Genomic DNA, 66,319 nt, shown 5'->3' on the forward strand with positions numbered 1-66,319 from the left:
TGACACATTCAAGAATTCAATAAGTCACAGTCATGGTTCTTATATTTAGGGAGGCAACGTGGGGTTTAACCTTTCTTTCAAAACTACCTCATTGCAACTTGCATACAGATCGCTGTGCGTTATTGGGGGCGGTGCGCCCGGAGAGCGGAAGGTCGCGGGTTCGATCCCCGACCGCGTCATACCAAAAGACGTTAAAATATGGTACTTGTTGGTCCCTGCCTGGCGCTCGGCATTAATGGGTACAACAAGGACTGGTCGGCTCGGAGTCAGTATAATGTGTCGGAGTGGGCTATTCATGCTTCACTGCGGCATGGTATCTCAGTGGGCTAGCACTATAAAACCAGCTTCAGTCTGGGCTAGTACAAGCAGCCGCACATACACATACACACGCATGCACGTCGTCATATGAGCGAAATATTCTCAAGTACGACGTTAAACCCAATTTCACCTCACCTCACCTATTGGGGGCGGTGGGCTAGTCTAGTGGTTAAAGTGTTCGTCACGCCGAGGACCCGGGTTCGATTCCCCACATGGGTTCAATGTGTGAAGCCCGTTTCTGGTGTCCCCTGTTGTGGATTTGTTGAAATATTGCTAAAAGCGGCTCAACACCACACTCACTCACTCACTGTTCGTTATTGTTCTAAAGCAGACGAAATCTGGTTTTACAGTGAGAGCTCCTACATTCCATGGTACAGTTTTAACCTGGCTACCCCACTTAGACACAGCATACCGACTCCGTGCTGACCAACCATTGTTTTATTCCCTTAACACAGAGTGCCAGCCAGGGTGACAACAAGTACCATATTTTAAAATCTTTTGTATGACACTGTCTGGAATGATGGAATCAAAGACCGACATTTCGCTTTGAAGGTAGATACTCTCTCTGCACCAACGAGACAATCCTACAGAACTATATTGCCAACATAAATGAAACTTCAGATGGTTTTACTCAACTGATGTTTCACAAAGAGGTCACAATATCCCTGCCACATTAAGGATTGTCCAACACGCCCAGGTCAGGTCACAAAAACAGGTGAGACACAGAGTCGAACGACCGATCAAAACGTGAGCGAGTTGTTTAGTTTTATGCCGCTTTTAGCAATATTCCAGCAATATCACGGCAGGGGGGCACCAAAAATGGGGTTCATACATTGTACCCATGTGGGGAATCGAACCTGGGTCTTCGGCGTAACCAGCAAACGCCTTAACCACCAGGCCATCCCACCGCCCCTGGTGGACAAGGCTTCAGTTTCCCCAGCAAAGGTTTTCAAGGGAGAGAACTGACAACAAACTGTTTCTGAAATGCCAATTATTTATTCAATCATTCAACAACAAAAACCCAAAGATGTACAGATTGGAAACCATTTTCAATTTAACTGCATACAATCTCAAAGGTGTAATGGAATAAACTTAGTTGTATAACCAACTAAACCTTCAGCAAAGTTCAAATCATTAACATATAATTCATCAAACTTGACAAATGTGAAAGACTATACATACAAGCAAAGAGCCTCACTATATACATCCCAGAAGAATGGCAATCAGGTCAAGTGAATTTCTGAAGCGAACATCATCGATAATTGCATAGAAGTTTATTTGGCTGTTACTTTTACTTAAGTTCATACCAGAGTTACAGATTGTTACTGTTCAAACAGTTCATACCAGTGTTACATACTGTCACTGGTATTACAGTTCATACTTGAGTTGCAAATTGTTGCTGTTGATACCAAGGTTACAGATATTTACTGGTCAGTTATTACCAGTGTTACAAGTTGTTGCTGTTCATACCAGTGTTACAAGTTGTTGCTGTTGATACCAAGGTTACAGATATTTACTGGTCAGTTATTACCAGTGTTACAAGTTGTTGCTGTTCATACCAGTGTTACATATTGTTACTGTTGATACCAAGGTTACAGATATTTACTGGTAGTCTAATATTACCAGTGTTACAAGTTGTTGCTGTTCATACCAGTGTTACATATTGTTACTGTTGATACCAAGGTTACAGATATTTACTGGTCAGTTAATACCAGTGTTTTAAGTTGTTGCTGTTCATACCAGTGTTACAAGTTGTTGCTGTTCATACCAAGGATACAGTGAGTGAGTGAGTTGTTTTACGCCGCACTCAGCAATATTCCAGCTATATGGCGGTGGTCTGTAAATAATCAAGTCTGGACCAGACAATCCAGTGATCAACAGCATGAGCATCGATCTGCGCAACTGGGAACCAATGACACCCAAGGTTACAGATATTTACTGGTAGTTCAGTTCATACCAGTGTTACCATTTGTCACTGTTCATACAATTCATACCAGTTTTAGAGGTAATTATTGTTCATACCAAGGTTACAGACATTTACTGGTTATACAGTTCATACCAGCATTACAGGTAGTAATTATTCATACCACTGAGACAGGTTGTTACTGGAATTGCAGTTCATACAAGTGCTACAGATATTTACTGGTAATAGTTTCAAATTGTGTAACAGGCTGGAAATAGAGTCCATATCAGTCTCACAGGCTGTTTCTGGTTTGAACATCTACCAGGTTGTTACTTTGAACACACTTTCCAACAATGTTACATTTGGGTCTATACTGTTGTTACAGACACATTCTAGTTATAATCCATAACAGTGTTACAGGTTGTGACTGGTATGTTTACAACCATGTTACCGGTTTTACTGTTACCAGAAATCATACCAGTGACACAGACAGCTACTGGTAAAAGTTTATACCAGTGTTACAGGTTGTGACTGGTATGTTTACAACCATGTTACCGGTTTTTACTGTTACCAGAAATCATACCAGTGACACAGACAGCTACTGGTAAAAGTTTATACCAGTGTTAAAGGTTGTGACTGGTATGTTTACAACCATGTTACCGGTTTTTACTGTTACCAGAAATCATACCAGTGACACAGACAGCTACTGGTAAAAGTTTATACCAGTGTTAAAGGTTGTGACTGGTATGTTTACAACCATGTTACCGGTTTTTACTGTTACCAGAAATCATACCAGTGACACAGACAGCTACTGGTAAAAGTTTATACCAGTGTTTCAGGTTGTGACTGGTATGTTTACAACCATGTTACCGGTTTTTACTGTTACCAGAAATCATACCAGTGACACAGACAGCTACTGGTAAAAGTTTATACCAGTGTTACAGGTTGTGACTGGTATGTTTACAACCATGTTACCGGTTTTTACTGTTACCAGAAATCATACCAGTGACACAGACAGCTACTGGTAAGAGTTTATACCAGTGTTACAGGTTGTGACTGGTATGTTTACAATCATGTTACCGGTTTTACTGTTACCAGAAATCATACCAGTGACACAGACAGCTACTGGTAAAAGTTTATACCAGTGTTAAAGGTTGTGACTGGTATGTTTACAACCATGTTACCGGTTTTTACTGTTACCAGAAATCATACCAGTGACACAGCTACTGGTAACAGTTTATACCAGTGTTACAGGTTGTGACTGGTATGTTTACAACCATGTTACCGGTTTTTACTGTTACCAGAAATCATACCAGTGACACAGCTACTGGTAACAGTTTATACCAGTGTTACAGGTTGGTAATAAAGTTCATACCAGCGTTACAGTTAGTGATAACACTTCATAGCAGCATTACAGTTTGTTACTGATAATAACATTAATATCAATGCTAAAGGTAGTTACAGGTTGTTACTGATAATAACATTAATACCAGGGAGTTAATACCAATGCTAAAGGTAGTAACAGGTTGTTACTGTTTATACAGTTCAGCTCTTAATAACATTTGGGTTATATAGTTTGTAGCAGTGTTCAAGGCTGCTAGGAGAGGCTAACAAAAAAATGAGGGGATACAGTCTCCTTTGAAAATGAGTATTAAAAAACATATCTGCCCCAGAATGGAATGTTGAATTGAACTGACTGAGTCATGATATTCATTTGTCAACAGTCATGTGTACTGCCATCATCTTATATATGGAATACAAGTAGATATTATCATTACCATGGCAACTGTAACCGTAACTGGAATACCTCAGTTATGGATGCTGCCAAAAATTGTTGCTTAGGGTGCGGATACAGTTGAGAGTGAGTGAGTGAGTAAGTTTACACCCCACTCAGCAATATCCCAGCTATATGGCCACGGTCTGTAAATAACCGAGTCTGCACCAGACAATCCAGTGATCATCAGCATGAGCATCAATCCACACAACTGGGATACGATGACATGTGTCAACCCAGTCAGCGAGTCTGACCAACCGATCCCGTCAGTCGCCTCTTACGACAACATGTGTTGCTGAAGACCAATTCTAACCCGGGTCATACAGCTAAGAGTGAGTGAGTGAGTTTAGTTTTACACCGCTTTTAGCAATATTCCAGCAATATCATGGCGGGGGACACCAGAAATGGGCTTCACATATTGTACCCATGTAGGGAATCGAACCCGGGTCTTCGGCGTTACGAGCGAACGCTTTTAACCACTAGGCTACCCCACCACCCCTTCATACAGCTAAGAATCGTAGAGCAATGACCATCGTATGTCTAAGTAAAAACGAAGTAGTGACAATTACCTCAAAACTACGATGGCTTTGTGGAATGGGCTGAACTTAAACATGTAAATCCATGATCAGAACAATAAGTTAAGGTACTTGATTATCTCATTATTTGCCCCACTGATCAATCATTGAATGATAAGTTAACAAATATCAAAATGACAAAACTCAAACAAAATACAGTAATAGTTAGATTTACCCCCCAAAATTAAGCAAATGTATAGTAATAATCTCTGGTCATCACAAACATCTTACAAAGCACATACTGTTTCACAAAAAACAAACAGGATAGAGATAAAATATTAACACAAGCAATTCTAACATAAGGAGTCCTTAATGACCCCACTCACTTTAACAATGTTATGGCAAATAAAGAACAATTACTCAGCCAGCCTGAATTTCTACCCATTTTCCTTTTTCTACTACTCTTCATACTGATATACCGTGAATCATACATCTCCTGATCAACTCATCAGGGAAACAAAAAAACAACAACTGATTTTTGGAATTTTATATATACCAACCCTTTCATTCAGTTCATGTTCACAACAAAGGGCTAAGAATTAAGACATGTGAATTAGTAAATGTAAATTATGGATGTAAATTAGTTCTTCCAGAAGACATATTGAAAAACAATAACATGAAATGTCATTAATGCTTGACCTTGACCCTTTTAAAAATTAGCATCCATAATTCGAAAGGTTTACACCTTGACATATTGTATTACTAGATATTGGTCATATTTACTGCCATGGTGATGTGGCTGTTTAAATGTTGTTTAGTGAGTGAGTGAGTTTGGTTTTACAAACAAGTCTAGACCAGACAATCCAGTGATTTAGCAATATTCCATGCAATATATGCTACAGACCCATGAGGACACCAGAAATGGGCTTCACATACTGTACCCATGTGGGGAATCGAACCCAGGTCTTCAGCATGACGAATAGACGCTTTAACCACTAGGCTACCCCACCTTCCCACCTTGCATATAAAATAATTTATTTAATGATATTTATGAGCTATGCTGTACTTTGTTACTTTGAAATTGTATTTTAATCCAGATAATTCTTGCATAATGCAAGCTCTATGTTTAATGATAACATGCAGTATTCTGAACAAATACAATCTGGTTATCAAATAAAGCAACAAAAAGAACTTTAAGGTCTTTTTCATCAGTTAAGTTGTGGTTTTTCCTCTGCTATTATGAATATAAGGACAAAATTATATGCATGTGTATCCAATTCAAATATTTTCCATTTTGAACAATTTTAACTACATCTTGATTAAGCTTAAGATCAGTGTTCATGTCTTTTCTAACAGTATTCCAGCTAGTCATAAATATGATCAACAGAACATCTGGAGTTATTTTATCAGTTTCAATTATGTGTTACCAGGGTTACTGCACAAGCTGTGACAATGTGTCACACCTAGAGATCATTCGCAAAGTGATTTTCTTTACCAATAATATCATACATTTGGAATGAAAATGTCTTTTTTTAGTATAATCATGATAATACATATTTTCTATTGCTAATATATAACAGCTGTGAAACAAGTGTAACAGACACTGAAACTAATAATCACTCATAATGTCGATCATAAAATATTGAAAGTTAAAGCCATATTTTCATTCCCTACATACCTTTTGATGCTGTGAAAGAAAACAATGCCTTGATATAATGCCATAATACACAAGGATTTAACGAAACGTTTCTGTGGACAATATTCAGGCCAATGTCTGCAGCAAATGACACTAAAAGTTTGAATATTAAATTTTTGTGAAAAAGAAAACTGAAACAAGAATATTTTTTAGGGAGTGAGTGAGTTTTACAATGTTTTTTTTGCAATATTTCAGCAATATCACAGCAGGGTCACCAGACTGGGTTGATAAATGCCTATCTAAAACCAGGAAATTTTCTTGCATTCCAAAGTGCCCAATAAACAAGCTGGTCAAAGGGTGAAAAAGAATTTAACAATTTTAAAGTCCTATTTTCTTCAAGTTCTGTGACATGACATTCAAGAAATGAAGTAAAAACCTTATCCTTTTTTCACCATAGTTGCTACATAGATAATCACAATTATCTGATAAAAATACTTCAGCTATTCAAAAACATAACATTCAGTAACAACTCAGGGATGGCAGCAGGAAAATCTGTTTTCAGCTGAGAACTTATATTGTATCAGGGGGCGTAATTTGAAATAAAATCACCAGAAATCTGTGGATCAGCAGAAAATTGATATAACTGTCAACCATATGAACAAACCATTCATGACGAGTTTGGAAACTCCTAATTTCCATTTTGGAATTTTTACAGACTTGATGCTGAATACTGGCCTCAGTTAACCTTTCTTCAGTTTCGTATCTACAGGACAGAATGCACTAGCATGCACATATGCATGAATACTCGGAATATATAAACCTGCTGACCAACGTACATCCAACAGTTGTAAACAAAATACCCTTGCAGCAAAATATGAGGAAAATCTTGATTTTATTCAAACTTGGATTCTTGTCATATCATATATTTTTTAGATTCTGTGGAATTGTGAAATTGACGAATTCAAATTGGGAATTTTTACTGTCTGCTGTAGATACTGATGCAATACTCAATCTATCAACTTCCCAAACAAAAACCATTCTCACAATCAACATCCATGGAACATCCTCCATGATGTGTGCAGAACATCAACATCTACTCGACTAGCTCAGCTAAACCACTGTCATTATTGCTCAATATTATGATTCAATACTGCTAGAAGGGACCTAGCATAGGTTACCTTGACTACCAGTTAGGGCTGGCTAGCGATATAGATCATAGTTATTGATAATCGTTAACTAAATATTGATCAATAATCAATAAATATAAAAGTAAGTTTGAGCAAAAAGGTAAAAAATGTCCAAAAGAAATAAACATATCTCACATCACTGGTAAGTGGTACTGTTTCCCCTAGGCATTTTTAGCATGGCGCCAGACCTTGCCCTTTTTACTTGGCTCCCTGCCCTTCTCTTAATACAATAATTGTTATCAACACTTGGTGGTTTTAAGTTTCTATTTCATGTTGAAGTTAAGTGAAATAACAGTGCTCTTTGAGTCTTTAAGAATCACTATGCATGAATAACTTGACGTAATACTTGGAAATCTGTCACTGCATGACCTGTTTGGAATAAGGGTGCCCATTTTGAAATTGTGTCAATCTGCCCTTTTTTGATCCTAGGGGAAACACTAAGTGGTGACATATTTATACATGTGTTACTAACTTGCAAACAATAACAGCATACTGAACACGTCTTAGAAGTCTCCATTAGGCCAGACCAATTTTATTTCTTGTCTTATGCATCCGCCGGTCGTATTTTTTCAAGAATAAGAAAAAAAATAAAAATTAATTTTTCCCGCTCAAAAAATATAATCATGTTTTTATTGGCAAAAAACGTAAACTTACAACAAAAAAAACTTTTGGATTGTTTTTTGCCCCATATAAACTTCATTAATTGCCAAAAATAAAATACTTTTAGTATTTAAAAGGAAAATTATTGTGACTAGTGATTTTTATTTTTTATTTTTTTCCCTCCTGCCTTCAGGTTTTCTGAAGACAAAAATCCGTAAAACAAAAAATAAAATTGGTCTGGCCTTAAAGATAGATGTAACTTTGCATGGTGGTTGTAAAGTATAACTTCACTTCATCACAACAGTTTATGCAAATTATCAATAATTACAATATCAATAATTGTGACTAGTTCTTGCCATCAACAGTATCTCCCGATTATAGATCGTGTTAGCCAGCCCTATAACTATCCTACATATTTACAAAGGCACCAAGGCTACAGTTGCCTCTTGTTCCTCCACTGGGGTGCTGATTGTGGGGATACCAGCTAGCGACATGAGGGTCTCGATGGCCTCGGGGTAGGCGGAATCAGCAGCAAAGTCCAGTGTCTGTTGCACCGAGCCTGTCGAGGTCGAGGTTGAGGTCTGAGTGGAGGTGGTATACGAGGTGGACTCTGGAATGACCGTGTAGGTGGTTTGAGGAGTGACCACAGTATACTTATGTGCATATTGCTGGGTGGGGTGGCTGTCCTGGTACTGTATCCTAGGCTGAGCTGCAGGTAGGTTGGTGTACGTCACCGTCTCCCCATCGTGTTCCGTCTCAACAATCTCGGCTTCTATCTTCGGGGCATGCTCCAGCATCGGCAAAGCTTCAACAACTTCAATATTCTCCAAGAAGGCTGTGCTGGATAAAGGCTCGGTTTTAATAATACAAGGACCATCAGGAGTGTCCACAACTGTTTGCAGAGCCTCGTCCAAATGCACTGCTGTAAGACTTGCGTCCACATCTTCCGTCATATGAACTTTCATATGCTTCTGCAGATAATCCTTGCGTCCAAATGACCGGTCACACTTATCACACGAGAATGGCTTCACACCGAATGTGTCCTCACATGACGAGTCAGGGCCCCAGAATCACGGAACCGCTTGCCGCACATTTCGCACCCAAAAGGTCTACTGTTAGTATGAGTGGCCATATGTTTAAGACGGTCATTTGAGCGTATGAATTCCTTGGCACAAAAGTCACATCGGAAAGGTTTTTCACCTGTGTGTGTCCGCATATGCACCTGGAGACTCCCAGCAGCTGTGAACCGCTTGTCACAGAGATCACAAGCAAACTTCTTCTCCTTCTCCGGAATCTCTCTCCTCTCTGTCACTTGCTTCAGGTCACCAATACCCTTCAGTTTGGGCGCCTTTCCCGATCCATCCATGTGCAACTTCTTATGACGACGGAACAAGCGGATATCCTTGAAGCACTTGCTGCATCTACGACATTTAAAGAAAGGCTTTTCTTTCATATGCGTTACCTTGTGGAACCGAAGTTGACCGGAATCAGCAAAACATTTTTCACATGAGTCACATTTGTAAGGCTTTTCCCCCGTGTGAGTACGTATATGTCGTTGTCGGTGTCCAGCCTCTGTGAAGAGCTTGTCACAATGTGGGCACTTATATGGACGCTCTCCAGTGTGCGTGCGCATGTGGCGTTTTAGATAAAAGGAAAGTAAGAAAGTTTTCTTGCATATTTTACACTGATATGGCTTCTCGCCAGTATGAATCTTCATATGCCGTAGAAGAGACCCAGGATCGTTGAAACTCTTGGAGCAGACGTCGCATGCGTATGTCGGCTTGGTGCAGTGACTTCTAGCATGACGCTGGACACTGTCCAGTGAGGCATAGTCTTTATCACACACTTCACATTTGAAAGGCTTTAGTTCACTATGAGAAATCATGTGACGTTTCAGGTTTGCTAGTTTGGAAAACTCCTTTTCGCACACATCGCACTTGAATCCTTTTCCAATGTGTATTTTCATGTGCAGCACAACTTCTTCAGGACTTTCAAAAGCTTTGTTACAGAGGTCACACTTGTGGTGTTTCTTGTCCGTGTGGAGCTTGGTGTGACGGTACAGACGTCCGACATCCAAGAACCGCTTCCCGCAATGCTCACATTGTAAGGGCTTCTCCCCTTCGTGAGTGGCAAGATGTTTTCGGAGGTCTCCAAGTCGGTAGAAAGGCTTTCCACAAACACTGCACTTGAGCGACTTCTCCCTGGCTTGGTTCTTGTGGGTCTTCAAATGCACCAAGAGACTGCCCACCCCAGCAAACATCTGATTACAGATCTCGCGACCTTTCAGTCTTCTCAGCTGGGGTAGCCCGAAAGTGTTCAACAGGTCGCGCACAGTTCCTCCAAACACTCCACATGTTTAAACACCTCTGTCTTGATATTCTTCGGATCAACCTCATCATAAATATCTCCTAAATCGAACTCCTCAGTTGCTTGTGAAGCGCTTTCAGCAATCCTGTCCCATTCGTCTTGGTTGTGAGTCGACTTGTGCCCCTTGAGCTTGCTCATCTCCGTGAACCTCATATCACAAACTTCGCACTTATAGGGCTTCTCTCCAGTGTGAACTTTGATGTGCTTACGAACCTGTCCGGACTCGGAAAACCTCTTTCCACAGACGTGACACTGGAATGGCTTCTCCCCAGTATGGGTACGCATGTGTCGTTGGAGATAAAACGGCAACAGAAATGTCCGTTTGCAAATACGACACTTGTATGGCTTTTCTCCGGTATGGATGCGCATGTGACGCTCCAGATTTCCTGCGACAGTGAATCCTTTATCACATTTGTCACACTTGAACAGGTCCTCCCTGTTATGGAGCCGCATGTGGTTTTGAAGGGTGTCCTTAGCAGAAAAGCCCTTTCCGCATACTTCACACTCAAAAGGTCTCTCACCAGTATGGATCTTGATATGGCGTTTCAAGTTTGCAAGTTTCACAAAACTCTTTCCGCAACTATCGCAACGGTACTCCTTGTCGTCAGAATGCAGTTTAAGATGTATGGTAAGAGCTTCTTCGCTTTCAAATGTCTTCCCACACTGTCCACATTTGTAGTTCTTGCTCTCTGTGTGAAGTCTTTGATGCCACTGAAGGCGTCCGCTATCTATAAAAGACTTTCCACAAATTGTACACTGGTAAGGATTGCTTCCGACATGGAGACGAGCGTGCTTCTGAAGGTCCATCAGTCTGTAATATTTCTTCCTGCAGACAACACAGGTAAAGCTCTTCTGCTGCGAGTGAGTTCGGCAATGAGACTCCAGCTCCGTTTGAAGGGCAAACTTGTGGAAACAGACTTCACACCGGAACTGTTTTCCGTCCTCGTCTGGAGTGTCCATATGGGAAACTTTATGCAGGTTCAAGACTTCCATATTTGGAAAGAGAATCCCACATGTTTCACATGCATAATGCACTTCGCCTGCATGCTCTGTCATGTGTGCATGCATCGGCTCCAGTTGTGAGAAAACCTTCTTGCACACTTCACACTTGTACAGCGTCTGACCTTCATGTTGTTTCAAGTGACCTTCAAATGAGGCATGGTCTTCGAACAGCTTGTTGCAGAGTTCACACATAAAAACGTGACCATCCTCGTGCTCAAGCATATGTTCTTGCAGCTGAGTCGCGTTCTCAAATGTTGCTTCGCACTTTTCACACTTGTTTTCACTGCTGCCATTTTGGATAACAATGTCATTTTCCGAGACGGTGAGAATACCTCCATCGAGTTGGTAGATGATCGTCTGGTCTCCTGTCTCAATCTGTACCAGTGAAACCTGTCCGGTCGACATTGTTGCAATTTACGCTTTATGCACTCAAGAGATGGTTCATAATTATCATCAACAGCCCCTCAGCCTTTCGATGGATGTCTTGCTGTTTTGGCAGAGTGCAACTTGCGGTTATCTGTAAAGAGAAAATAAAATGAATGAGCAGTTTCAAGACATCACATCAACTGTACACTTGGGCTGACACAATGCACTGAATTCTGCAAACCGAACTGTATCCCTTCTAGGGCTGGGACGATACACTATGTCACGATACGATACATATCGCGATATTTTACCTGCGATACGATATTTATCACGTTACATACACCTTGAAAGAATGACACGGTATCAAGATTTAAAACGATTTATAACAAGATATTTGGGTTTAACAATAACACTATTGTAATAAACAAGCAAGTAACTCCATCATACTTGCGTATATTTCTCTAAATGAGTATTGTAACATGTTTAAGATAATACTGTTTTGAAAAAAAGTTGTGTATCGTTTGTATCAATACACCATTCCACGATACAATAACTGTATCAAACTTAAATGTATCGTGATGCATCGATGCATCGGTGAATCGTCCCAGCCCTAATCCCTTTTGAAGTCAGTTCGTTATTTGCAACCCCAAGTATTGAATATTCATGTTTTTTTTAAAAAGGAGTGTTCTACTTGAATTTGGCTGTTACAAAATATTTATCAAAGCAAGATATGCAAAATGGAACATATCTGAGTCAGAGAGAAAAACAGTAAACACACTTATATATTTATTTTGATAGTGGTGTGGTCACTGGTCATTATTGTGACAAATTAACACAGCTAACTTTGTCAAATATTCACTGAATATATTGAATGACTGACTTATCATTGTATTTCCACGCAATATTTGTATGCGTTACCAAATGTTCATATGTATCACAGTCACCTCATAATGGATTCATCACAGTCCTACTATATACATTACAGTCATGGTGACATAGGACTGCTTGAAAAACATGCCACCTTTTAGAGAAGATTATGAATATGTCAACTTTCGTGCAGACAATAGTTAAAATAAGGATCCAACAGTCTTGTAAAAGTTTGTTTGAGTTAGCTCAACCAATAGTAGTCCATACAACGAAAGTAAAGTACACTTAAAATAATCTCACAAGCCATGTTCTAGGTTGTACACTCAAAAGTGTTTGGAAAAGAATGACACAGGGACATGCCGAGGAATACTAACTAAGGGCCCTTGGCAGCTACATTTTTTTAGAAATAATCATGATTGTGTACATTACTGAATCTTCAAATGAATTATAAGGAATTGGGAGTTTTTACGTTCAAATTGCGAGTCTGTACTGTCATTAGAAGCCCACATCATGTGAGCAGGTCTGCATTCATCTCTGTCATAATCTGAATACTTACACTTACAATCCTACACTTACACTTACAATCCTACACTTACACTTACAATCCTACAAATTCAAGAAAATGCTAAAATGTGTGCAACATTACACAAATACCTGAGCAGTTCGAGTTGGTGAAACAAATGAATGATGAGAATTTACTACACAAATGACTATAAAAGATTCCTGTTTTTTTTAACCTATATATACTAGGTACCTTAAAAAATTAAAATGACCACCAAAAGCTAGGATTAGATTTGTTGGTTATATTCATTACCACTGGTCTGGATCAAGACAAAAAAAGGATGTAAATCTCACTAGGTCCGCAATCGGTAATAATCAAGCTGTACCAGGTCGGCCATCAAATATGAATAACCTGGACCAGACAAGGATATCACATCCTTGATTATCTAAAGGTATTGGGGCACCATAGCCATTCTGAAAGAAGCATATGTGTCACTGCATGGGCACCTAATCTAACCCAAATTCTTCACTGGGGGTGTTATACTTTTAAAAAAACACTAAAAAGACTCATATTAATGTTCGTTTATAGGATTGTTTTTGTTTATGTCAATCGTGTTTACTTCGAAATGTGTCAATAAAATTTGAATAAATCTATGTTTAGAATCTGAGTCGAGGAAGAACAATGTTGAAATATTTCAGTGAAACCAATAACAAGCTGATGACGATGTGTTGGTATTGCCATTGTTATCGCCGTGCCACCACTGTCATGTGGATCAAGATTTATTCGTGGTAGAGCTAGCTAGCTTCATCGTTTGAATAGCGACTGCGAGTCATCAGCGGAGGAAGACATGGGAGCCGTGCGGGGAGCTCCCAGTTCAGCAGTGGATGGAGTTTTCAAAGCTCCTTTCTGGGATAAGCGTGCGCCAAGACGTTTCGTGGCCAGCAGTGAGAAAACTACTCGGACCAACCCATTATGACTTTAAACTGGGATATTTAGTCGACAGTGGCAAACAGGCAGTTTCTGTGTAGAAACCTGGAAAGCAAGCGCGCGACGCGATGGCCGCCATTTGCAAAGTGTCCTTTCCGATGATTGTTCGCCAGAAATATATCAGGCACATGAATCATGCTACAACCTTAGACATTCTTAAGGAACGATTGAACAAATATGTTGTTACTTACCACTGCTTTCGTAATTATATCATGCTAAATTTGTGGATATTTGTACGTAAACTGTTTGATTTGTCTCTAAGCTCTCCGCAACGCATGCGTGACAGATTCCGCCCTCGCTCTGAGCTCGGGGCATTGTTTGCGTGCGGGAACCTGACTGGTTCACAAGGGCAATCAAGCTTTCCGCGCTACTATTCGCCTATGTGTGGAGCAAACCTGACTCGGAGCTTCACGTAGACCGATTTGCGAAAAACCGAGCTGTTCCGATTGCCTTAGTAATGGATTGCTTCCCTTTGATAATATTCAAAGAATATATGAAATTTTAAACCAGTCAAAATAAATGGATAATAACAACCATCACTCATTTGGTGAAAATCTTTGTTTCAAAATTATTTTTCTCTTTTTCGTTCTCTTCCGAACACACCTGATTTTTGTGTGTTTTTTTCTAAATAATGTTTTTCATTTCCATTTCGACAGAATTTAACAAGAACCGCAGCTTGTATTCCTGTTGCTGAGTGAGAATTAAATATATTTGCTTCGGTATGCGCATTGAAAGTGACATGTAATTGATTTGTGATGTTTATATAAAAGGTGGACGCACCTACTGACTAAAACCTCCACGTTATTCAAATTCCACACGTTGGTTGTTGTTGTTGTTGTATTGGTTTTGTTTATTTTATACATTTTGATTTAATTATTTTATTAATTTTATTTATTTATTTATGTTTTTGTTGGGGGAGGGGTGGGGGTGTATTTCTTTGGTCATGTCACAAGCTGAAGGTATAATATGGAATGGTTGTAATTGTGGAAAAGTTGAAAGAGGAATCTAAAGTGGACCAAATATGTATTTTACACCTTTTAAAGCTACTGCTGGTCCTAAACTATGTGTGAACACCTACTTGATTAAAATAAATATTTGTGTAATTTCTGCAAGATAGTACACGAATCTATAGTCCTGTTTTAGGGGTGCCGATTGTCGCAATGTAGTACGCCATGTTTTCCCATACAAGTGAAATCAATTTTAACTGTGATCTGGTCCTGTTTGGTTGTGCTCATTAGTGGTGGTCCAATAAATTGAAATAATCGAAGATTGGTCGCAGTGACTAAACGACCAAGCAATCGATCATGTTTTCTCATAATCGAACACAAACGATTCTGGAACACTTTGTGCATTAACAATATTTTTCACATGGTTGTTTTTGTCTGTTACATTTTATGAGCACTACACGCTCGTTCCAAGTCACAAATGAATTTATCTTAAAGACCCCAAGAAATTTATGTTCATAACATACTAGTCATCTTTTAAGGATGTGCAATTTGCAAAAAAAAACCCAAAGAACTACATGTTTTTCCTTTATGCTTTTATGTATGAACAAAAATAACCAGGAAAATTTCATAAATGACGCGAACCAATTATTTTCGATGTTTGATCGGTTGTAATGAACCAATCATCAATTATGTGATTTTAACCAATTCCAAACACTAGTGCTCATACATTTCATACCGATGAATTCTTCATTTAATACGCTAGACAGTTAAGTTACATGATCATGGTACCACATATGTCTTATTTAAAAAGAAAGAGTTGAAATAATATTATCAGAAGTACAGAAACGATAAGCAAGTATGGTGGTATACCAGTACGAACGGGTGAGTGAGTGAGTTTAGTTTTACGCCGCACTCAGCAATATTCCAGCTATATGGCGGCGGTCTGTAAATAATCGAGTCTGGACAAGACAATCCAGTGATCAACGGCATGAGCATCGAGCTGCGTAATTGGGAACCGATGACATGTGTCAACCAAGTCAGCGAGCCTGACCACCCGATCCCGTTAGTCGCCTCTTACCACAAGCATAGTCGCCTTTTGTGGCAAGCATGGGTTGCTGAAGACCTATTCTACCCCGGATCTTCACGGGTAACGAACGGGTGGTTTCGCCCCTGACAAGGGGGTTGATGTAGCCATGTGGTCAAAGCGTTCGCTCGTAACGCCCAAAACCCGGGTTCGATTCCCCATATGTGTTCAATGTGTTAAGCCCATTTAAATTCTTGTGCCCCCCGCCGTGATATTGCTGGAATAATGCTAAAACGGCGTAAAAAATAACTCACTCACTCTCCCCATACAGTAACAGAGCTCCAGATAAGATTTAGCTCATGTGGGTACCGTACCCACTGGGTTTTTTTGGAGTGGGTATTATGAATGTTGAGTGGATATTTCATTTTCCATTACCCACTGCTTTCAGATATGTGCGTATTTCAGTCATTTTACTCACCTAAGTATTATGTCATTGAGTAAGTTTACTAAGCAGGTATGTTCTGCCTCATGTCATACCTAATCAAAACCAACTTAAATATAATGGAAATGCTTTCATAAAAGATCACTCATCCTATACTGACAGTACAACACTTGTCCTATACTAACAGTACAACTTGATAGCAATCGATGTCTTTTTCATTACGCAAGCGATTTTTATAAATACATTCCGTACGCATTTGTTTAAACTTTTTGCGTATCTAACATTTTAATTGCGTAATTGGTACGCAACAACTATTTTTCAATGCGTAATTGGAAATTTTCTATGCGTATTTTACCCGGATACGCAGCTTATCTGCGCCTCTGAGTAACACAACTCCCACCCTCTCATCTATTGATAAACAAACGAGCGCTACGTCATGTTGTTACACCGTGATGTACCTGTAATTGTGTCCAAAGTCCTCGTGATGTCCCGCGCTATATTTGGTCTTCTTCAGTAACTAGACTAACGGGATCGAATGTTCACGCTCACCGACTAGGCTGATGCATATCATGACATCCAAAATGCGTAGTACCCGTGAAGATCCGGGTTAGAATTGATCGGGTTAGGAATTTGATAGGGAGATCAGGCTCGCTGACTTGGTTAACACGTGTCATCGTATCCCAGTTAAATTGCATAGATCGATGCCCATGCTGTTGATCACTGGATTGTCTGGTCCAGACTCGATTACTTGCGGCGTAAAAATAAAATTCACTCAGTCACAGATCTGTGTTATGGAATTCTGTCGGCATGGATTTCATCTCATGCTTTCGACCACTGATTTGCCAGACTGGATTAAATTTCATTCCGCAGGTTTAAGACATCCTTCAGTCACTCATGTATACGAAATATAGGCGACTTTAAATTTTACCAAAAATATTTATTGCTGTTTGTTAACAATTAACAAAATAATATGCATGTACATATATATGCAAGTAAATATTGCATGCATAAAGTGCACATCATATTGTGGCCTTTGATAATCAAATTTAATGTCACGAAATACCCCATACGTGACACAAACGTCAGTTAGGATATGAGTAGTGTACTCTTTATGCATGCATCATTGCCCAGGCCATAACACCTAACTGATCTTTTTACATTACGTCACGACAACGTTCTGTCTGCGGCGTAAAATAACACTCATACTGTAGTGAAGGATGCCTGGTATTAGGACATGACCTGACTGAACAAGGAACGTGTTCGATAGAAAGGTGTGGTAGACAACGTCTATATCGAACACGCTTATAACGAACTGTCGGATATAACGAAGTTCACAAAGTGTGAAGCCGAAATTGAAAACAATGTATTGCAGTAGTCTACGGTTATAACAAACTGATATTTCCAGTTCAGGGTTTACACGTTGTGCTGACCTGCATGGTACACAGTTTTCGTGCACTGATATATGGGAACCCTCTTGTAAAGTTTGTGTCGGTTTTGCAAGCACATCGCCTTGTGTTATCTCTTAATTGGCTCTGTCTTGTGATACACATTTGGCTTAAATGTGTATACATGTACGTATATTCTATTGTGCATGCATTATCAAAACCATTTCACAAGCAGATAAGCCTCGACAGACTGATAATCCAGGTTAGGTTTTGCTCTCAACTTACGCTTGGCGTAAGAGTTCCCCCGAGTGGATTGGGTGGTCAGGTTCGGCGACTTAGTTAACACCCCGGAAGCGTGGATAATAATCATTGCTCATAATATTAATCACCGGTTTGTGTGGTCCAGATTCGATTATTTACAGGACGCCAACAATACGGCTGGAATACTGCTGAGCGAGGCGTTGATCAACACGCAAGATAGGTAGACCGTTATTACTCTTGTGGGTAAGGTCCTGATATTTTATAGAAATCTGTGACCTAAGTGAGATCCTTTTCAAACGTTGCATAAGCCATATATCTCAAGACATGTGTTGTTTGTCGATTTACTTGAAACGTCATTTCTAATTATTAAACGTTTTAAACTCTGCCTTCAGTCGTGATCAAGACCCTTCACGCCCGCCATTGCTGCGAAGCCAAACAATGCAACAAAGACATTCAGCATGCCTTTACCATGGCCGAATTCGTCTCTCAGAATTTCAAAACACGTGACGTAGAGGAACGTCCCACACGCAATACCCTGAAGAACCCCCGACGCCATTGACTGTGCGTCAAGGTCAAGGTTGGAAGACGTCACAGCTATGCCGGTGCATATTCCGATCGGCGACATCAACGAAAACAAGAAGAGGCACGCGTAAGGTTTCTTAAAGTACGGCACAAAGGCTCTGAAAAGCTGAAGACCTAGACAAAAGGCAACTAGACTTTTGTGAATCGAGATGGCAATGAAGACCTCCCAAACGTCTGTCGCTTCCTCCTGCAGTCCCACTGCTAAGCCGTCAAATATTGTATGGAAGGACAGCGCGATCAGCAGCAAGAACGCGCTGAGTCCAGACGCGGCAGAGAGTGCATCCAGGTCATGAGCGTGGGATATAGATCTCTCCAGTTCACTGCCTTCGGACACCGAGGGCATGCTGCGACCTCGTTTTTCCATGATGCCCATGTCATCGTCAGAACCCTGTCGGTTTTCTTTGCCCAATAAAGGCGACTTCTCTGTCGGGGGTTCCTTGTAGGGTTCACGTTTTGCACGATTCTTCGGAAGTGACGTCACAACCACTCCCGTTATAAACAGCATGGCTAACTGTTCCACTCCGGCGATGAGGAAGAATCCCGCGCCAGTGAGCATCTCGAATATCGGGTAGCCGGTGAAGTTGTAGGCGTGAGTTAGTCCCTGTTCCAAATCCTCCTTGCCCTCCACCATCAGATGAAGCAGACACGTGCCAAGAAACACGCCCCCTGCGAAGCAATTCAGCAAACTCAGGACCTTTTCCCTTCGAGCAGATGCGTTGGCACCCCAGTTCTTTTTAATGATGAAGTACGGAATTATGCCCAGCAGCAGCGTAATAAAGAGAAGAATGAAGATGGCAACGATTTTGGCTGTTGTGGCGTCCATTGTCGTTGACCTTTCCAATCTGCAAGTAAAACAATAGCTCCAATGAAAAAAGTGCGATACATCAAAATGTGGCTCAAGACACATAATCAAGACAAATATGGGGAGTCCTGAGCCCTGATTCTCGAAACGTTCGTAGCCCTAAGAATTCTTAACTTTGATCGTAGCCAATGTGTTAAGAATGGGCTTAAGAAGTTCGTAGGGCTACGAACGTTTCGAGAATAGCTAGCCTGGTTAGTGAGTATAGTTTTACGCCGCTTTTAGCAATATTCCAGCAATAACACGGCGGGGGACACCAGAAATGGGCTTCACACATTGTACCCATGTGGGGAATCCAACCTGGGTCTTCGGCGTGACGAGCCAACGGTTTAACCACTAGGCTACCCCGCAGCTCCTTCTGGTTAGATGGGGCACGGATGGTGAGGTTTACTCCCATAAGAACTACATCCCATTTGAACTTCATCCCAAATTAACTACAGGGATTAATTAGGGATTAATTATCTGAGTAGAGGCACCCCCATGGCATGTAATGAGCACGGCCCACCAGCTCTGCCAGAAAAACTACATGCTTAAAATCCTATTGACCAGTATTTACGTTGCCTCTAAATGAAATTATGTTGTTGTAAAGGTAATCTAATAACCAGAAAGTACAGGACAAGAGCGAAGGGTATGCTGTAGGTAGTGAATGTTCTTGTATTCACGGGGCGGTGGGGTAGCCTAGTGGTTAAGGCGTTCGCTCGTCACGCCGAAGACCAGGGTTCGATTCCCCACATGGGTACAATGTGTTAAGCCCATTTCTGGTGTTCCCCGCCGTGATATTGCTGGAATATTGCTAAAAGCGGCGTAAAACCAAACTCACTCACTCACTCTTGTATTCACATGACAGAAAAACAAAACAAGCCAAGCTTTGTATATTGGAGTAAAGGTAAAAGTATATTGGAATAAAGGTAAAAGTATATTGGAGTAAAGGTAAAAGTATATTGGAGTAAAGGTAAAAGTATATTAGGGTAAAGGCGAAATATAAACGTTTCTTCATGTGTACAATGAAAAGTAAGTGTCGTCATAGGCGACGCATAACGGTAGTAGCTATGTCGTCATCATATTTATTACCCACGTAGTCAACGTATGGGTAGTTGCATACTAATCTCGTACGTCACACGAGTGTCGTATCGCGTTGACCTGTGTCGTAACGACTTTTATTACCCACGAGGTCAACGTATGGGTAGTTGCATACTAATCTCGTACGTCACACGAGTGTCGTATCACGTTGACCTGTGTCGTAACGACTCGACCTGAGATTCTAACGATGTGACTGGATAACCGATGACTTCTCAATTAGGTCACATTCTGACGTAACTATTTTTTCATTTATAACAAACACGTGAATTCATTCATTCTACAACTTAAATGCATTGTGGGAATGTAAACATTGCGAACGTTTAATTGTGAGTCGAACTGAGACATTATATCCGTCGAAAAACATAAACGTAATGTTTCCACCAGTGATGTTAGCCGAATGAAGCATCTGGAAACCAAGAAACGAGGTGCTACTGAGTAGTTTACTGTAGGAGGCTGTACGAGGCGATGACAACTGACATGCACCGTGACGTCGGTTACCAAGGCAGTGACGTCATTACAGTGTGACGTCATGCAAATATTGTACTACAGTACAAAACTCTTCCGCAACCTCTTTATGAAACCAGTTTCGGTTTGAAACCAAAAACATAACAAAACTACGCTATTTTGTCAATTTAATGCATGTAAGACGTGGGTAATAAATAAAATACCACACTCGGTCTCATTACATATCCCGGTGTCAGGGGTTTTCGACGATGTAAGACAAAAACGTAATTTTTATATGTAATATCATTTAAAGTTTTTATTTTACTAACATGGAGTGATAAAGGATTTATCATCCAAAACTGTGTTCCACAGTAGATATCGCTTGTGTGAGATTAGACAATATCTCGTAGGAGATATCGTTTTGACAGTAGTCTTTGTACAATGCCCTGACAATGCTATGACGTCATGTACTTGATGACGTCACAATGTTATGACATCGCTGCACTGCAAATCTAATGGCAGTACCATGTTCAGAGATGTACATTTTTCATTGAAAATTAATGAAGAGTGATTTTTTTATGATAAATAGAATCTCACCCTCGTGTCTTCTGATATCAAATATATCAACACTCGTTGATAAAGTAAAAATATCCTCGGCAAGCCTCGGATATTTGTATCTTTATCAACTCGTGTTGATATAATTGATATCAGAAGACACTTGGGTGAGATTCTCTATATATTTATCTATTTCACACAAAAATATCAAGTGTTTCCTACAAAAATAGCGTTGATGACATCGTATCTGCGAAACAGTGGCCGCTCGTAACATGCGGGTATTTTGTATGGGTTTTCGACGATGAGCCATACTCTTTGCTCCGCACTGCGAGGGAGAGAGTGTTGTGATCACGTGGCTTCCTATATATATTTTGCCTGTCACCAGCAGACGACTGATCTTACTGAATTTTCGCTTGCTATTTTTTGTTATAAAGGCAACTGATTTTGCACCTGAAGTGGTATTAACGATCTCGGGTAAATAATATTGATGTTTGTTTGCTTTTTATATAACTTAACTTCCCGATTTCCATTGTCAATAAAACTTCTCAGGACAGCGACTGGGCACCCGCCATACCAGTGAAACTGTTTGTGCACTTTGATCGCACACGTACTCACCCGATATAGCACGAGCAATGCAATCGTCGAAATCACCTGAACGTCGAATTCAGCTCGTGTTGGGATACGAATTATACGAAACTCGTGACCTTCCTATGTTATCTGACCTCGCTTTCGCTCGGTCAGATACCACAGGCAGGACACTCGTTTCGTATAATTCGTATGTAATGAGGACCTCGTGTAGTATTCTCTATGTATGACGTTAGTGACAATAGGTAGTATGTAATATATATATAAGACATATCTTCTTAGGTAGTTGAAAATGCTGTTCTTAAAGCAGTAAAAGTCCCAGGAGAGACACTTAAACAAAAGAAACAAATACAGAGATGGACATTCTTCTATTTGTTTGTACCTACAATCCTAATAACTGTACACTTATGCCCATTATAAAAGCAAATCTTCCAATTTTGTATAAAACTGATACTATGATTAAAGGTTTATCAGTCCGTGTAACAAAATGTCAAACACCTCGATGTGTAACTTGTTCAATCATCATAACTGAAGACTGCAAATTTACATTTTGGGAAGGCAAACTATATACTATCAAAACCAACATGAACTGCTGCAGCAAAAATATTATATATGTTTTATTTGTTTTATTTGTTTTGTGTTGGGCAAATCCATTAAGCAGATGCAGGTGACAGCATGTAGTTAATCTGTGCACTGGACCATAACATGTGTTGTGTTAAGCTGTAGTTCTTGTCGGCTGAGTTTTTGAATGACTGTCCTCCCCTTATGGTGGCTAGTGTTGGGAATTGGTTAAAATCTAATAATTGATGATTGGTCCATTACAACCGATCAATCATCGAAAATAATTGGTTAGCGTCATATATCAAATGTTCCTGTTATTTTTTTAATTCACAAGAAATAAAGAAAAAAACATGTAGTAATTTGGGTTTATTGCAAATTGCATAAAGTCCATTTGCAAATTTTGCATATTTAAATGATGATTAGTATGTTAGGAACACATATTTCCTGGATTCTTTAAGATAAATTCAGTCATGACTTGGAACGAGCTTGTACATGTAGTGCTTATGAAATGTAAATTTAATGACACAGACAAAACCAGCCTAGGGAAAATATTGTTAATGCAAACAAGTGTTCCAAGATTGGTCGTGTTCGATTATGAGAAAACATGTTCGATTGCTTGGTCGATTAGTCGCTGCGACCAATCTTCGATAATTTCAATTAATCGGACCACCACTAATGATGGCTGAGACGTTCATAACGGCACTCAAAACCTTCTTGGTCCTTGAAAGGCATACGTGAATACATGACACTGTTTATAGATACCAATTGTATTCTGTATTATGACCTTTCAGAGCTAATTCTTGCTCCTTATTCTTGCATTCACCTGATGAAGGAGTGAGCGAGTTTATCTTTACGCCGCTTTTAGCAATATTCATGCAATATCACGGCGGGGGACACCAGAAATGGGCTTCATACATTGTACCCATGTGAGGAATCGAACCCGGGTCTTCGGCGTGATGAGCGAAGCTTCAACCACTAGGCTACCCCAACATCCCGGGATTTGTGAAAACCGAAACCGAACTGAAACAATTTTCCTTAGATGCGGACTAGATACCAGGTACTCTCGATGAAAACCAACCCACGCTTGCTACCTGACGTGCAGGTGTGTATTCAGCGGTGAAAGGGTTAAGTCTTGGTAGTGGTCAGCAACAGTAAGAGGTTTTACGTTTTGAAATTATCGTGAAGAATCGTCCCTATTGCTTCTATCATTGCCAGATGGATTTCCATCCTCTGAATTCTTGAAAAGTATTATGAAAATATAATGTAAATGTTTCTTCTGATCGGTTCCTTTACTTCCATCAAATCAACCAAAAAGAAAAACATTTCACTTCTTAAGATCTCTGTCTTTATTATTCAGAAATCTCACCCAGCCACTAACCCGCCCGAAGGGTACATTATAAATCTTCATTTGATTGGTGCATTCCAATCTATAGTCCGTCAACTTAACTTTTCGCACCCTGTTTTTCACAATTTACATAAAACTCCTGAATATTTTAAAACGCTACTCTGTTCATATGGTAACTGAATACTGTGACCTAACAAGATATCGATTTTAGTAATTCTAAAACAATTATTAAAGATTTTGCCTTTAAACCTGTCATATAATAATTGTAAAACTGTAGAGAGATTTACGAGGGGTTAACGCACGTGATGGAAAAGCCAACAACATTGTAAAATGTGTGTCAGCGTGATATGTACATGCACAGGTATTACATTAGCACGCTCAAGTGATGTCAAAGATCGTCAACACACAGGTTGTGGTAAAAACGATGTTGTACAAAGATGACCGGTAAATCATCAAAAGATTTTACAACTTTTTCAAGCGCAAGGCAAAGCGAAAAAAACCCCTCTTTTTTCAATTGAGTGTTTCTCCAAAAGACACCTAATGCAAACCAAGATCTGCAAAAGAACATAGCAAAGAGTTATCTCCCATGACACTATTTTAGAGACTGACGACATGACAGTTAAATCGGGGACCGTCTCAAAACATGCAAAGAAAAGATAGCTTGATGAATTCGATAGAAGGGTTGTGAGGGACGTCATGCGTCGGTTAAATCGATCCAGTGAGTCCATATCGTCAAGCAAACTGACGAAAATATTGTTCAAAAGAAGACCATGACATCATTGTATCAAAGCATACCATATGCAAGCTGTTGCTCAAATTTGGATCTTGATACAAGAGATTGAGCAACCAGTATTTAAAGACTTCAATAAATCTACTTGTTTAAAATATTTGTGATGATTATACAGTCCCTTTAGATTTGCTTGCAGGCGTAACAATGTAAACAAGATGCACGCGGGTCACACCATGTTGTTTGCTGTTCCATCGTATCATTTTACTCCCTTGTATAACTACTTCTATTTTTCACATTTTTATAAGATGGCTTCTTAAGAAGAAGCTTTAATAATTGACATAAAATTATGAAATTTAAACCTTAGATAGGTCATAAGATATAAAGAGCGTATGCCTAAAAACATTTTGAAGACATTTTGGTTAAAAGGTAAATTGTGAAAAACAGGGTGCCAAAAGTTCAGTTGACGGACTATACATGCATTTTAAAATGAAAATCTCGCTAATGCCAAATATTCTGATGGTACATGTACAGGGCATAGCCGTGCTTCCCGAAACTGTTAATGTGACCAATATGAGCTTTGACATACTGTTCTATAGTTTAGTATTATCATTAATTTAAGTATATAGTTCTGTAGTTAAGTCATGTTTATGTCCCAGTTTATGTAGGGAATAGCACAGGCAAGGATTAAAGATTTAAAAAATATGTATAAAGATTTGAGATGACCCGCGACTCGAAATGCTTCACAGTACAATACGTCATGATGTATTGAACTGTGAAGCATTTTGAGTCGGGGATCATCTCAAAAACAATATTTTGTTAAGCTTTGATCCTCGTAAAGACACGAGGGCCTGTGGGAAATAGTGGCATGTCTTTTAATCTGGATCTCGAAACCAACTTATATCGTGAAGCGATGGGAGCCGGTGAAAAATGATGAGCTATGGGTTGAGATCAATTCGATATTACGTGCATCGACTGTGTAACGGCCAAAATTAAATTTAGTATTCTCATATTAGTGAGTGAGTGAGTTAATATTTAACGTCACATCGGCAATATTTCAGCCATATCGTGACGAGAACATATGATATTGAAATGAAATATATGAATATTATAAAAAAAACCTGCCGACGAAGGACAGTAAAACAACTAGAATATCACAGATATGTATGTAAAACTAGTAATTAAATCTAAAACGTTTTAACTAAAGGGGGAAAACAATACAGTATAAAAATGGGCTATAAATCGCCAATAACTGAAGGTAGATCACCATACCAGGGACCATGGGGACTTACATTACTTTTGCTACCTGCATGGACCCTAGTTGGATTTACACCATCCCTTCAGCCATTGGCGACAGAAGAGAAATCTAGCCATAAATTAAAAACACACATATTCTACGATTAAAAACGTGGTAAGCCTAAATTTACTCTAAATGTGTTGGGACTTACGTACCCTCTCAGGAGGACAATAATTTTACAATACTTCAACCCCCTTTGAGGGTACAGCCATATTCTCATATTAAGTTCCATGCATCTTTGTTACGTGCTGTCGTTTATCAACAAAACATTTACTAAAAACATTAACTTTACATTAACAAAACTGAGGTATTATTTTCCTATAAAATATGCGGTTGCGTGTGGCTGAACATAATTACATTGGTCTAAAAACAATTCTAATCTTATCCGGAAGTAACCACACCACAAACCAAACGAAATACGTCCGTGTCAGACGATCATACAACAAAGATACGTAATAACAACCAGTTTGTACTTTACACCACTCATCCTCCCCCTCGCCCCCCCCACACACACACAGTCACACACACCTCCCCCTCACTTCATTAATGCCGCATTAATGTTTCCCGTATGAATAAATTATGAACCGTGACTTCCTGGTTTTATAGAACCCGGAAGCGAATCTATATAGTCGTTTGTCCTGCACTTTCGATATGTCTAAACATTAACAGCCAGGCAAATGAAAGTAAGGGTAAACTGAATTTGGTCCCAATATTCAAATGTTTGCTCGTTATATGTTATAAGATTAATATTTAGCAAATATACAATATATTTTAATAATTTTGTCATAATGCCCTGTATATGAGAATCACAAAAAACATGCATTTTGTTTGCACGCAATGTAAAACCACATACAAAACCAGAAAAACCCTTATGAATGTATGGCAGTGGTGAACATGTACTGACGGATGTTAGTATCACATTCAAATTCAGTTCGGGGCGGTAGGGTAGCCTAATGGTTAAAGCGTTGGCTCGTCACGCCGAAGACCCGGGTTCGAATCCCCACATGGGCACAATGTGTGAAGCCCATTTCTGGTGTCCCCCGCCGTGATGTTGCTGGAATATTGCTAAAAGCGGCGTAAAACCAAACTCAGTCAGTCAGTCAGTCAAATTCAGTTCAAATTCTTTATATAATACTATGCAGCCCATACGTATGACACATATCTATAGCGACAGTCACAATGATAAAATACATGATCTTCCTTACCGACACTAATAACTAAGATTGTACTACTGGTACATCGCAACACGCCTTTGAAACAATACGTATTGAAATGGTTTTTTCTCAGAGTGAGTGAGTTAGTTGGGTTTTACGCCGCTTTTAGCAATATTCCAGCAATATCACGGCGGGAGACACCAGAAATGGGCTTCACACATTGTGCCCATGTGGGGATTCGAACCCGTTTTTTCTCAGAACCGGTATACTGGGTATAAAAACATATGATGTTTTGTGATTATCTCTATGGTTTAAGTTCAAATATACACAGACTTTCATTCACACTGAAGTTTATCCATTGTAATTAATTGACAAAACAGCATAATTTACATACAATCAATTCTAATTCCAAATAAAAAAAAAAAGAAAAGAAAATACAATCCGTCAGAATCAAATCTGAATTCGAGGTTTTTGGTTATCACAACCATAACATATATTTTTAGGGCCTTAGTATACAGAACATAGGCTCTGCGTGTACAATGTATGTCACTCACTGTCAAAGACTGAAGCCCAATATATTGCAATACATATTGTTATGGTAGGCAGAATCACAATACATTGCAATACAATGTGTTTGCCAATACAAAACACAGCCCTACTAATTAACAGCTTTGTGTCAATTGTAGATACAAGTATATGAAACTTTCGGACATTTTGATGTAAATGATATTTTCAAGGTGTATAGAGAAAGCGAAGGTGAGTATATGTAGGGCACTGGAGCACGATATCATTCGCGTCCAAAGGTATTGACCTCGTTAGTCCGAACACAGAATGTGTCCTCTACAGAGGGGACATTACTTAACTCGGCCACGTATGAAACCGGACTGGTGACTGTCCGGATTGCGGGAGTCAGTATGTTACTAGATAGTGTATACAAATATCCGTAGATTAATATCGCTACATGTTAAGTATATGACATTACATAAGACGCCGTTAGAAATGTCGGTTTACCTTACAGTCTGCCGGGACCTCAGGAACGTTGTCTGTTACAGTCACATGCTCATAGTAAGTTTTCCCCCGCTTTGACCATCAGTCATATACATGCATATCATACAGGAAAAGAAATGGGTTTTACTCAAAGCTTCCGGGTTTTCTGTACGCCGCATAGACGACTTCCGATAAAGAATGACCAAACAGTAAACGGGTCACAGTGCGAGAAACGGTCGCTGTAAAACCGGTTTGCTTTTCTACCACCGTGCTGATACCACTTAGTTCAACAGGCGAAGTTGAAGTTAAAGAAAATGAAGATAAAGTTTAAACATAGTCTTCATGGCAGTATTAGTAGTAGTAGTAGTAATAGTAGTAGTAGTAGTAGTAGTAGTAGTAAGTGTAGTAGTGAGTGAGTGAGTATGGTTTTACGCCGCTTTTAGTAATATTCCAGTAACATCATGGCGGGGGGACACCAGAAATGGGAAGTGTACTACTACTACTACTAGTAGTATTAGTAGTACCAGTAGTAGTAGATTTAGTTAGTTTTTTTGTTTTGTATTTGTTTGTTTTCTTCTTGTTGTTGTTGTTTTTTTGGGGGGTTGTCGTTTTTGTGTGTTTTGTGTGTTTTTGTTTTGTTTTGTTTTTTTGTTTGTTTTTGTTTTTGGGTTTTTTATTTGTGTGTGTGTGTGTGTGTCTGTGTGTGTGGGGGTTAAGGCCAATGACCTACGTTAAAACATACATTATTTTAATACCAATGACAAGGTGACAAGAAATTGATTGTAACATAGTATTTACCCGTTCAAAATGCATTTTCCTTTTACAAGGGGTTCCTTATTCAATTTTGCACAATTACGAGCAAGATAGGATTTACAAATGTTAGCAAAGTATTACATTTCACGATCGTGGTACGAGATCTGTAGTAGTACATTGAAGATATCATATGCTTGGGTTATGGTAGGCAGGAAATTCTAAAAGAAAATAATATACTATTTTTAAAAAACCCGCATATGCGTTTTATATTTAAAAATCTGTTAATTACCAATTGTGTTCAAACAATCGTCAAAATATGTAACAAAGGTGTTGATAACATGATTTTACACTATTGCACAAGTGAAAAATCGACTTTACCTGAAAATCTTGATTTTGATGAGATTTCTTACAAGAATTAAAAAGGCATCGCCACAACGCAACAGAAATCACCTTCCAGTTCCAGTTGATATTGTGCAGCAAAGAGCATGCACTGTCTGGCTATAAAAATCCAGATTACTTTCGGAAATCGGCATTCGTTTTGAAGGAGTTTCAAGGTCAAACCCCTACGCCACGTCCTAGACGCTGCGACACGGAACATCGCCATTGAAAGAATGCACGCTGGAGATTACCAATTTTCTGTTGCCAGGCGTCTGAATGTTAGTATGAGCACGATATCACTGCTTACAGCTCGTTACAACCAAACAGGTATAACAAATTACCGTCCCCGTACAGGCAGACCTCGAGTCACCACTGCAGCTCAAGATGGGTACACCCGGGTACTACATTTGCGTGATCGTACTGCCACGGGTGAGAGCACGGCAGCCTGGGTGCCTGGACTTCGGAGGATATCCGCTCAAACTGTACGGAACAGGTTGAGAGAGATTGGTCTGAGAGCCAGGCAACCCGACGTCGGGACCATGCTACGTGGTCATTATCGCGCTCAACGCCTCCGTTATCAAAAATTATCCACTTGGTTGTATAGACATTACCTTCTTCTAAACTGATGTAAAAATTCATGGACTAAAGTCTATTTATGGACGAGTTATGCATGTTTGAAAATACAACATTTTCGCAACAGATTTCTGGGTAATGCGTTTCGTTTTTGGAAAAGTATATTCGTTTACATGTAACTCACACATTACACATATTGTTTCTTAAAGGGGTATTCGTTCCCACCCTCAGGTATTTACGTTTAGTGAGAGTTCAGATGATCTCAACAGAAACAGCAGTCGGTGTGATTTTCTTGTCGCAATGGCGGACAGGTAATGATGTTCTGTATTTATTAATGATTTAAATCCTTGAGAGGTGGACAATCTTCCGGATACGCAAACTGTGTAGTATCATTCTTGCTGATGGCAGTCTTTAATTCTTTGTGTAAAAACACTTATAAAATGTGACACATCTCCAACATCTTGTGAGAGCCAAATCCATACATAAAAAGATGCCCAGGTTGTTCTGTTAATTTGATCTAGATGATTTTTTAGGGTATCTGCCTACAAGGCTTGTAGTTTGTAATTTACACCAATATTTAATACTCCTCGCGTAATAGAGCATAAGGTCCACAATCGCCAATAGCTACTGCATTAGAAACGTGTTTTCAAGCACATGAGGCAGTTAGCAGAATTTAGCAGAATTTAAACAGAAACTGTGGAAGATTGATGATTGGTCTCTTCTCAAATCCCCATATTTCTGCTCCATGGTTTTATTTCTGTATCAAAGATTTTAAACAGTATGTCCGGTTGTATATTCTTGAATCTTCTTTGTAGTGATTTAATTATTAAATTTAATTATTTGCCATCAAAGTTTATAGTCTGTTTGCAGTGAAAACGTACCGATGAATTTCACTTTAAGCCAAAAAGTAAAAAAATGTTTCACTGTTCCAACTGCTGCGCTTACCCCCTTGTAATACAAACCAATAATAGCGATTTGAAACTATGATCGTTTGTTAAACAACTTTTATCCTTGGCTGAATGGAATTTTGAGATTTAAATGTTCAACTGGCAAGGTAAAATTATGAGGATTCGCAATCTTAATTTCATCTTATTCGAGTTACTTTTTTGTTTAAAGTGAAATTCATTGGAACGTTTTTACTGCAAACAGACTATAGCTTTGCGCCATGATAATTAGGATGAGGGCAGGATACATTAACACTTCATAATAAGATGAAACTGTTACGTCTATGTTCCCGTATTTCCATTTGTCTGTACTTTTTCAATGCCCTCGTTCCTAAACACTATAATTTTCTCATGTTGACTTCTAGTCCCCATTTCGTACAAAATGGACCCGTGAAGACCCGGGGTAGAATTGGTCTTCAGCAACCCATGCTTGCCACAAAAGGCGACTATGCTTGTGGTAAGAGGCGACTAACGGGATCGGGTGCCTGACTTGGTTGACACATGTCATCGGTTCCCAATTACGCAGATCGATGCTCATGCTGTTGATCACTGGATTGTCTGGTCCAGATTCGATTATTTACCGACCGCCGCCACATAGCTGGAATATTGCTGAGTGCGGCGTAAAACTAAACTCACTCACTCACTCGTACAAAATGTCTTCCAAATATCCATTTTCCTCTGTAATCTTACAACACTATCATCAATGATGCAAAGGTCATTGGCGTAGAGTAAAAGGAGTATCTCCATGAAAACTTTATCCACAAAACTCCCTCTCAGTTCTGTCTCATGAATCATGACTTCCAGTTCCACAGGGGCGGTGGGGTAGCCTAGCGGTTAAAGCGTTCGCTCGTCGTTTATTTTTATCAGCAGCAGCGCTAGCTTTTGTCAAATTTAGAATGTGTTCAAGCTGATAGTCAGCTGATTCATTCACACTCACTCACACTCACTCAAATCACGGAACACCAAAAAGATCTAATCTATCTCAATCTATTTAAAACGTAATATTTTTCACGTTTAAGAAAAGCACATTCATTGTCATACCACTGTATCACGTCGTGATCGAGATGCATTTAAAATGTATTTACAGCTAAATTTATGTCGTTCACAAGTTCAGGAGTGAATTCAGTAATTGAATAACGAGCTATAGTTTCTCTTCTAATAATCCTCTCTCTCTCTCTCTCTCTCTCTCTCTCTCTCTCTCTCTCTCTCTCTCTCTCTCTCTCTCTCTCTCTCTCTCTCTCTCTCTCTCTCTCTCTCTCTCTCTCTCTCTCTCTCTCTCTCTCTCTCTCTCGCATATGATATATTCATGATTCAATCTGTATCTCTGTATTTCAGTAAGTTTCGCATATTTGACACATTCTGTAGTGATTGAGTGAGTTTAGTTTTAGTTTTAGCATTATTCCAGCAATATCATGGCGGGGAGACACGAGAAATTGCCTCCTCATCACATTGTATCCATGTGGAGAATTGAACCCGGGTCTTAGGCGTGAGGAGCGAATGCTTTAACTACTGGGCTACCCCACCGTCCAAGTAGTAGTAGTAGTAGTAGTAGTAGTAGTAGTAGTAGTAGTAGTAGTAGTAGTAGCAGTAGCAGTAGGAGGAGGAGGAGGAGCATAGCTGAAGTATTTCTGACTAGGGTGTGAAACATTTGCCATCACGCACCGCAACCCCTGGCTTAGACTAACGCTTAGTCTCTGAATATATATTATTTTGATTGTAACAAATAAATTCATTTATATTGAAAAGGAGCCCCAGGGAGACCAGAGATTCAGAACATGAGGAAATCTAGACTTGCTTCATTTAGGGCTATAACACTGCAGAGAGGGCTAGTCAGTAGGGGAAATGTGGTTCAGGGACTGTGAGACAGACTTCATTGCAGAGAGGGCTAGTCAGTAGGGGAAATGTGGTTCAGGGACTGTGAGACAGACTACATTGCAGAGAGGGCTAGTCAGTAGGGGAAATGTGGTTCAGGGACTGTGAGACAGACTACATTGCAGAGAGGGCTAGTCAGTAGGGGAAATGTGGTTCAGGGACTGTGAGACAGACTACCATTGCAGAGAGGGCTAGTCAGTAGGGGAAATGTGGTTCAGGGACTGTGAGACAGACTACATTGCAGAGAGGGCTAGTCAGTAGGGGAAATGTGGTTCAGGGACTGTGAGACAGACTACATTGCAGAGAGGGCTAGTCAGTAGGGGAAATGTGGTTCAGGGACTGTGAGACAGACTACCATTGCAGAGAGGGCTAGTCAGTAGGGGAAATGTGGTTCAGGGACTGTGAGACAGACTACATTGCAGAGAGGGCTAGTCAGTAGGGGAAATGTGGTTCAGGGACTGTGAGACAGACTACCATTGCAGAGAGCTAGTCAGCTAGTCAGTAGGGAAATGTGGTTCAGGGACTGTGAGACAGACTACATTGCAGAGAGGGCTAGTCAGTAGGGGAAATGTGGTTCAGGGACTGTGAGACAGACTACATTGCAGAGAGGGCTAGTCAGTAGGGAAATGTGGTTCAGGGACTGTGAGACAGACTACATTGCAGAGAGGGCTAGTCAGTAGGGGAAATGTGGTTCAGGGACTGTGAGACAGACTACATTGGCAGAGAGACAGACTACTAGTCAGTAGGTAGGGGAAATGTGGTTCAGGGACTGTGAGACAGACTACATTGCAGAGAGAGGGCTAGTCAGTAGGGGGAAATGTGGTTCAGGGACTGTGAGAGACAGACTACATTGCAGACTACAGAGAGAGGCTAGTCAGTAGGGAAATGTGGTTCAGGGACTGTGAGACAGACTACATTGCAGAGAGGGCTAGTCAGTAGGGGAAATGTGGTTCAGGGACTGTGAGACAGACTACATTGCAGAGAGGGCTAGTGAGTATGGGAAATGTGGTTCAGGGACTGTGAGACAGACTACATTGCAGAGAGGGCTAGTCAGTAGGGAAATGTGGTTCAGGGACTGTGAGACAGACTACATTGCAGAGAGGGCTAGTCAGTAGGGGAAATGTGTTCAGGGACTGTGAGACAGACTACATTGCAGGAGGGCTAGTCAGTAGTAGGGAAATGTGGTTCAGGGACTGTGAGACAGACTACATTGCAGAGAGGGCTAGTCAGTAGGGAAATGTGGTTCAGGGACTGTGAGACAGACTACATTGCAGAGGGCTAGTCAGTAGGGGAAATGTGGTTCAGGGACTGTGAGACAGACTACATTGCAGAGAGGGCTAGTCAGTAGGAAATGTGGTTCAGGGACTGTGAGAGGTCAGTAGTCAGTAGAAATGTGGTTCAGGGACTGTGAGACAGACTACATTGCAGAGAGGGCTAGTCAGTAGGGGAAATGTGGTTCAGGGACTGTGAGACAGACTACATTGCAGAGAGGACTAGTCAGCTAGTCAGTAGGGGAAATGTGGTTCAGGGACTGTAGAGAGACAGACTACATTGCAGAGAGGGCTAGTCAGTAGGGAAATGTGGTTCAGGGACTGTGAGACAGACTACATTGCAGAGAGGGCTAGTCAGTAGGGGAAATGTGGTTCAGGGACTGTGAGACAGACTACATTGCAGAGAGAGACAGCTAGTCAGTAGGGGGAAATGTGGTTCAGGACTGTGAGACAGACTACAGAGAGGGCTACTGTGAAATGTGGTTCAGACAGAGCTACATGTGGTTCAGGGACTGTGAGATAGACTACATTGCAGAGAGGGCTAGTCTAGAGGGAAATGTGGTTCAGGGACTGTGAGACAGACTACATTGCAGGGAGGGCTAGGAAAAATGTGGTTCAGGGACTGTAGGGGAAAGACAGACAGACTACATTGCAGAGAGTTCTAGTCAGTATGGGAAATATGGTTCAGGGACTGTGAGACAGACTACATTGCAGAGAGGGCTAGTCAGTAGGAGAAATGTGGTTCAGGGACTGTGAGACAGACTACCATTGCAGGGAGGGCTAGTTAGTAGGGGAAATGTGGTTCAGGGACTGTGAGACAGACTACCATTGGCTTCTAACGATGGCCCTAGTTATATTTACCGGACATTTCATGTTTCGAAAATAATTTAACGGAAATGTTATGTTTAGAAAATAACTGCCACAGACATCACGCGATGAATATATTGATGCTTTGTGAAGAGCTGCTTTGTTTTCAGCAGAGACCATATAATAGCATGGTCTCTGTTTTCAGCAAGACTGTTTTGGAAACCAAATAAGAATAGATAACTCAGACCACCACGTGAAATTTGATCGTTCTGTCAAAATACACCTCGCCACCTGTTCTATGTTTCACGTTTCCCAAGAATAGCCGTAATGCTTCACGTTACATAGCCAGGCGTCCTCGTACAGCTGACACCATTTTCAAATAAAACCTAGGTTTGAGCTGTGAAACGACCTACCTTATGACTCCTTCCTTCCGAGTGAACGTATGACCCAGTGAATGTAAAAGCTGGATAAGGTCTTCACGTTAACAGTGACAACACACCCCGGCACTGGTCCTCCTCGCTCGGACAGCTCGCTTCTGTCGAGTTTCCCTTATGCAAACAATGTAGGTCACATGACTTGACATGTGAATCAAGATGGCGGGGGTATTATATCGCAATGTGAACGTGGTGGCGAAATTGTGCTATCAGTTCGTGACCAACTCGTGTTATTCAAGGTCAGGCTGAAGGGGTATTTTAGGAGATTACGAACGAATGAGTGCTGAGTCGCCTGTCACCCTCATATTCCCAAGCTTCGTTTGAGGTCAGCCCAAGACGTGCGTCGATTATATTTAACATGCAAGAGGACTAGTGTGTTGTGTGTGTGTGTGTGTGAGAGAGAGAGAGAGTGAGGGTGGGTGTTTGTTTGTGGGGTTGGGTTCGTGCGTGCGTAAGGTGGTGTATGTGTATGAGTGTGTGGAGACTGATTTAAAAAATATTAAATAATTCAAATTCAATTTTCATTTTTTTCCAAAGCACATCGAAATTCTGTCTCAGTTGTCTATTTAAAATAAACAGGCAACGTTCGGCGTATCAAGTCTCTAGAGAGTGAGACCAGTACTGCTCAACTCTCCCCATAAATGTCAGTGATCACGTTCCTCTAGACTAAGGCTTAGTCTCTGAATATATATAATTTTGATAGTAACAAACAAGCCCATTTATATTGAAAAGGAGCCCCAGGGAGACCAGAGATTCAGAACCTGAACCTGAGGAAATCTAGACTTGCTTTATTTAGGGCTTTAGCACTGCAGAGAGGGCTTGGCAGTAGGGAAAATAATGTGGTTCAGGGACTGTGAGACAGACTAACTTTCCTCCGTCGTCCTACCTTACGTTTATATATGTTGACTTGCCACCGACCTCGCAGCATGCTATAGAACACCTGACACACAGTCACGTGGGAAGGCAGGAATAGGAGACTGACCTCTAGAGTGGAACTTTCTCAACGTGTCTGCAGTGTCATTGCGTGCTTGCAGTCTCAATTGTGTGTTTGCAGTCTCAATTGTTCACCTGTATAACTACAGTCTCAGTTGTTCACCTGCATACCTGTTATTATTCTTTTGTGAATGTGTAGAAATTAAAAGGGACCTTAAGCAAAGACCTCAAGTACAGATGTGAAAATATAGGAAAGGTGACATAAGAAATAACCTCTTAATCAGGAATGTTTACAAAGTTTTCCGAGCCCTGACGGAGTTTGTCGAAGATAATATGAGTAAAGACGTGTGACTGATGGCACTTTATACCTGCATAACTGCAGTCTCATTGCGTGCTTGCAGTCTCAATTATTCACCCGCATACCTGCAGTCTCATTGCGTGCTTGCAGTCTGAATTGTTTACCTGCATAACTGCAGTCTCAATAGTTCACCTGCATACCTGCAGTCTCATTGCGTGTTTGCAGTCTCAATTGTTTACCTGTGTAAAAAGCAGAACAGAGCCGTTCTGTGGGTCCATGTATTTTATTTATACTGAAGACGGTAGACCTAAACAATAAAACAAAAACATTCAATATACATGGTAACATCATGGATGGCCTATCACAGATGAAACATCGTAATCCCATATTACACATTGCTATAAGAATCGCGTATGTCTGAAAGTATCAGATATCATACATAATATCCGATTGTGTAATATATATAGTAATTTATTTTAGATTAGCACAGTGCATAAAAGTACAATATAAACATTCACATGGAAGAAAGCATCTTTTACATACAAAGTCAACTGTACCAATAGCACTTGCATAACTCCCAGCAAAGATACCAGACCCAGTGGGTATGTCACCTCTTATGTAATAGTTTTACACAAGTTAATCTAACTAATAACATACAATAACTAACATGAAAAATAAAGGAACTTGACACCGTTTTCCAGTTGAGGTATATACAACTCACCCCCAACTACCTTGGATACATCTGTCCACAACCGGACGGGGCTTCCTTGCCTAGTAGGATGCGACTACAATACAATGAGTAAACTGACAATTTCATGCAAACACATCGTGGCGATTATAATGATGAATTGCATACTTTTCTACAAACATTATCACACTCGAGGCTAATCTAAGTGCTCCCGCTAACACGCGGTTATGAAACTAACAAGTTGGAACAAATCAAAACAATGGAGTTGGAGTGAAAATTTACGGTTCACGGAAACTGTAGAATGGCAGTGAGCAAGGGAGATAACTGCTTACGGGGAGTGCCAAATAAAATAACAGTACAACCTAAAATTGTCACTAATTAGTGGATCACATAATACAAACAACATTTTATACACTATTCGTTCTCACACAACCATTGAGCAAAAACATGCTTTCAAGTTACAATTCTACTCTATAAACATTGATGACAGTACATTTAAAAAATGAAACATTTTCCCCATAACGAGTTATACATGGATGGCTACGAGATAACAGAGACCTGGTCTCTGGAGATAATCACAATTACTCAAACAATCAACTTTCTGATCAATTAAACTTTGCCAGTGGCGGTATCACAGACAAATATACTGTTATAGCATAACAACACAATTGATAAGCGAAGGGAGTGTACTTACTCGTACATAAGTTGGCTAATTAGAGCTGGACAAAAACAATGCTCTCTGTGGTCAAACAACGTGCTGCTCGACTGGCGGGCTGAAACAAAGGGCCTGCCTTGGGCGCGAGATGAAGCGATAAGAGGAGCATTTCGGGTAACCTCAAAGTAATTACTTACGGCCTGTTATTATTCTTTTGTGAATGTGTAGAAATTAAAAGGCATCTTAAGCAAAGACCTCAAGTACAGATGTGAAAATATAGGAAAGGTGACATAAGAAATAACCTCTTAATCAGGAATGTTTACAAAGTTTGTCGAAGATAATGTGAGTAAAGACGTGTGACTGATGGCACTTTATACCTGCATAACTGCAGTCTCATTGTGTGCTTGCAGTCTCAATTATTCACCCGCATACCTGCGGTCTCATTGCGTGCTTGCAGTCTGAATTGTTTACCTGCATAACTGCAGTCTCAATAGTTCACCAGCATACCTGCAATCTCATTGCATGCTTGCAGTCTCAATTGTTAACCTGCATACCTGCAGTCTCACTGCGTGCTTGTAGTCTAAATTGTTCACCTGCATACCTGCAGTCTCATTGCATGCTTGCAGTCTCAATAGTTCACCTGCATACCTGCAGTCTCACTGCGTTCTTCGAGTCTCAATTATTCACCTGCATAGCTGCAGTCTCAATGCGTGCATGCAGTCTAAATTGTTCACCTGCATACCTGCAGTCACACTGCGTTCTTCGAGTCTCAATTATTCACCTACATAGCTGCAGTCTCAATGCGTGCTTGCAGTCTCAATTGTTTACCTGCATAGCTGCAGTCTCAATGCGTGCTTGCATTCTCAATTATTCACCTGCGTGCCGTCGATACAAAAAGAGTCTTGAACTGATACCGATGCACAGAAAGTGATGCACAAGTGAACATGACTTGCACCGGTGGTAACAGATAAAGGCTTATTACGTCTATTCAGTTGACGTGGGCACCTTGTAGTCTATCATACAGACCCTGAAGCAAATATACCCAATGCAGGCCCTCCAGATAAGGGCCGTATCGGCGTATGTACGGATAAAAAATATGCACGATACGGTAGGAATTTTTTTAGAAAACATCAGGAGGGATGTGCTTTAAAAAAATGTTACACTATCTCATCCAACTGATGCCATATATATGTCTCTATCTCCTCAGAGGGAGCATGTGATTCTGATTTGGTGCAGTAGAACCTGTACAAACGATGTATCTATTGATTTATTGCCCTATTTTTATGAAGGGCTGATAAATCTTTATATAATGTCGCCCTAGGAGGTTCTAAAGCGTAATGCCTTAATGTAGAGGTAGCATAGCTTACTACTAAAGCTGAAACGCTCGCTCAGTTTATTGTTAACCCCTAAGCATGTTGCCTGAGCTACTTACGGCTTTGTTAAATATTTCATACACAAGTTGAAATATCAGACTCTCCCGGTATCAAATCCAGAATATGGTTCTTCAAGTATGGTATTCACATAGATGATACCTGGGACGGAATGTTCCAGTTGTAGGTGGTTTGGAGCATATTGCGTCAACCCAAGCAAGCATTTTGCATGGACCCTGATTTTATACCGCAGTATGTGACAGAAATGGCAACCCAGACTATGACCCAGACAAATTGCAACACCATGGATGAATGTGGGCCTTTCAGCATTATTGAGGACTAAAAAATTGATTGATTGATTGTTTCTTACTAAGCACTCAGCAATATTCCAGCTATATAAATGAGTGACTTCAGGCTTAAAACAACCTCCACTCACTAATATATACGCAACAAAGGCCATTTTAAATACAACCAAATATATTTATTGCTGTTTTAACCATTAACAAATATGCACGTACATATACATCTCAATGAATATATAAAGTGTACATCATAATGTTACCTTGATAATCAAATCTAATGTGACAAAATACCCCATTCATGACTCAAACGTCAGTTAAGATATGAATAGTGTACCCTTGATGCATGCGTCATTGCCCATCATTACATTCCGTCATGTCTGCGGCGTAAAACAACACTCATACTGTAGTGAAGGGTGATATTTGGAAGCGTCCTGATTGAACAAGGAAAATGTTATTTTAAACTACGTTTATAACGAACACGCTTATCACGAACTGTTGGATATAACGAAGTACACAAAGCGGAAACCGGAAACAGAAACCATATGTAATACAGTAATCTAGGGTTATAACACACTGATGTCTCCTGTTCAGGCTTTACACTTAGTACTGACCTGCGTGGTACACAGTTTTCGTTCACTGATATACGGGGACCCTTTTTTAAAGCTTGTGTCGGTTTTGCAAGCACATCGCCTCGTTTTATCTCTTATTTCATGGTTGTGTCTCTCTAGCTCTATTTAGCTAAACCGTTATCAAGCACATATGTATATTCTATTATGCACGCACTCGATCTAAATCAAAACCATTTCACTAACAGATAACGATCGACAGACTGATTATCAGGACCGGGTTTGCTCTCCAATTTATACTCGACGTACGAGTCCCTGAATGGATCGGGTAGTCACATTCTGTGAATTAGTTAATTGCGTGTCAGATTACCCTGGAATCATGCATCCTTGCTCATAATATTAATAACCGGTTTGTGTTAGGTAGATCGTTATTATTCTTGAGGGTAGGTTCCTGATATCACAAAAACAATATGACGTAAGTGAGAAACTTTTCAAACGAAGCATAGCCATAGGTCTCAAGACATTGCTTGTTTGTCGATTTAAGTGAAGCGTCATTTCTCCTTTTTAAACTTTTTACACTCTGCCTTCAGTCGTGATCAAGAGCCTTCACGCCCGCCATTGCTGCGAAGCCCACCAATGCAACAAAGACATTCATCACGCCTTTACCATGGCCGAATGCGTCTCTTAGTATTTCAAAACACGTGACGTAGAGGAACGTCCCACACGCAATACCCTGAAGAACCCCCGACGCCATTGACTGTGCGTCAAGGTCAAGGTTGGAAGACGTCACAGCTATGCCTATGCATATTCCGATTGGCGACATCAAGGAAAAGAAGCAGAGACACGCGAAGGGTTTCTTAAAGTACGGCGCAAAGGCTCTGAAAAGCTGAAGACCAAGACAAAAGGCAACTAGACTTTTGTGAATCGAGATGGCAATGAAGACCTCCCATACTTCTGTCGCTTCCCCCTGCAGCCCCACTGCTAAACCGTCAAATATTGTATGGAAGGACAGCGCGATCAGCACCAAGAACGCACTGAGTCCAGACGCGGCAGAGAGTGCCTCCAGGTCGTGAGCGTGGGTTATAGACCCTTCCTGTTCATTGACACAGGACGCCGAGGATATGCTGCGACCCATTTTGTTCATTTCGTTGTACGGTGCAGGTTTTGCCTGGCTCAACGGAAGTGACGTCACAACCACTCCCGTCATAAACAGCATGGCTAACTGTTCCACTCCGGCGATGAGGAAAAATCCGGCACCAGTGAGCGTCTCGAACATCGGGAAGCCGGTGAAGTTGTAGGCGTTAGTAAGTCCCTGTTCCAAATCCTCCTTGCCCTCAATCATCAGATGAAGCAGACACGTGCCAAGAAACACGCCCCCTGCGAAGCAATTCATCAGACTCAGGACCTTTTCCCTTCGAGCAGATGCGTTGGCACCCCATTTCTTTTTAATGATGAAGTACGGAATTATGCCCAGCAGCAGCGTAATAAAGAAAAGAATGAAGATGGCGATGACTTTGGCAATTGTGACGTCCATTGTCGTTGACCGTTCCGATCTGCAAGTAAAACAATCGTTTTAATGAAAAAGGTGCAACATGTCAAAATGTGGCTCTTGCTATCAAAATATGGCTAGTCCAGGTTAGTGAGTTAGTATGATTTTGCGCCGCTTTTAGCAACCAGAAATGGGCTTCACACATTGTGCTCATGTGAGGAATCGAACCCGTGCCTTCGGCGTGACGAGCGAACGCCTTAACCACTGGGCTACCCTACCTTCCCTTCCCCGCCGTAATAATGTTGAGTTTCATGACGGTTTTCATCGCCATGGTTACGAATATCATTTATGTCATCGTCTTTGCAAAAACCACATGATTACTGGCATTCCTTTATCAACAGCAACATTAGTCAAATTTAGAATGTTTTCAAGCTGATAATCAGCTGATTCATTTGTGCTTCTATCTGTGTTGCAAACTGATAACTTTTTTACTAGTTTCCAAATCAGTTTAGAGTCTGTACTTTAATTTGATATAGAATTCTGATTTCATATTCATTATTCTTGTCACGATATAATCGTCTGTACGATATATTTGGTCACCAGTGGTTCGAAATCTATTTAAAGCATATTTTCCACGTATAAAACAAATTAGTACATACATTGTCATACTACTCTGTATCACGTCGTGATCGAGATGTATAATTCTTATACCACTTTTGGTAGCTGAAGATGTCAAAATTGATTAATAATTATTTACAGTTGAATTTATGTCGCACACAACGTCAGTGATGAATTCAATAAGCGAATAACGAATATAAATGATTTTAATACTCCTCTGTATATCTCTGTTGATTCATGATTCTATGTGTAGCTCTGATTTTCGGCAAGTTTCGAATATTTGAATCATAGACATTAAACAGTGAATATATTAATGATTTGTTTTAAGCAAGACTGTTTCGGAAACCGAGTAAGATCAGAGCAGGGAGAGTATATAACGTTGTAGATTATCCCTGATCAGAGAAATGAGACAATGACGTGAAATTTGATCGTTCTGTTGAAGTACACCTCGCCACCTGTTCTGCGTTTCACGTTTCCCAAGAATAGGCGTAATGCTTCACGTTACATAGCCATGTAGGCGTCTCGTACAGTTGACACCAGTTTCAAGACAAAATTAAGTTTGAGCTGTGAAACGACATACCTGATGACTCCTGCCTTCCGCTTGACCGTATGACAATGAATGCAAAATATGTGCCTTATAAACAACAATGTAGGTCACGTGGCTTGACATGTGAATCAAGATGGCGGAGGTATTTTATCGCAATGTGAAACGTGGTGTCTAAGGTGTGCTATCAGTTCGTGACTAACTCGTGTTATTCAAGGACAGGCTGAAGAGGTATTTTAGGAGATTACGAACGCATGCTTGAGTTATAATCTGTATATGCATGAGTCAGGGTTCCCACAGGAAAGGTAGGCCACAATCACCTGACCTTTCCCTGATAAGCATAGATTTTCCCCTGACAAGTGTAAAAACTGGCCTCTTCCCTCTCCTTCAAATAATTACATTTTTTGTTAATTTATTACATTAACCAAAACATTAAAATATATTTCCCTCGACTCTTCTGCCACAATGTCACATAACACTAGTAGATACATTTGAGTGTAACCATCAAATATATATTCTAAGGCAATGTCAACAAGAAGACATGGTCATCGGGGGCGCGGTGGGCGAGCTGTCTAAAGCGCCAGGCCAGTGATCTAGCAACCTTGAGGTGACGGTATCGAGCCCACATTTGACCGGGTGTAAAAACCGTGGAGTCAACTTTGTGTGCAGAATCTTTAAGTGTTGTCACAGCCCCTAGTGTACAGTACACAACCCTGTGCACTTAAAAGAACCCACGAATCCGTTGGTATATAAGACCAGATGGTGGCCACATGAAAACGTGCAAACACCTAGTTGTGGGTACAGCAACGTGCAGTAAACGTGGACAAAGTACTGTGACTGTGGCGATTACAGTCAAATTTAGCCAAAATTAAAATGAAAAACCCCCAAACCCTACGTTTAAAAAAGTTGGTAAGTTTAAATTTCCTTTGAATGTGATTATAACTGTAAGCAGGAATATAAAATAAATACATTGTTAAAGATAAAACTGCCTGCTGAGGTAACTGAATATGGGGGCGTGGTGGGCGTGGTGGGCGAACTGGCTAAAGCGCCAGGCTAGTGATCCAGCGACCTTGAGGTGACGGGATCGAGCCCACATGTGACCAGGTGTAAAAACCTTGGAGTCAACTTTGTGTGTAGACTCTTTCAGTGTTGTCACAACCCCTAGTGTACAGTACACAACCCTGTGCACTTAAAAGAACCCCCGAATCCGCAGATACTCAAAAATGACTTTAAAATATTTCTCAAACTGAACATTCGTGTCACCTCACCTATTGCACATATAATTTGGTCATGCATGCCTCAATGCCATCGCCATGAAGATGAAATTCTCCATCCACTGTATCAGTGCTACCATGTCCTGCACAAACTTCTGGATCATTTCTCGCAATGTCAGATCATCCACTATTAAGTTTTATAAGCAAATTATGGGCCATGGTGGGTGGGCGAACTGGCTAAAGCGCCAGGCCAGTGATCCAGCGAGCTTGAGGTGACGGGATCGAGCCCACATGTGACCAGGTGTAAAAACCTTGGAGTCAACTTTGTGTGCAGACTCTTTCAGTGTTGTCACAACCCCTAGTGTACAGTACACAACCCTGTGCACTTAAAAGAACCCCCGAATCCGTTGCTATATGACCAGATGGTGGCCACATGAATACGTGCAAACACCTAGTTGCGGGTACAGCAACATGCAGTAACACTTGGACAAAGTACTGTGACTATGTGTCCCAGTCAGCCAGCTGTGAATGGGTGTCTCGTAAGGATTGGAAAGCCACACTAATTCGGTGCGCCTAGTGGCTGCAAGAGTTGTATGATCCCAGGGAGTTGAGATTGATAATACGACGTGTCGTTGAGATTGACATCCAGTGATCGAGGGAAAAACAAAGCGCATATGAGCAGCTGAGCTGGATATCGGCGTTATACAAATATCTGAAAACTTTGTATTTTATATTAAAGGCTTTTAACAAAGAGCATAAATGTGAAAGCAATGATTTAATTGAATTCAAAGTCAGGAACACAGAAACCGTTTACAGAAATCTACAATCTCATTGTGTGCTTGCAGTCTAACCCGTTCACCTCCGTGCCTGCGGTCTCAAATGTTCACATGCGTGTCTGCAGACCCATTGTGTTATTGTAGTCTCAAATATTCACCCGTGTGTCTTCAGTCTCTTTATGTGCTTGCAGTCTCAATTGTTCACCTGCATAGCTGCAGTCTCAATTATTCACCTGCATAGCTGCAGTCTCAATTATTCACCTGCATAGCTGCAGTCTGAATGGGTGCTTCCAGTCTCAATTATTCACCTGCATAGCTGCAGTCTGAATGGGTGCTTCCAGTCTCAATTATTCACCTGCATAGCTGCAGTCTCAATGGGTGCTTCTAGTCTCAATTATTCAACTGCATAGCTGCAGTCTCAATGCGTGCTTGCAGTCTCAGTTGTTCACCTGAATAGCTGCAGTCTCAATGGGTACTTGCAGTCTCAGTTGTTCACCTGCACAGCTGCAGTCTCAGTGCGTGCTTGCAGTCTCAATTATTCACCTGCAGTCTCATTACATGTGCTTGTCTCCAGTCTCATTTCAAGTTTGTGGGTTTTTCTTTAATTTGTTTCTTTTTTTGTTGAGAGGTGAGAGGTGGTGGTGGTGGTGGTGGGGGTGAGGAGGGGGTGTGTGGGGAACGCATGACGGTGTAAATGTCTTGAATTGAATTGATACTGTTTGAAGCTCGGAAAGTGAGGCCTTTTTGAACAAATGACTGTTTCACCTGTAATATGAGATTATAAACTTGTCCATGTTGAACGAAACAATTGATACATGCACAATGTTAAAACACTTGTGAAATGGCACTAAAACATACCGCACAGTGAAAGTATGGATGTATTAAAATAATGTTGAATATATGGCCTAACAGAAAGAAATGAAAGCACGTGAAAAAGTATAAAGGACGACTTAACTAACTATTAGATCAACTATGATCATAAAAGTGCTCGCTGAAGCGGCATCTCATGCAAAGTGCAGAACCGCATTTCTTCTTTTTATTTCTCTGATTATTTTTCTGGACAGAGTCTATGTTCCTGCATCAGTTAGAGGGTGCTGCACATTGAGTAGCGTGTGAGTAATTGAGGAAATACTGCACTATAAAAAGCAGAGATGCTCGGATGACGTCCTTTCTAGAATAAGATACTTTGCGTTAACAGTGGTAATAACATAAAGAAATGCTGCTAGGTTATACATATGACATTGGCTATCACTATTGAATGGGCTCGTCTTCTACTAAATTCCACCTTGTTTACGACAATGACATTTGTCACCACTCGCCCCTTTCCGTAACCTCCAAGAAGACTCGTCCCCCACTCGATACTTGTTCATTCGTGACCAACTCGTGTTATTCCGGGACAAGCCGAATAGCGACTCGTGCCCCTCTGGAAGGATTTCATATTGGCGCATGAACATCAGAACTACTTTAAAAAAGAACGATAACTCTATCCCTGTTTGATTCCAAAGTTTCTTAATATCACAGAAGCACATGTACATTGTATTGCTAGGTTGTTGTTTTGGGGTTTTATAAACCTCTTTGATACAACTAAAGAAGGAGAAAAACATATTTGTTAGACATATTCTAATGTAATTATTACCAGCTGTTCACCTTATATTTCCAATTATGTTAATTTTCTTAATAGGGTTTAATTATCACAAATGGGAATTGTTTTATTGAATATACAACAACAACAAAAATATAAAAAATCAGCTACATTAAATCCCAAAGCAGATACTCAAAAATGACTTTAAAATATTTCTCAAACTGAACATTCGTGTAACCTTGCTGTCACACCCCTGGTGGAATTTCAAATGAATTCGCTGAAAAAAATATGAATGACCAAAAAACACTCAGACTTAAGTATCCCCAGAGCTATGAAATATAAGCCCAATGTTAAAGATTAAGGTTGATTAGTTACATACAAATACGATATTATTGTTTTGAAACTCGTAGCGATTATAATTACATTTCCTAAAATTGGTCGAAGCGCACGTACAATCTCCATAACAAGCCCGCAAAATCGTCAGAAATACACTCAGTTGGACCCCATGAGAGCAGTGATGTCAACAAACGCACGTGCGTGGATTTGAATCTCTCACCGTCAATCGCATGATTCTTATTAAAAACTTCATAATAGGCAGCAAAATCCTTTTAGCTACGTTCTTTGTACTTTCAATATGACGATATATATTTTTCATGATTCTTTAAACAATGACATAATGCCATAAACGATTTAAGTACTCGGGATTATTTTTATCAAAGCACTGCGCTCATTTACGCGCGTTCTGATTGGTTTGTCGTATTTTCGCACATAACAAGTATCCATTCGTCACTACTCGCCCCTTTCCGAAACCTCCAAGAAGACTTGTCCCCCACTCGATACTTGTAGGTGCTTTGGAGGATAATGCGTCAACCCAAGCAAGCATTTTGCATGGAACCTGATTTTATACCGCAGTATGTGACAGAAATGGCAACCCAGACTATGACCCAGACAAAATGCCACACCATGGATGAATGTGGGCCTTTCAGCATTATTGAGGACTAAAAAATTGATTGATTGGTTATTTCTTAACTTGATTGATTGGTTGTGTCTTAACTAAGCACTCAGCACTATACCAGCTATACGGCGTTGGTTAGTAAATAATCGAATCTGGACAAGACAATCCGGTGATCAACAGCATGAGCTTCAATCTATGCAATTGGGATACGATCTGCTTCATGGAACTTATGTTAACCATAAAGATGTTGATTCGATTTATGAGGTGAAAAAACAGGTTTCTTGTTGTTTTCCGCCTCGCTCAGCAATATTCCAGCTATATAAATGTGTGACTTCAGGCTTAAAACAACCTCCACTCACTAATATATACGCAACAAAGGCCATTTTAAATACAACCAAATATATTTATTGCTGTTTTAACCATTAACAAATATGCACGTACATATACATCTCAATGAATATATAAAGTGTACATCATAATGTTACCTTGATAATCAAATCTAATGTGACAAAATACCCCATTCATGACTCAAACGTCAGTTAAGATATGAATAGTGTACCCTTGATGCATGCGTCATTGCCCATCATTACATTCCGTCATGTCTGCGGCGTAAAACAACACCCATACTGTAGTGAAGGGTGACTGATATTTGGAAGCGTCCTGATTGAACAAGGAAAATGTTATTTTAAACTACGTTTATAACGAACACGCTTATAACGAACGGTTGGATATAACGAAGTACACAAAGCGAAAAGCCGAAACAGAAAACAATGTAATACAGTAATCTAGGGTAATAACACACTGATGTCTCCTGTTCAGGCTTTACACTTAGTACTGACCTGCGTGGTACACAGTTTTCGTTCACTGATATACGGGGACCCTCTTTTAAAGCTTGTGTCGGTTTTGCAAGCACATCGCCTCGCTTTATCTCTTATTTCATGGTTGTGTCTCTCAAGCTCTATTTAGCTAAACCGTTATCAAGCACATATGTATATTGTATTATGCACGCATTCGATCTAAATCAAAACCATTTCACTAACAGATAACGATCGACAGACTGATTGTCAGGGCCGGGTTTGCTCTCCAATTTATACTCGACGTAAGAGTCCCTGGATGGATCGGGTAGTCACATTCTGTGAATTAGTTAATTGCGTGTCAGCTTACCCTGGAATCATGCATCCTTGCTCATAATATTAATAACCGGTTTGTGTTAGGTAGACCGTTATTATTCTTGAGGGTAGGTTCCTGATATCACAACAACAAAATATGACGTAAGTGAGAAACTTTTCAAACGAAGCATATGCCATAAGTCTCAAGACATTGCTTGTTTGTCGATTTAAGTGAAGCGTCATTTCTCCTTTTTAAACTTTTTACACTCTGCCTTCAGTCGTGATCAAGAGCCTTCACGCCCGCAATTGCTGCGAAGCCCACCAATGCAACAAAGACATTCATCACGCCTTTACCATGGCCGAATGCGTCTCTTAGTATTTCAAAACACGTGACGTAGAGGAACGTCCCACACGCAATACCCTGGAGAACCCCCGACGCCATTGACTGTGCGTCAAGGTCAAGGTTGGAAGACGTCACAGCTATGCCTGTGCATATTCCGATCGCCGACATCAAAGAAAAGAAGCAGAGACACGCGAAGGGTTTCTTAAAGTACGGCACAAAGGCTCTGAAAAGCTGAAGACCAAGACAAAAGGCAACTAGACTTTTGTGAATCGAGATGGCAATCAAGACCTCCCATACTTCTGTGGCTTCCCCCTGCAACCCCACTGCTAAACCGTCAAATATTGTATGGAAGGACAGCGCGATCAGCACCAAGAACGCACTGAGTCCAGACGCGGCAGAGAGTGCCTCCAGGTCGTGAGCGTGGGTTATAGACCCTTCCTGTTCATTGACACAGGACGCCGAGGACATGCTGCCACCTATTTTGTCCATTTCGTTGTACGGTTCACGTTTTGCCCGGCTCAACGGAAGTGACGTCACAACCACTCCCGTCATAAACAGCATGGCTAACTGTTCCACTCCGGCGATGAGGAAAAATCCGGCACCAGTGAGCGTCTCGAACATCGGGAAGCCGGTGAAGTTGTAGGCGTTAGTAAGTCCCTGTTCCAAATCCTCCTTGCCCTCCACCATCAAATGAAGCAGACACGTGCCAAGAAACACGCCCCCCTGCGAAGCAATTCATCAGACTCAGTACCTTTTCCCTTCGAGCAGTTGCGTTGGCACCCCATTTCTTTTTAATGATGAAGTACGGAATTATGCCCAGCAGCAGCGTAATAAAGAGAAGAATGAAGATGGCGATGACTTTGGCAATTGTGACGTCCATTGTCGTTGACCGTTACGATCTGCAAGTAAAACAATCGTTTTAATGAAAAAAGTGCAACATGTCAAAATGTGGCTCTTGCTATCAAAATATGGCTAGTCCAGGTTAGTGAGTTAGTATAATTTTGCGCCGCTTTTAGCAACCAGAAATGGGCTTCACACATTGTGCTCATGTGAGGAATCGAACCCGTGCCTTCGGCGTGACGAGCGAACGCCTTAACCACTGGGCTACCCTACCTTCCCTCCTCCGCCGTAATAATGTTGAGTTATTACTAAAGGCGGCGTAAAAATTAACTCTCTCACTCTGGCACAATTCCGTCCGGTCCAGCCGATTTTCATGACGGTTTTCATCGCCATGGTTACGAATATCATTTATGTCATCGTCTTTGCAAAAACCACATGATTACTGGCATTCCTTTATCAACAGCAACATTAGTCAAATTTAGAATGTTTTCAAGCTGATGATAATCATTTGATTCATTTGTGCTTCTGTCTGTGTTGCAAACTGACAACTTTTTTACTAGTTTCCAAATCAGTTTAGAGTCTGTACTTTAATTTGTTATAGAATTCTGATTTCATATTCATTATTCTTGTCACGATATAATCGTCTGTACGATATATGATGGGTATAGAAGGTTGATCGCTGTCTGTCGATTATTCACTGTATTTGGAATATTGTTGACGAACGCAAAATGACACGTCTAAGTGAAGCCAACCGTCATATCGCCATTGGTTTGCTTGAAGCTGGCCAGTCTCAACGTGCAGTTGCCCGACGCATGAATGTTCACCAAAGCACCATTTCATGGCTCTGGGAGAGATATCGCGTCAGAATGCGGTAACAGATGCCCCTCCTTGTGGGCGACCTCGAGCGACCACTGCGGCGCAGGATCGCTACATCCGGGTACATCACCTGCGTCATCGAACAGCTATGGTGACCAGTACCGCTCGACAAATACCCGGATTGAGGAGGCTTTCTGCACAGACCGTCAGGAACAGGTTGAGAGAGGCTGGTTTACATGCCAGAAGACCTTATTATGGCCCTGTGCTTCGACAACATCGCCGACATCGAGTTCAATGGTGCACCAACGTTCAGGCCTGGAACCTACCGAATTGGCGTAGAATCTGGTTCAGTGATGAATCACGATTTCTATTGGAACGACGCGATGGAAGAATGCAGGTGTACAGACGTCGACGTGAACGTTTCGCCGACGCTTGCGTTCCCCAGGTGGACAGGTTCGGCCGGGGAAGTGTTATGATGTGGGGGGTGATCACCTGCCGTAGGAGAAGTGATTTGGTGATGATCCAGGGCAACCTGACAGCTCAACGGTACTGTGACGACATACTACGCCAACACCTTCCAATCACTGATCGCCAGAGGGAGTTGTTTCAACAGGACAATGCCAGGCCCCACACAGCACGTCACACTAGAGACTTCCTCCAGAACCACAACATCAATGTGATCCCCTAGCCCTCAAGATCACCGGACTTAAACCCGATCGAACATCTGTGGGATGCCCTGGACAGACGGGTGCGACGCCGTAACCCTCAGCCCCAGACACTTCAGCAACTCGCACAGGCACTACAGGCAGAGTGGGCTGCGATTGGGCAACACCAGATTCTGAGACTTATTCGTTCAATGCCTAGGCGATGCCGTGCAGTTCTGGATGCCCACGGTGGTCACACGAGGTATTGACTTCAGCGCCACCACACGTCTCCATGTGACACTCAAACTGACTTTCCTCGAGTTGGTGCCAAAGAGGGATAAGTCTGCATTCCCAGTGTGCAATTTCGCTATATTTCATTGACTCATAAAGCCTACAAGATGTTTCAAAATAAACATAAAAATACAGTTGAAATTCCTATATGCGTTTCTTTTTTGGGAGAGTATATTTGGTCACCAGTGGTTCGAAATCTATTTAAAGCATAGATTTCCACATATAAAACAAGTACATCCATTGTCATACTACTCTGTATCACGTCGTGATCGAGATGTATAATTCTTATACCACTTTTGGTAGCTGAAGATGTCAAAATTGATTAATATTTATTTACAGTTGAAGTTATGTCGCACACAACGTCAGTGATGAATTCAATAAGCGAATAACGAATATAAATGATTTTAATACTCCACTGTATATCTCTGTTGATTCATGATTCTATGTGTAGATCTGATTTTCGGCAAGTTCGAATATTTGAATCATAGACATTAAACAGTGATTATATTAATGATTTGTTTTAAGCAAGACTGTTTCGGAAACCGAGTAAGATCAGAGCAGGGAGACTATATAACGTTGTAGATTATCCCTGATCAGAGAAATGAGACAATGACGTGAAATTTGATCGTTCTGTTGAAGTACACCTCGCCACCTGTTCTGCGTTTCACGTTTCCCAAGAATAGGCGTAATGCTTCACGTTACATAGCCATGTAGGCGTCTCGTACAGTTGACACCAGTTTCAAGACAAAATTAAGTTTGAGCTGTGAAACGACATACCTGATGACTCCTGCCTTCCGCTTGACCGTATGACAATGAATGCAAACTATGTGCCTTATAAACAACAATGTATCTCACATGACTCGACATGTGAATCAAGATGGCGGGGGTATTTTATCGCAATGTGAAACGTGGTGTCGAAGATGTGCTATCAGTTCGTGACTAACTCGTGTTATTCAAGGACAGGCTGAAGAGGTATTTTAGGAGATTACGAACGAATGATTGAGTTACAATCTGTATATGCATGAGTCAGTCAGTCCCACAGGTTAGGTAGACCACGATCACATGACTCTTCCCTAATTTTTCCCTGATAAGCATAGATTTATCCCTGACCATTTCAGTGTAAAAACTGGCCTCTTCCCTCACCTTCAAATAATTACATTTTTGTTAATTTATTACATTAACCAAAACATGAAATTACAATGTCACATAACACTAGTAGATACATTTGAGTGTAACCATCAAATATATATTCTAAGGCAATGTCAACAAGAAGACATGGTCATCGGGGGGCGCGGTGGGCGAGCTGTCTAAAGCGCCAGGCCAGTGATCTAGCAACCTTGAGGTGACGGTATCGAGCCCACATTTGACCGGGTGTAATATCCTTGGAGTCAACTTTGTGTGCAGAATCTTTAGGTGTTGTCACAGCCCCTAGTGTACAGTACACAACCCTGTGCACTTAAAAGAACCCACGAATCCGTTTGGTATATAAGACCAGATGGTGGCCACATGAAAACGTGCAAACACCTAGTTGTGGGTACAGCAACGTGCAGTAAACTTGGATTAGAAGTACTGTGACTATGTGCCCCAGTCCACTGAATGGGTGTCTCGTAAGGATGGGAATTAAAGCCACAATAACTCGGTGCGCCTAGTGGCTGCAAGAGTTGTATGATCCCCAGGGAGTTGAGATTGATAATACGACGTGCCGTTGAAATTGACATCCAGTGATCGAGGGAAAAACAAAGCGCCTATGAGCAGCTGAGCTGGATATCGGCGCTATACAAATATCTGAAAACTTTGTATTTTATACTAAAGGCTTTTGACAAAGAGTATAAATGTGAAAGCAATGATTTGATTGAATTGTTTCATTCAAAGTCAGGAACACAGAAACCGTTTACAGAAATCTACAATCTCAATGTGTGCTTGCAGTCTAACCCGTTCACCTCCGTGCCTGCAGTCTAATACGTTCACCTCCAAGCCTGCAGTCTCAAATGTTCACATGCATGTCTGCAGACCCATTGTGTTCTTGTAGTCTCAATTATTCACCCGTGTGTCTTCAGTCTCTTTACGTGTTTGCAGTCTCAAATGTTCACCTGCGTCTCTGCATTCCCAATGCGTGCTTGCAGTCTCAATTGTTCACCTGCATAGCTGCAGTCTCAATGCGTGCTTGCAGTCTCAAGTATTCACCTGCATAGCTGCAGTCTCAATGCGTGCTTGCAGTCTCAATTATTCACCTGAATAGCTGCAGTCTCAATGCGTGCTTGCAGTCTCAATTATTCACCTGCATAGCTGCAGTTTCAATGCGTCCTTGCAGTCTCAATTATTCACCTGCATACCCGCAGTCTCAATGCGTGTTTGCAGTCTCAAATGTTCACCTGCGTCTCTGCAGTCTCAATGCGTGCTTGCAGTCTCAATTATTCACCTGCACAGCTGCAGTCTCAATGCGTGCTTGCAGTCTCAATTATTTACCTGAATAGCTGCAGTCTCAATTGTTCACCTGCATAGCTGCAGTCTCAATGCGTGCTTGCAGTCTCAATTATTCACCTGCATAGCTGCAGTCTCAATGCGTGCTTGCAGTCTCAATTATTCACCTGCATAGCTGCAGTCTCAATGCGTCCTTGCAGTCTCAATTATTCACCTGCATAGCTGCAGTCTCAATGCGTGCTTGCAGTCTCAATTATTCACCTGCATAGCTGCAGTTTCAATGCGTCCTTGCAGTCTCAATTATTCACCTGCATACCTGCAGTTTCAATGCGTGCTTGCAGTCTCAATTATTCACCTGCATATCTGCAATATCAATGGGTGCTTGCAGTCTCAATTATTCACCTGCATAGCTGCAGTCTCAATGCGTCCTTGCAGTCTCAATTGTTCACCTGAATAGCTGCAGTCTCAATGCGTGCTTGCAGTCTCAATTATTCACCTGCATACCTGCAGTTTCAATGCGTGCTTGCAGTCTCAATTATTCATCTGCATATCTGCAATATCAATGGGTGCTTGCAGTCTCAATTATCCACCTGCACAGCTGCAGTCTCAATGCGTGCTTGTAGTTTCAGTTGTTCACCTGAATAGCTGCAGTCTCAATTGTTCACCTGCATTGCTGCAGTCTCAATTGTTCACCTGCATAGCTGCAGTCTCAATGCGTCTTTGAAGTCTCAATTATTCACCTGCATAGCTGCAGTATCAATGCGTCCTTGCAGTCTCAATTGTTCACCTGCATAGCTGCAGTCTCAATTATCCACCTGCACAGCTGCAGTCTCAATGCGTCCTTGCAGTCTCAATTATTCACCTGCATAGCTGCAGTCTCAATGCGTGCTTGCAGTCTCAATTATTCACCTGCATACCTGCAGTCTCAATGCGTCCTTGCAGTCTCAAGTATTCACCTGCACAGCTGCAGTCTCAATGCGTGCTTGCAGTCTCAATTATTCACCTGCATAGCTGCAGTCTCAATTGTTCACCTGCATAGCTGCAGTATCAATGCGTCCTTGCAGTCTCAATTGTTCACCTGCATAGCCGCAGTCTCAATTATCCACCTGCACACCTGCATAGTGTCAATGCGTCCTTGCAGTCTCAATTATTCACCTGCACAGCTGCACTTTCAATGCGTCCTTGCAGTCTCAATTATTCACCTGCATACCCGCAGTCTCAATGCGTGCTTACAGTCTCAATTATTCACCTGTATAGCTGCAGTATCAATGTGTGCTTGCAGTCTCAATTATCCACCTGCACAGCTGCAGTCTCAATGCGTCCTTGCAGTCTCAATTATTCACCTGAATAGCTGCAGTATCAATGCGTGCTTGCAGTCTCAATTATTCACCTGCACAGCTGCAGTCTCAATGCGTGCTTGCAGTCTCAATTATTCACCTGCATAGCTGCAGTCTCAATGCGTGCTTGCAGTCTCAATTATTCACCTGCATAGCTGCAGTCTCAATGCGTGCTTGCAGTCTCAATTATTCACCTGCATAGCTGCAGTCTCAATGCGTCCTTGCAGTCTCAATTATTCACCTGCATAGCTGCAGTCTCAATTATCCGTGCAGCTGCAGTCTCAATGCGTATTGCAGTCTCCTGTTCACCTGCATAGCTGCAGTCTCAATGCGTGCATGCAGTCTCAATTATTCACCTGCATAGCCTGCAGTCTCAATGCGTCCTTGCAGTCTCAAGTATTCACCTGCATAGCTGCAGTCTCAATGCGTGCTTGCAGTCTCAATTATTCACCTGAATAGCTGCAGTCTCAATGCGTGCTTGCAGTCTCAATTATTCACCTGCATAGCTGCAGTCTCAATGGGTGCTTGCAGTCTCAATTATTCACCTGAATAGCTGCAGTCTCAATGCGTGCTTGCAGTCTCAATTATTCACCTGCATAGCTGCAGTCTCAATGCGTGCTTGCAGTCTCAATTATTCACCTGCATAGCTGCAGTCTCAATGCGTGCTTGCAGTCTCAATTATTCACCTGAATAGCTGCAGTCTCAATGCGTGTTTGCAGTCTCAATTATTCACCTGCATAGCTGCAGTATCAATGTGTGCTTGCAGTCTCAATTATTCACCTGCATATCTGCAATATCAATGGGTTTCTATGCGTCCTTGCAGTCTCAATTATTCACCTGCATAGCTGCAGTCTCAATGCGTGCTTGCAGTCTCAATTATTCACCTGCATAGCTGCAGTCTCAATGCGTGCTTGCAGTCTCAATTATTCACCTGCACAGCTGCAGTCTCAATGCGTGTTTGCAGTCTCAATTATTCACCTGCACAGCTGCAGTCTCAATGCGTGCTTGTAGTCTCAGTTGTTCACCTGAATAGCTGCAGTCTCAATGCTGCAGTCACCTCACCTATCCACCTGCATAGCTGCAGTCTCAATGCGTGTTTGCAGTCTCAATTATTCACCTGCATAGCTGCAGTCTCAATGCGTGCTTGCAGTCTCAGTTGTTCACCTGAATAGCTGCAGTCTCAATGCGTGCTTGTAGTCTCAATTATTCACCTGCATAGCTGCAGTCTCAATGCGTGCTTGCAGTCTCAATTATTCACCTGCATAGCTGCAGTCTCAATGCGTGTTTGCAGTCTCAATTATTCACCTGCATAGCTGCAGTCTCAATGGGTGCTTGCAGTCTCAATTATTCACCTGAATAGCTGCAGTCTCAATGCGTGCTTGCAGTCTCAATTATTCACCTGCATAGCTGCAGTCTCAATGCGTGCTTGCAGTCTCAATTATTCACCTGCATAGCTGCAGTCTCAATGCGTGCTTGCAGTCTCAATTATTCACCTGAATAGCTGCAGTCTCAATGCGTCCTTGCAGTCTCAATTATTCACCTGCATAGCTGCAGTCTCAATGCGTGCTTGCAGTCTCAATTGTTCACCTGCATAGCTGCAGTCTCAATGCGTGCTTGCAGTCTCAATTATTCACCTGCACAGCTGCAGTCTCAATGGGTGCTTGCAGTCTCAATTATTTACCTGCATAGCTGCAGTCTGAATGGGTGCTTGCTCTCAATTGTTCACCTGCATAGCTGCAGTCTCAATGCGTGCTTGCAGTCTCAATTATTCACCTGCATAGCTGCAGTCTCAATGCGTGCTTGCAGTCTCAATTATTCACCTGCATAGCTGCAGTCTCAATGCGTCCTTGCAGTCTCAATTGTTCACCTGAATAGCTGCAGTCTCAATGCGTGCTTGCAGTCTCAATTATTCACCTGCATAGCTGCAGTCTCAATGCGTCCTTGCAGTCTCAATTAATTATTCACCTGCATAGCTGCATACAGTCTCAATGGGTACTTGCAGTCTCAGTTATTCACCTGCATAGCTGCAGTCTCAATGGGTGCTTGCAGTCTCAGTTATTCACCTGCATAGCTGCAGTCTCAATGCGTGCTTGCAGTCTCAATTATTCACCTGCAGTCTCATTACATGTGCTTCTCTCCAGTCTCATTTCAAGTTTGTGGGTTTTTCTTTAATTTGTTTAATTTTTTGTTGAGAGTGGAGAGGTGGTGGTGGAGGTGGTGGGGGTGAGGAGGGTGTGTTTGTTTTTTACTGGAACGCATGACGGTGTAAATGTTTTGAATTGAATTGATACTGTTTGAAGCTCGGAAAGTGAGGCCTTTTTGAACAAATGACTGTTTCACCTGTAATATGAGATTATAAACTTGTCCATGTTGAACGAAACAATTGATACATGCACAATGTTAAAACACTTGTGAAATGGAACTAAAACATACCGCACAGTGAATGTATGGATGTATTAAAATAATGTTGAATATATGGCCTAACAACAAAAAATGAAAGCACGTGAAAAAGTATAAAGGACGACTTAACTATTAGATCAACTATGATCATAAAAGCGGCATCTCATGCAAAGTGCAGAAACGCATTTCTTCTTTTTATTTCTGTTTATTTTTTGGACAGAGTCTAGTTCCAGCATCAGTTAGATGGTGCAGCACATTGAGTAGCGTGCGAGTAATTGAGGAAATACTGCACTATAAAAAGCAGAGATGCTCGGATGACGTCCTTTCTAGAATAAGATACTTGGCGTTAACAGTGGTAACAACATAAAGAAATGCTGCTAGGTTATACATATGACACTGGCTATCACTAATGAATGGGCTCGTCTTCTACTAAATTCCATCTGGTTTACGACAATGAATGGGGAACGGTTTGCGACAGAAGGGGAAGCAACTCTAGTAAGTTCCCGAAGTTTTCATTGTTGCTGTACAAACGATGAATCTATGGATTTATTTCCTTATTTGTCTATCGAGGGGTGATAAAACTTCATGAAATGTCGCCCTAGAAAGTTGTAAGGCATAATGCCTTAATGTAGAGGTAGCATAGCTTACTACTAAAGCTGAAACGCTCGCTCTGGTTATTGTTATCCCCGAAGCGTGTTTCCTGAGCTACTTACGACTTAGTTTATTTTGACGGATTTTCCGTTAAATATTTGATACACAAGTTGAAATATCAGACTCTCCTGGTATCAAGTCCAGGATATGATTCTTCAAGTATGGTATTCACATAGATGATACCTGGGACGGAATGTTCAGTGGCTAGGAGGATATTACGTCAACGCCAGCATGGATTTTGCATGCTGATCTTAGGACCCTGATTTTATACCGCAGCATGTGATAGAAATGGCAAACCCAGACTATGGCTTCTACCTTAACAACAACAATAACAACAACAACAGTTATTTACCAAGTCCACGACCTCCATCGCCGTTTTTTCCATTGACGCAAACTACACATATGCCCTCTTCCATTTATCAAAACAGTCAGATTGGACAGAATGTCACGTCCAATTTTACATTCACGTCTCCAACTCAGACCAATGTTGTATCCTACGCCTCACCGATGTATACTGCCTCAGTGTCCACGACACACAGTCCGTACCATGGACCTCGTACAGCCCCGGGGACAGGTGCAAGGTGGCAGCACACTGTACCCCAGCAGATGCCATGGATGACTACAGTACCCCAGGGGAACTCTCCAGTCATAGTATTCACAGCCCAGTCATCCCAGTCAACAGCATTTAACCAGTCATCTTTGTAAGTATCCATTTTTCAGTCCTCAATAAGGCTGAAAGGCCCACCCACATTCATCCATGCCTCTCTATCCTCATTCTATTCATGACTTGCTTGTTAACAGTGTTAGAACCTACACCTATCACTCTCACTGTAGTAAAGAAGTTGTTCATCCATAAAGTGTTATCCTTCCTAAATGCTCCATTTTTTTCTAAATGCCTCTCAAAGTCAAAGAAATTTACCCAGAAGTGCAAAACATGTTTCTTGTAAAATATTTTTAGATCTATCACTATAATTAAACTTGGCTGATAAAAGTTTGTGTTATGGCATAAATGAGAGTTCGAAGTCTGAAATTATGGTACTGTCGATTTGTGATCGTTTTAAAATATCAAAGGTGTGCAAGCGATCAGCAATCACCTTTTTTTGGTGACTGATATATTTCATAATTTACCAAGAAGCTTATTGCACATATGACCGCCTCTGTGGTGTAGTGGTTAGAGCGTCCGCCCGGAGAGTGGATGGTCGTGGGTTCGATCCCCGACCGCGTCATACCAAAAGATGTTAAAATATGGTACTTGCTGGTCCCGCCTGGCGCTCGGCATTAATGGGTACAACAAGGACTGGTCGGCTCGGAGTCAGTATAATGTGTCTGAGTGGAGTATTCATGCTTCACTGCGGCATGGTATCCCAGTGGGCTAGCACTATAAAACCAGCTTAAGTCTGGGCTAGTACAAGCAGCCGCACATACACGTACACACGCATGCACGTCGTCATATGAGCGAAATATTCTCAAGTATGACGTTAAACCCAATTTCACCTCACCTCACCTATTGCACATATAATTTGGTAATGCATGCCTCAATGCCATCGTCATGAAGATGAAATTCTCCATCCTCTGTATCAGTGTTACCATGTCCTGCTCAAACTTCTGGATCATTTCTCGCAATGTCAGATCATCCACTATTAATTTTTATAAGCAAATTATGGGGCATGGTGGGTGGGCGGGCGAGCTGTCTAAGGCACCAGGCTAATGATCCAGCGAGCTTGAGGTGTCACTACGATCGAGGCCACCTGTGACCGGTGTAAAGACCTTGGAGTCAACTTTGTGTGCAGACTCTTTCAGTGTTGTCACAACCCCTAGTGTACAGTACACAACCCTGTGCACTTAAAAGAAACCAGGAATCCATTGGTATATGACCAGATGGTGGCCACCTGTATACGTGCAAACACCTAGTTGTGGGTACAGCAACGTGCAGTAAACTTGGTCAAAGTACTTTGACTATGTTTCCGAGTCCACCCAGCTGTGAATGGGTACCTCATAAGGATGAGAAAGCCGCAATAACTCGGTGCGCTTAGTGGCTGCAAGAGTTGTATGCTCCACGGGGAGTTGAGATTGATAATACGTCATTACGATGTGCCGTTGAGATTGACATCCAATGATCGAGGAAAAATAAATATCAGCACCTTGAGCATGTACTAGTTGCATGGATATGTGCGCTATTTAAATATCCCATAATAACTTTTCTATGCCTCTTCATCTAGCTACCAATCAGAATTCAAGTTGCAAACAAGTTACAATGTTAGTTGGTTGGTTATATCACCAACATGGCGATATGAGTTGTCTCCATTTTTGATTGGTCGGTGTTATGTTTTTGATAACCAAGGGCAGATAATTTGAGATCACAAGAACCATGGGATTCTGGGAATGGATCCAGGTGTTGTAGGTTTGCTGAATTGTGAGCCATGGGAAGAAATTATCATCCTCATCATCTTCAACCCGTGAAGTTCCAGTTCGAAATTGGTCTTCAGCAACCCATGCTTGTCATTGGAGGCAGCTAACGGGATCGGGTGGACTTCTGACTTGGCTGAGACATGTCATTGTATCCCAATTGCATCCGTCGATGCTCATGCTGTTGATCACTGGATTGTTTGGTCCAGACTTGATACAGCCCGAGCTATATAGCTGGAATATTGGTGTGTGAGGCGTTAAACAACAAACCAACCAATCATCATTCTCATCATGACAAGATTACCTTGTGTTACAGGACTTCCAAGTTTGAGCCTAAAGCATCCTGCAGTTTCACCCAGAGAAGGCCTAAGAGGCATTGTGAACTACATTATGATTCGTAAGTCTTTCCATCTTTCCACAGGGTTACACTGTTTTCAAAATATTGTGTCTTGTATGCAAGCAAATTGAGAATGGACACAAATAATAATATGAGTCCAGAGTTACTTCTGAATCATTAGCATGCCATTTATACTGTATCTGAGTGAAATATCCATGGTAATCTGTGTTAGGTGCAGCAGGGGTGGAAATAACCCATTGCCCGAAGTCAGCGTCCAGTGTTTTTTTCTTTCGGGCAAGCAAATTTGTATATCACACTGTACCGATGTCCAGTTGACTTTCCAATGTTAATTATGTTGTTTATTTAAAAAATCAACAAGAAAATGGCTGGTATAGTGGAAAAATTATCAGGGCAAGTGATTTTACATGTGCCACTGTACCGGAGTACACTAGCAATTTTAAAGTTACTTCCACCCATGAGTGCTATTTTACTGCACCAAGAACCTGATAAGATCTGGGTTAGATATGATCTCCAGCAACCCATCCTGGTTAGGCAAACAGGGGCGTAGCTACCATTATTTAAAAAAAGCTCGGGCTTACAGTTACACATGATTTTGAAAATGAAAGTTGGGAAAGTCCTCAATACTATCTAAATGTAAAGATTTGCAACCTATCAGGCTTACATGAAAAAAATGGTTTACTACGCGCCAGGCAAATAACAGAATTTGTGGGTCACTCTCGTTGTCTTGGTTGATACATGTCATTGTATTCCAGTTGTGTAGATCGATCTTGTGATGTCAGTCACTGGATTGTGTGGCCCAGATTCATATAGCTGGACAATTGCTGAGTGCAGCGCTAAGCAAAAATCAAACTTCACTTTAAAGTGGTAGTGAAGCAAACACCTGTTTAGTTTAGCTTCTGTAGCAGACTGGGCGGTGGGGTAGCCTAGTGGTTAAAGCGTTCTCTCGTTACGCTGAAGGCCTGGGTTCGATTCTCCACATGGGTACAATGTGTGAAGCCCATTTCTGGTGTCCCCCGTCGTGATATTGCTGGAATATTGCTAAAAGCTGTGTAAAACTAAACTCACTCACTCTGTAGCAGACATGTTGATTCTTGTTTCAGTTCATTGTGTCCGAGCACGAAGGTCCGCATCACGGACGAGAAGATGGCTGCTCGGATGCAGGGCTTGAACTTGACTGGGACCTCTGACTCCACAGACAACAAGCAGTACTCCAACTGGGAAAAGCTGAAGGAAATAGAGGACAGGTAATGGATAAAGACGAGAAACGTTAATGGAGAACAATGCTGTGTTTGTAAACTGGCTTCACTCTTTCTTCTGGCCCCTTAAGTCACTTGGCCCTTCAGGTACTGTCTGGGTTATGGCCCGGGAAAGTGAAATCTGGACCAAACCACCTCAATTTATGTGTCGCTCTTCGCGGGAATGGTCAAGCTACAGTGAACACTGAATTTAGCGTTCCCGGAACTCTCAATACACAAGAAAAAAAAAGAAATATGAGTCGTTGTCTGATACGGTAGTCATGGTAGAAATTTGATAAATATTTTGATGTACATTGATAGCAAATTGAAACCAAACTGAAATTATTCACTTTTAATATATACAGTGATAGGAATTCGTCCAGTCTCTCCATAGAGCATGTAGGATGGTGTACACTTGCGTAGTTTCAGGACAGATTTCATGAATAACCTGTGAACAGTTTCTAAGATGTCTATTTTTGAATTTATAATGCAATTTATGATACAGATCAACTTCCCTCAGGTAGTTCACAATGAGATGCCCGCTCACGCGGGAAAACAGGTATCAGTTGTACACGAGTATAACAAACAGTACATACAAAATGTACAACAAGATGACAAAATGATACATCAATTATAGTGTTTACAAACAATCTGAATGAACTTGGATACATTTTAAGAGTAGATATTTTACATAAAAAAAGTTGACGGAACTTTGTCAAATTCGGCCATGAAGAAAAAGGTTAAAAATTCTTTTAACAATGATCATAATAAAACTATAGTTAATACCTAATGTTGTGTTTTTTAATCGAAGCACATTCTGGATTTAAATTGTAAAAAGTATTTGGATGATTTTCCCCCTTGTTCAATTCATTTGGCTTTTGATCTTATAAAGGAGCCTTCAGTCTTTATTTTATTAAAAAAATTCTAATTCGGATTTAGCTTCCTTAAATTTTTCCATTGGTATATCTTACTGAGCTGGCGGAAAAAAGTCTTGAAGTCTCTAGAGAGATAGATTCTTCTTTGTAGAACATAACTCTCTAACACTGCCATATTGCTGGAATATTGCTGAGTGCGGCGTAAAACTAAACTCACTCACTCTGGGTCTAACAGCATTGTCGATTACGGTGGTTGGGTCACTATGACCTGCACTTGCATCTTGTTTTCCTTTCACAAGTGGGGTCACGTATAAACGTGCTGAAACTTGAAACAATTGAAACTTCATCTCAGTTAAGAGGCTCACAGATCGAGTATTGGGGTCGCACGCTAATATGATGTACGGTAATCCGATGTTTTCATAGCAATTCGCTTCCGCGGCACTTCTAGCACAACTTTGGTTTTCGCTTTACCGGGAATAGGGAATATTGAAATTTCGCTTTCCTAGGCCGACACCAAAGAGTTAGCCTGAATGTAGTTATCAGTAATATCACTCACAACATACAATTCTATAATCTGAGCTCAGTCATACTAGTCATAGATAATGATTGATTGTTATCACAATCCACACCCCAAAACTCATGTGGGCAATAACCAGGACACTATGATAACATTGTACAAATAAAACAGGCACTGATCATACCACGCGACTGATGGAATAAGAAACATACTTTCTAAAGTTTAATTTGATGTTTCAAACGTTCATTTTTTATGAATATCGATGATTCTTCTTGCAAGCTTATTGATAATGACTGACACAAGCAGGACATTTGCAGCAGTAACTATGCTTTTGTCTCTCAAGATATACTGTATTTGGCCCTTTTGTTAAGATACGTAGGTGTTCTGTATTTGATCCCTTTCTAAGACTTTCTGGGGTGGTGGGGTAGCCTAGTGGTTAAAGAGTTTGCTCGTCACATCGAAGACCGGGTTCGATTCCCCTCATGGGTACAATGTGTGAAGCCCATTTCTGGTGCCCCCTCTGATGATGTTGCTGGAATATGTAAAACCAAACTCAGTCAGTCAGTTGTAAGACTTTCTGGGGTGGTGGGGTAGTCTAGTGGTTAAAGAGTTTGCTCGTCACATCGAAGACCCGGGTTCGATTCCCCTCATGGGTACAATGTGTGAAGCCCATTTCTGGTGTCCCCCCGCATTGATATTGCTGGAAATTAGTGGAATATTGCTAAAAGTGGTGTAAAACCATAATCACTCACTTCTAAGACTTTCTAACCAAGTAATATTGAACATGGCTCCACATTGGAAATGTCCTTAAAGTCTGTTATGGCACCATTTCTACTTTATGATATTTGATGGTTGTCTTTAGTGTTGGGAATTGGTTAAAATCTCATAATTGATGATTGGTTCATTACAACCGATCAATCAGCGAAAATAATTGGTTAGCGTCATTTATGAAATTTGTTAATGCACATGAAAATAAGGAAAAAAACATGTAGTTCTTTGGGGCCTTTTTGGCAGAATTTCACATCTTCAAAGGATGACTAGTATGTTAGGAACATAAATTTCTTGGAGCCTTTAAGATAAATTCAATCATGACTTTAAAAGAACTTGTAGTGCTTATAAAATGTAACAGACAAATCCCACCATGTGAAAAATATTGTTAATGAAAACAAGTGTTCCAAAATTGGTTGTGTTCGATTATGAGAAATTATGATCGATTGCTTGGTCGTTTAGTCACTACAACCAATCTTCGATTATTTCAATTAATCGGACCACCACTAGTTGTCTTGGAATGTTTGCTTCCCAGGTTAGAGGATGAAGACATGGGTATAGACATCCCTAGCACAACCAAGGACACTGACTCTAGTTTGCCTCGCCTCAGAATCAAAGCAGGGATCAACCCACAAGACCTACTCAAGTCCACCATCTTACCCAAGACAATACTCGAAAACTTGTAAGTACAGTTGGAAAGAAATTGCAGGCATACAAACTGGCAGGTTCGAAATGTCAATACTATATAAACATATCAATCCATCCGTTAAAACTTGTTTAATGGATGCCCTCTGTTTGGGAGGGTTGGTGGCTCTGCTGGGAGAGTTAGTGCCTACTCTTGGTACAGTCTGTGCCCCTGTTTATGGAGTGTTTGTGCCCCTCTTTATGGAGTGTTTGTGCCCCATTTTGGAGGGTTGGTGCCTTTCATTAACTGAGATTGTGGATATGTGACTGAGAGAGCTCATGCAGATATTTTAAGAGAGATGGTGACCCCCGGTTTAAGAGGTGAGGTGTGGTGAAATTGGGTTTAACGTCGTGCTTGAGAATATTTCGCTCATATGACGACGTGCATGCGTGTGTATGTGTATGTGCGGCTGCTTGTACTAGCCCAGACTTAAGCTGGTTTTATAGTGCTAGCCCACTGAGATACCATGCCGCAGTGAAGCATGAATACCCCACTCAGACACATTATACTGACTCCAAACCGACCAGTCCTTGTTGTACCCATTAATGCCGAGCGCCAGACAGGGACCAACAAGTACCATATTTTAACGTCTTTTGGTATGACGCGGTCGGGGATCGAACCCACGACCATCCACTCTCCGGGCGGACGCTCTAACCACTACACCACGGAGGCGGTCCCCCGGTTTAAGAGAGATGTTTGGAAGAGATGTGAAGGTGCAAGAGATGGTTCCCCTTTTAGATGGTGTGTTCCCAGTTTGAGAGAGAGTTTCCTGCTTTGGAGAGTTGTGCCTCGATTGTGAAGTGATGTGCCCTTTTTTGGAAGAGATTGTCATGTTTCAGAGAATTCCTCTGTTTTAGAGAAAGGTACACCCCCAAATCATTTGCATGGTTGACCTGTTTCAGAAATAAACCATGTATGCAGGTAGTGTTGTGGAAGCCACCTGCCATTGTGAAGGACATTGAGGGGATGTTTTCACCAAAGTTGTCCAGTATACAAGACAGCAGCCTAGAGGACTCTGCGGACAGGACAGAGGACATCCTTAGCAACATGGAGGACTTAGTGACCAGTTCAGTGAACCAGGGTCTGCCGAGTCAAATACTACAGCAGCCTGTCAGAAACATCACCATAACAGTGCCTTCACCATCTTTACATAAAGACAGGTGAGTTGTCAGAAACATCACCATAACAGTGCCTTCACCATCATTACATAAAATGATAAAGACAGGTGAGTTGTCAGAAACATCACCATAACAGTGCCTTCACCATCATTACATAAAGACAGGTGAGTTGTCAGAAACATCACCATAACAGTGTCTTCACCATCATTACATAAAGACAGGTA

The 66,319-nt window shown here is 41.2% G+C and overlaps 4 protein-coding genes, 1 long non-coding RNA gene and 1 pseudogene across 6 annotated transcripts in view; 1 reads left to right on the forward strand and 5 right to left on the reverse strand.

Moving 5' to 3' along the window:
* Nucleotides 1-7,588: 7,588 nt before the first annotated feature.
* Nucleotides 7,589-14,552, reverse strand: LOC124277110 (annotated as a pseudogene).
* A 2,948-nt stretch (nucleotides 14,553-17,500) lies between these two features.
* On the reverse strand, nucleotides 17,501-35,403 carry LOC124277091 (zinc transporter ZIP1-like). 2 transcript variants are annotated; one of them, XM_046712745.1, is made up of 2 exons: nucleotides 35,271-35,403; nucleotides 17,501-19,507 (listed from the first exon to the last, which is right to left on the reverse strand). In XM_046712745.1, exon 2 carries the CDS (start codon nucleotides 19,486-19,488, stop codon nucleotides 18,472-18,474), a length of 1,017 nt encoding a protein of 338 aa, XP_046568701.1. In that variant the 5' UTR covers nucleotides 19,489-19,507; nucleotides 35,271-35,403; the 3' UTR covers nucleotides 17,501-18,471. The 2 variants fall into 2 exon arrangements, with proteins under 2 accessions (XP_046568701.1, XP_046568700.1); XM_046712744.1 differs by lacking the exon at nucleotides 35,271-35,403 and adding an exon at nucleotides 28,284-28,442.
* A 1,388-nt stretch (nucleotides 35,404-36,791) lies between these two features.
* LOC124277075 lies at nucleotides 36,792-37,984 on the reverse strand. Its single transcript, XR_006898738.1, has 3 exons — nucleotides 37,905-37,984; nucleotides 37,244-37,307; nucleotides 36,792-36,829 (listed from the first exon to the last, which is right to left on the reverse strand). It is a non-coding gene; the product is annotated as an uncharacterized LOC124277075 (long non-coding RNA).
* Nucleotides 37,985-40,100: 2,116 nt separating this feature from the next.
* Nucleotides 40,101-41,637, reverse strand: LOC124277111 (protein zntD-like). The gene has a single exon (XM_046712770.1). It carries the CDS (start codon nucleotides 41,635-41,637, stop codon nucleotides 40,690-40,692), a length of 948 nt encoding a protein of 315 aa, XP_046568726.1. The 3' UTR covers nucleotides 40,101-40,689.
* Nucleotides 41,638-48,664: 7,027 nt separating this feature from the next.
* On the reverse strand, nucleotides 48,665-49,613 carry LOC124277112 (protein zntD-like). The gene is given in 2 exon segments (XM_046712771.1): nucleotides 48,665-49,456; nucleotides 49,458-49,613. Coding segments are annotated over 2 exon segments (948 nt in total).
* An 8,347-nt stretch (nucleotides 49,614-57,960) lies between these two features.
* The window catches only part of LOC124277092, a 12,735-nt gene continuing 4,376 nt past the window's right edge, over nucleotides 57,961-66,319 (forward strand). The window contains exons 1-5 of the mRNA XM_046712746.1: nucleotides 57,961-58,834; nucleotides 60,856-60,936; nucleotides 61,998-62,141; nucleotides 64,828-64,974; nucleotides 65,880-66,137. Coding sequence (XP_046568702.1) covers nucleotides 58,422-58,834; nucleotides 60,856-60,936; nucleotides 61,998-62,141; nucleotides 64,828-64,974; nucleotides 65,880-66,137 — 1,043 coding nt within the window. The 5' untranslated portion in view covers nucleotides 57,961-58,421. The remainder of the gene's footprint in view (nucleotides 58,835-60,855; nucleotides 60,937-61,997; nucleotides 62,142-64,827; nucleotides 64,975-65,879; nucleotides 66,138-66,319) is intronic.

This window comes from Haliotis rubra, unplaced genomic scaffold (genome assembly GCF_003918875.1).
Source record: "Haliotis rubra isolate DU_JTF1 unplaced genomic scaffold, ASM391887v1 Scf218, whole genome shotgun sequence".
NCBI lineage: Eukaryota > Metazoa > Mollusca > Gastropoda > Lepetellida > Haliotidae > Haliotis > Haliotis rubra.

Excerpts from the sequence above, each read along its gene's own strand:
- LOC124277091 (XM_046712745.1), bottom strand. The coding sequence starts at position 19,488 with ATGGACGCCACAACAGCCAAAATCGTTGCCATCTTCATTCTTCTCTTT.
- LOC124277111 (XM_046712770.1), bottom strand. The coding sequence starts at position 41,637 with ATGGACGTCACAATTGCCAAAGTCATCGCCATCTTCATTCTTTTCTTT.